Here is a 72,089-nt window from a genome sequence, read left to right on the forward strand (position 1 = left end):
GTACTTCAGTTATTTAACTTATTTTTTGTTTTCAAAGTTTACGACGTAGTGTTTTTTGTTACTTCGGTCTGTTTTCAAAATGTTCTCGTATTATTCATAATCTAGCATGTATCGTATGAGCATTATACTCGGACCTAGGTTTTTATTATCACTGAGTTTTAATTGTTTTTAGCAGTTGAAATTGTTAACGTCATCTTTTTTGTAAGGTTTTTCAAAAAGTTCGTTGGTTTGCAATTATTTCATGTATAATGTCGCACTTCGACTTTGCTTGAACTAATTTTAGAGACCCTTAACTCATGTTTAGTTTTTGTGAATATTTTTGGGGCTTGGTTCTTAGAAGTAGTTTTCTGCTATTGAATGCTACTCTGTTCTGTTTTTTTTTCAGGATTATTTAAATTTAGCAATAGTTTGAATTCATTTTGTGTGGTATCTCCATAAAGGAAAATATATCTTATTTTTGCTCTGATTCGAAAATGCGGTGGCGCCAGACGAAAATGTTTTGGTTTCCGTGTGTTCTCTTATTTGTAGTTTTCTTATTGTTAAGGAATGAATTTTGTTTTCTAGGAATGATACCTGCTTTATGCTTTCCGACTGTCTTTTGGTTCGCAGTGTTAGTTTCGGTGCTCATATTTGGTTTTTTTTAAAAATTATCATTAGTTTTTTTGTGCCAAGTTTTAGATCGGTCAGTTTTTTGAGCTGATGAAAAATTTAGCAACTAAGACTTTTGGGTCAATTTTCAACGTTACGAAACGTTTTTGGTAATTTGAAAGTTTGTCGTATCAAAATATCACACTGAGTGTTTTCTGTTAAATTATGTCGTTCGATTTAATATTTTTGAGTCTTTTCTTGCAATCTTTAAATGATGTCGTACTAAATTTTATGTCAGCTTGTTTAAATGATTTCAAATGTTTCTCGTTATGAGGTGTAAATTTTTTACCAAATATTCTCATCAAATCTGATGGAGTAAAGTATATTTATTTTGAGACAAAAGAACATATCACGTCAATCACCTCAAATCTGCTTTTTGTTGATTTGCTTCATGCAAATTTAGGTGAATTGCGTGTGACGTTGTTCTTTGGTCTTAGCAGAGAGTGTTTTTTGTTCATTCACGCGATCAAGTTTTTGGTCACACGTGACTTACCTCTCTTGAAAATTACTTCCTCACTCTGAAACTGACTTTCGGTAATTTAAATAAAAGAGATGAGGTCAAGTGAGCATGTGTCACTCTAATTCATGGATATTTGAGGGCAGCTAATAGAAGCAGCAATAAGATAAACATATTTCTCAAAATATAACATCTCAGCTTTAAAAGTCTTTTTGGTCTGTTTCTTGTACCATCTTTTTATAAGATCTGCATTGATAATAGTTTAATATTTTTTGTTAAAATGATATTGGTAACGTTATTCAACTGAATTGCGTTTGTAACGTCATTTTTCACGTCTTGCTTGACCTAATTCAAATTTCTACTGTACCGATGAACGTGAGAAAGCTTTTCAGGATTTCATATCTTTGGTACCCTATAATCAGTCGATTGTATACTATAGTCAATACAAACTGCATCGAACTTTGAAGTTTTCAAAACCGAATGTTTTTGGTAACTTGAAATTTTGTGGTAGCAAAATATCAGAGTGTTTTCTGTAAAATTATGTTAGATTTAAATTTTTGAGTCTTTTCTTGATCCCTAAATGATGTCGTACTAGATTTTATGTCAGCTTGATTTCAAATGTTTCTCGTTATGAGGTATAAATGTTTTACCAAATATTTTCATCAAATGTGATGAGATGTAAAGTATAACTGTTTTGAGACAAAAGATAATGGTTTTTTCGTTCATTTTTGTTACGACCTAATGACGTCACAATCACTCCAAAATCTGCTGTTTTTATTCGTTCATTTAAGTTTAGGTGAATTGCGCGTGTGACACTGTCTTTCGCTCTTAGTGGAGAGTGTTTTTTATTCATTCGCGTGATTAAATTTTCGGTCACACGTGACTTACCTCACTTGTGGACTGTTTTCTCTTTTTCAAGCAGCCCATATATAGTGATACCTTAAGTTCGGCGTCACAATCTTAGTTAACTAGAATTTTTTTTCAAAGCTAGATACGGAATCTTGAGATAATATGTGTGTTTCTCAGGAATGTTGGTTGGAAAGTTGTATATTGGCCTCATAAACTTATTTGAAGTTTTTTTTGCAATCAGGTTTCAAATTTTTTGCAATGCAAAAGGAACCAAATTACGTGCATGTTTGCGAAATCTAAAATGGCGTTTGCCTTTAGCCCCTTCACATTCATTTTTCCTTTTATGTTTTGAAGTTTTTTGTGTTTCTTTAAGTTATGCGCAAAAATTAGAATTTTGTAATAAAAAATCAAATCAGATTGTATTAGCTACAAGTTGAGACGTTTTTCTCTATGTTATGCAAACAGAAAAGTTTAAGTTTGACTAAAGGAAAGCTGGGATCACATCTATACTCCTCATTTTGCAAAATTTTGGGACAATTAATCTACCATGGTATGCCGAGGAGCTGCAATTGCGGATAATTTCCGTTTCCCACGCATAGGATCGAAAAAGTAAGTTCGAAACTCCTCGACCCGATGAACAGTTTGCCAGTTTCTAATTAAGAATTTAGAGCAGCTAATAAGGTAAGAATTTAAGAAAATATTACTTGTTCTGTGACACTGCTAACTACGTAATGTGCAGCAGAATATTTGGAGAAAATTATTCTCAGATCAAAATTTAGCCGAGAATGGCGCCAATCGAAATTTAGCCGAGAATGGCGCCATTCGAGATGACGGTGTTTCTTATAATACTAGGGCTTGCATCTTTGTATTGCAATTGTGTCTATCCGCCGAATTAATCAAAGAAAGAAACTGACTACCCTTAACATCCCCAACAAAAGTGGATCAAAATAGCATGTTAGTATTTTTGCCTTTGAACTATTGGGCTTTTAGTTGTCACTCTACTCTTTTTTTTCTGAAAATGTGACGCCTTTCTGCATGATCACAATCTCATAGCTCATGCTTAAAATTGTTGGATAACCCTTTTAATTGTTACAGAGTGACATTTAAATTAACAGATAATAGAAAGAAAGAAAGAAAAAGAAAGTATATTTCTCCAGGAAAGATAATTACACATCAACAAAAAACTGAAGTCAGAGTAAATAACTCAGTAAGAAATAATGCTAGCGACTGCTAACCTAGAGAGGACAGGCAACGAGGCCCTGGGGCCTACCAAACGCCCACCCTGAGAAATAAGCACCAATCGGGAGGAAACAAAAAAACAAATGGTTTTTTTTATTTTAAATTTTAAAATTTTTTTGATTTTTTAAATAGCTTGTGCATTTATAAGTATTTCGTGTAGTAAATTAATGGATTTTTCCTGAGTGCATAATGTATCGCAGTTCCTCTATCTTACTTCTGATATCTCCATTTAAGTTTTGAATTTCTCGCATTGAGTCACGAGATCTTATTAATCTCAGCTTGTGTCTGAATTCCTCATCATTTGCGTGATGGTTCCCGGCGGCGTTTTTGGGCTGTGAAGTGGAGTCACGTGAAGATTGGTGTCGATGAGGTTCTTCAACAGATCGTATACGGGGACTAAAATTTTGGGTTTCTTCATGCTGATGGTTGTGTGGACGGTCTTTGTTAAATCTTGCTTTAGTGACCTGGTTAGAATTTTCCATGAACTGGCTTCCATATCTGTTCGGAGAATGAAGCACGGATCTCAAATGAGGTCGATGGTTTGAAGAATCATATATTAAAATGTTGCTATGTTGTTGTTGGTTTCTAGCACGTAGTCGATCTGTAGGACGATTGCTACGATGGCTTCGTGGGGTTGAGACCTCATTTGACAGGATCAAAGTTTGATCTGGATCTAGGTGTGTTAGTTGTTGAGTCTTCTTGGCATTCTCGTCATTATTGCGAAATATAGGCGTTGATGTAGTCATTTCTGACTCGGACATGGGCTCATTACGTGCTATATCGTTGGGTTTTGCGTGGACCCAGTACTGGTTGCGTCTTTGCTGCAGGTATTTGAAACCATCGAGCTGTCTTTCTAAAATTCAATCTCGCCTTACTAAAGAAAAATAAAGCATTGATGAAAATTGGATGTAATTAATCTAACCATCACATTCAGTCCTTACTGAGTTCCATTTGAATATTGTCGTTAAAATCTCATGTAATGAGATTTAAGTTTAGTGCATTTGACTCTGATTCTGTAGCAATCTAGTTCTTAAAACCTATACCTATGAGCAGATTTCTCATTTGTGCTATAAGAAACTTTACTGATAAAATAAAATACATAATTGCGCAGCAGCTGAAAATCACGCGGAATCAGCTGCTAAAATTACCAGGGTACTATCAGTATTAACTCACCTAATCTGTCTAGCTTATCAGATATCTCGGAGACTATTGGAGTTTTGAACAGCATCTGTTTTCTAGCTTCTGCTTGTGTGTGGCAACTTCGACTGCGCGATTTGCTCTTTGGAGAATAGAACTCCTGTCGTGGACTTGAACCACCCGAGCCTTGGTCACCACTCGAAGTACTCTCGGTAGTATAATAATAATGTCGTTTCGGAACCGTACTGAAAGTTACTTGCTTCTGATTGGCTGTTTGATGCTTGGTTTGGGTTACTGTTCCACTGCCATTTGCTGGCCTCTGATTGCTCGGATTAGTGTTTTGGTCTTGTCTACCGCTGTTCTGGTCGATTTTCTCCCTCTTGGTGGGCTGAATCTTCCGGATGGAGAGGTCAGGATGGCGCCAAAGGTGGTCAATTTGTTTAAGTTCACGATCTAGAAGATCCATTCTTGATAGTGTGTCGTAGAGGTGACCTTTAGAGATTGCTGCTCCAATTTTGGGGTCATTTAAGTGCATGTTAGCGATACTTTCTGCAGATTGTGAATAATATTCCATAGATGTATTAAAAAGGTTGAGGTCACAAATTAGTAACTTGTAATGAACTAGTCTTGTAGAAGAGCAATTCACGTATTCTAAACAGATCTATGTCTGGAACTTAACCGTTACTCTTTATGTTTCTCAGGTTTAGTTTTGTTGATTGAAAGATTTTAAATGGAAAGTCTCGATAATTTTTTTTTGGACGGAACCTAAAATGGCTTTAAATGAAATCTGTTCTTATGAAAACTATAACCTTTAAATTTGTGCATATATAACTGTTTCAAGTTTGAAAGCTGCAAAATGACTTTTAGAAAAATATCTTGCAGAATATAATCAAAAACTATAAAGGTACGTATGCATCTATAGGCTGAACAGTTGATGTGTTCATAACGAGGTGAGCGGTCACCAATCTTTCTGGTAATCTGTAACGAATTTGATTGAGGTGAATGCTTGTTTCTGGTGTGTTACTTTTGCAAACATAACAGTATAGAACTCAACACGAATTATACATTTTTACTGCTTCTGTTTGCAATGTTGTGCGATAGCACTTATGAATAATAAATCAAATAACAAATTTTTGTGCCACATTTTTGGCGCTGGTAGTTTTTTTGTTTCTCTTCTTTTATGCTTTGTTGATGAATAATGTTTCTGCTGAATTTTGTTGAACAGCTTCAGATTGTCGTTTTGTAAATACTCCCAGCTGTTAAAGCATCATTTTTGTCTTCAAACGCTTAAAAATAAAAAAATACTCGAATAGATTTCTTAACTAATAAATTGTAAAGTTCAAATTATTCATATCGTTTTATAACGATGGAAATTGGACAAAAAGTCTAAAAGTGTCTGGTGAAAGTTTTAATGTAAATGTGAACAACTTCTTATGATTGATTGTTAAATTGACAGATAAATTATTAAGTACCTTAGCGTGAAGTGAGCGTAATATTCGGCAAATCGCATTTAATTGAAGTAATTAAATGAAGTTTTTGAACAATTAAGGCCCCGTGAAACAGCTTTTTTTTCAACCGGCCGGTGTATAAACTCAGAATTATGTGAACTCAGAATGCCTTGTTTCAGAATGATTGCAAAGAATTGTATTTTACGATGCAAAGTATAATGTCTTCAAAAACAATTGAGCAATTGATGCGATTTTTATAGGAGACGGATTTCATTGTGGTTATAGGAGACAGTAATCCACAGTCAAGGTGTTTCTTAACATTCTTATGGTTTTTATAGCCTTTGATTGTTTGTGAACTCTTTCATATTTTGCCAGCCTATTTTTATGTATGCTTCATTATTTATCAGCTCAATTGTAAGATGCTTTTTCTATGGCCCGCAAGAGCATTTAAATCCACAATAGCAGAAATTCGTGCGTAAAAATAATTTCACTGTCTCGCAGGGAATTAATGAGAATTGTGCAATTTATGTATGTTGGGAGCAGTAATGGTATATAAAAGCATTGAGCGCAAATCCATTTTCAAAATTTTTGAATATTTTAGTAGTGAATGAATCGATTAAAATGAAGTTGTTTTGGTTTGATTTTTGTTAGGTTATGAGTTATGTAATTAGAAAATCCATCGAGCGTAGAACGTCAATTGGAGGTTTTTAAAATTGTCTTTTTGCGGAGTTTCCGAGGTTTATAATTTTGTCAATATTCGGCTGACTTTATGGATTTTTTTTACTCTTTCAGCGTTTTAATCAAATTTTGTGCTATATTGCTAATTGATATGGAAACTTAAACGGTTAACCCAATAATTTCTGCCCAAAATTTATATTTATCATTCAGCTTTTTTGACAAGAACTGACCTCAAATCAGCCATTTTGCTGATTGTGTCAATTTTGTCGACACTCTAATTTAATTGCCAAAAAAGTTTAAAAAAGACGAATTTTGAACAAATTTTAATAAGTTCTCTGGCTACGAATGTGGCTTTCGTGATGGTAATTTTTGTTACATAATTTGTGTTACAGGACTTAAAAGACTTTGTTAATAACTTTGATGAGAGAATTCACTTAAGAATTTCTGGAAGTTCAGTTCTTTTGCATAGGACAGATAGAAGAGCCTGGCAATACGTAGTACTGAAACATAGAGTTAAAATTGCTTTAGATCCAGCTTTTCTGGGAAAATTGGAAAATATATGCCGGGCTGCTGTTTTAGTAAAGCTTATAATCTTTTACGTATTTTAAAAGATAAGAGCTATCATTTTGAGGCTCTTGAAGATTATTTCGATTTCGTTTTTTTAGTGAGTGTGATAACTCCAACTCTACACCGATTTTCCTCTCTTTAGCTGACTTTCAGTTAATTTTTGACCAGTGCTGATTATTTTTGTGCAATGTTACTTACATTTAATCAATTGCAAGAAGTTCTCGTTTTTTAGAGAAAATTTCAATCAAATCCTTTCAATTTAGTTAATTACTAGATTTACGCTAAATTCTTTCTTTAGCTCATTGTTGCGCTGTTTTCTGAATTTGATATGACTTGTGAGACTATTTGTTGAGCTTTCACTATCTCTCATGATGTAAAAGTAGAGTACTGGCTCTGAGTGTACAATTTTTAATTTTGTCTAGTTAGATATGCATCATTAATAGAGGGCATTTACAACTTGTAAAAGTTGAAATTAAGATACCGAGCAACAGAAAAAACAATAACGCCCGCAATAGAAAAACAAGATGGCTCGTACGAGTCTGTGCGTAGCACAGATTGTTACAAAAGACCTCTCAAAGTTGAAAAACAACTTTTGAATTCTGACAGAGAAACAGTTTGGGAGTAGCCTAAAGCAACTTATATATTGAATTACTTGTACTCTTTGAACCAAAAAAATGTGCCGTTAAAAATAAAATGAAACGTCTTCAAAAATTTCTAGGAAGATAAGTGTTGTACAATTTGAAAGACAGACTCAAAAAGACATACAAACACACAACACAAACAAACACCAACAAACAGATACAAAGCCCAACACAAAAGAATACATTTTTAATTTTTTGTTGCAATTGGTCAATAGTCAAAGTTCGTCACCGTTCATTCATGTCTTGATTGTTTTTTCTAGAAAACTATGTGTGGACTTCTTCATGCAATTGTATCGGTAGCCGTAAAGTTGACACCAAAATCTGAAATTAATTTTTGAAGACTGAAATATTTTGTATTTTTGTATTAGCATAATACGAAAATAAGTTTTTCAAAGTGTCAGAGTCGTGTTATCAGCGAAAATTAAAACTTCTGTTTCGTTATTGGACATTTTTAAAACCGCAATACGTAGCAAATAATATGTATTCTTTCTATTTTTTCCTCACTTCTGACAATTATTGCAACCTGCCTCTGTTTGGATCTAACATTTAATTGAAGTGTCTCTCCGACACTAACTCTTTTTTTCCCTCTATCTTCTACACACACATGCAACACATATTGAAAAAAAAACGCACATTCATGCACACACCCAAAAGCGCGCGCAGACAAACACAAATACAAACATCGCCACCAAAATAAATTTGAAATTTTCTGATTGGCATGTGATCGGCACACAAATTTTCTTACCGTTTGTGTCTTGAATGTATTTTTGTGCAAATAGGTGTGGACTTTTTGAGGCAATTGTGTCGGTAATCGCCAAATTAACAATAAATTCTGAAATGAATATTCCGAAGATTTTCGAAAAAATTATTTGTTTCGTCAGCATAATCGGCCTATTCGTCTTTTTTAAATGTTGCAGATGTGTTTTAGCTAGATTTAATAAAAACACAGTTTCGGTATTGAGAATATATTTCAAACCGCACTTTTTAGTAAATTTTAAGTTCTTTTTGTAAGTTCTTTTTTTTCTGGCTCTTTTTGAACGCTGCCTGTAGTTAAGGGAGTGTTAAAAGCTCTTTTTAAGGCTAGTATTTAGTAGCATTGAAGAGCAATGGTTATCAATAAATTTTACGTTTTGGTCCTTTCATTCTGTTACCTGACAACATTTTAAAGAGGTAGGATTTTTTAATAATTTTTATGTGAACTGAAAAGGAAAAGAAAATTTTTTCTAAAAATTTTACAATAGGAGTTTCACAATCAATACACGATCTAGTTTTTCACCAAAAAATGTGCCGTTTAAAATAAAATGGAACGTCTTCAAAAATTTCTGGGAAGATAAGTGTAGTACAATTTGAAAGACCGACACAAAAAAACACAAACACTCATAACACAAACAAACACCAACAAACAGATACAAAGCCCAACACAAAAGAACTTATTTTTAATTTTTTGTTGCAATTGGTCAATAGTCAAAGTTCGTCACCGTTCATTCATGTCTTGATTGTTTTTTCTAGAAAACTTTGTGTGGACTTCTTCATGCAATTGTATCGGTAGCCGTAAAGTTGACACCAAAATCTGAAATTAATTTTTGAAGACTGAAATATTTTGTATTTTTTGTATTAGCATAATACGAAAATAAGTTTTTCAAAGTGTCAGAGTCGTGTTGTGAGCGAAAATTAAACATACTGTTTCGTTATTGGACATTTTAAAACCGCAATACGTAGCAATTATTATGTATTCTATCTATTTTTTCCTCACTTCTGACATTTTTTGCAAGCTGCCTCTGTTTGGAATTAACATTTATTTGAAGTATCCCTCCGACACTAATCTTTTTTCCCTCTATCTTCTACACACACATGCAACACATATTGAAAAAAAAACCGCACATTCATGCGCACACCCAAAAGTGCGCGCAGACAAACACAAATACAAACATCGCCACCAAAATAAATTTTAAATTTTCTGATTGGCATGTGATCGGCACACAAATTTTCTTACCGTTTATGTCTTGAATGTTTTTTTGTGCAAATAGGTGTGGACTTTTTGAGGCAATTGTGTCGGTGATCGCCAAATTAACAATAAATTCTGAAATGAATATTCCGAAGATTTTCGAAAAAATTATTTGTTTCGTCAGCATAATCGGCCTATTCGTTTTTTTTAAATGTTGCAGATGTGTTTTAGCTAGATTTAATAAAAACACAGTTTCGGTATTGAATATATATTTCAAACCGCACTTTTTAGTAAATTTTAAGTTCTTTTTCTAAGTTCTTTTTTTTCTGGCTCTTTTTGAACGCTGCCTGTAGTTAAGGGAGTGTTAAAAGCTCTTTTTAAGGCTAGTATTTAGTAGTATTGAAGAGCAATGGTTATCAATAAATTTTACCTTTTGGTCCTTTCATTCTGTTACCTGACAACATTTTAAAGAGGTAGGATTTTTTAATAATTTTTATGTGAACTGAAAAGGAAAAGAAAATTTTTTCTAAAAATTTTACAATAGGAGTTTCACAATCAATACACGATCTAGTTTTTCACCAAAAAATGTGCCGTTTAAAATAAAATGGAACGTCTTCAAAAATTTCTGGGAAGATAAGTGTAGTACAATTTGAAAGACCGACACAAAAAAACACAAACACTCATAACACAAACAAACACCAACAAACAGATACAAAGCCCAACACAAAAGAACTTATTTTTAATTTTTTGTTGCAATTGGTCAATAGTCAAAGTTCGTCACCGTTCTTTCATGTCTTGATTGTTTTTTCTAGAAAACTTTGTGTGGACTTCTTCATGCAATTGTATCGGTAGCCGTAAAGTTGACACCAAAATCTGAAATTAATTTTTGAAGACTGAAATATTTTGTATTTTTTGTATTAGCATAATACGAAAATAAGTTTTTCAAAGTGTCAGAGTCGTGTTGTGAGCGAAAATTAAACATACTGTTTCGTTATTGGACATTTTAAAACCGCAATACGTAGCAATTATTATGTATTCTATCTATTTTTTCCTCACTTCTGACATTTTTTGCAAGCTGCCTCTGTTTGGAATTAACATTTATTTGAAGTATCCCTCCGACACTAATCTTTTTTCCCTCTATCTTCTACACACACATGCAACACATATTGAAAAAAAAACCGCACATTCATGCGCACACCCAAAAGTGCGCGCAGACAAACACAAATACAAACATCGCCACCAAAATAAATTTTAAATTTTCTGATTGGCATGTGATCGGCACACAAATTTTCTTACCGTTTATGTCTTGAATGTTTTTTTGTGCAAATAGGTGTGGACTTTTTGAGGCAATTGTGTCGGTGATCGCCAAATTAACAATAAATTCTGAAATGAATATTCCGAAGATTTTCGAAAAAATTATTTGTTTCGTCAGCATAATCGGCCTATTCGTTTTTTTTAAATGTTGCAGATGTGTTTTAGCTAGATTTAATAAAAACACAGTTTCGGTATTGAATATATATTTCAAACCGCACTTTTTAGTAAATTTTAAGTTCTTTTTCTAAGTTCTTTTTTTTCTGGCTCTTTTTGAACGCTGCCTGTAGTTAAGGGAGTGTTAAAAGCTCTTTTTAAGGCTAGTATTTAGTAGTATTGAAGAGCAATGGTTATCAATAAATTTTACCTTTTGGTCCTTTCATTCTGTTACCTGACAACATTTTAAAGAGGTAGGATTTTTTAATAATTTTTATGTGAACTGAAAAGGAAAAGAAAATTTTTTCTAAAAATTTTACAATAGGAGTTTCACAATCAATACACGATCTAGTTTTTCACCAAAAAAATGTGCCGTTTAAAATAAAATGGAACGTTCTCAAAAATTTCTGGGAAGATAAGTGTGGTACAATTTGAAAGACAGACACAAAAAAACACACAAACACTCATAACACAATCAAACACCAACAAACAGATACAAAGCCCAACACAAAAGAACTTATTTTTAATTTTTTGTTGCAATTGGTCAATAGTCAAAGTTCGTCACCGTTCATTCATGTCTTGATTGTTTTTTCTAGAAAACTTTGTGTGGACTTCTTCATGCAATTGTATCGGTAGCCGTAAAGTTGACACCAAAATCTGAAATTAATTTTTGAAGACTGAAATGTTTTGTATTTTTTGTATTAGCATAATACGAAAATAAGTTTTTCAAAGTGTCAGAGTCGTGTTATCAGCGAAAATTAAAAATACTGTTTCGTTATTGGACATTTTAAAACCGCAATACGTAGCAATTATTATGTATTCTATCTATTTTTTCCTCACTTCTGACATTTTTTGCAAGCTGCCTCTGTTTGGATCTAACATTTATTTGAAGTATCCCTCCGACACTAATCTTTTTTCCTTCTATCTTCTACACACACATGCAACACATATTGAAAAAAAACCGCACATTCATGCACACACCCAAAAGCGCGCGCAGACAAACACAAATACAAACATCGCCACCAAAATAAATTTTAAATTTTCTGATTGGCATGTGATTGGCACACAAATTTTCTTACCGTTTATGTCTTGAATGTTTTTTTGTGCAAATAGGTGTGGACTTTTTGAGGCAATTGTGTCGGTGATCGCCAAATTAACAATAAATTCTGAAATGAATATTCCGAAGATTTTCGAAAAAATTATTTGTTTCTTCAGCATAATCGGCCTATTCGTTTCCTAAAAATGTTGCAGATGTGTTTTAGCTAGATTAAATAAAGACACAGTTTCGGTATTGAATATATATTTCAAACCGCACTTTTTGGTGAATTTTAAGTTCTTTTTCTAAGTTCTGAATTTTTTGTGGCTCTTGTAGTTAAGGTACGCTGCCTGTAGTTAAGGGTGTGTTAAAAGCTCTTTTTAAGGCTAGTATTTAGTAGCATTGAAGAGCAATGGTTATCAGTAAATTTTACGTTATCAGTAAATTTTATATATTTCAAACCGCACTTTTTGGTGAATTTTAAGTTCTTTTTCTAAGTTCTGATTTTTTTGTGGCTCTTGTAGTTAAGGTACGCTGCCTGTAGATAAGGGTGTGTTAAAAGCTCTTTTTAAGGCTAGTATTTAGTAGCATTGAAGAGCAATGGTTATCAGTAAATTTTACGTTTTGGTCCTTTCATTCTTTTACCTGACAACATATTAAAGAAGTAGGATTTTTTAAATAATTTTTATGTGAACTGAAAAGGAAAAGAAAATTTCTTCTAAAAATTTTACAATAGGAGTTTCACAATCAATACACGATCTAGTTTTTCACTTACAAAAATTCCCAAAGAATGGAAAAGAGCAGCTCGAAAATTTTCAAAATTCAGAAGTGCAATTTTTTCAAAAACTTATGAACATTTGTATTATGTTTTCCAACCTGACAATCTATAGGCTCTCAGATTCAACTGTCTTTCATTATAATAGGGGAGAATAGTCTACTATCTGCTCTGACAAGATAAAGAAAGCGAATAAAAGTTTCAGTTTTACATTTTCAATGTCAATTATTTTTCCTATTTGGAGAGCTCTAAATTTCCTGAAGTCTTCATTTTGCCTGGTAAACTTTCGGTACAGAGAAAAAAAATGTTTCGTACACTAGTTTTCAACCAGCAGAAAACAGAGAGATATATGAAAAAGTTTCTTTATTAAAATTTTGAGAGAAAAATTGCAGAAGTAATTGTTTTTGCCTGAAGTTTTTAATTTTCCAGAAAAATTTTCGATAGAGAAAAAAATTATTTCGTACAATAGTTTTTAACCAGCAGAATTCAGAGAGAGGGATAAAAAAATTCAAAAGAATTTTTGAAAAAACAATAACTGTTTGGAAATTGTTGGTCAAATAGTTTAAATTGTTAATGCGTAAACAAAAAGGGATAAATTTACTAAGAAAAAACGCCAGCCTTACAAACCAAACTATGTTATTAAATACGATTGTCTTCATTTTTATTATCTGTTCCAATGAATTAAAGATTCTTTGGATTGGAACTTGCAATCGACAATTGGATTAGGGGCAATTATTTTTGGCTTCCATCTAATTCACTCCCTTATTTGTTTTTGAGTTCTGTTATATCTCAGCTATAATTAGTCTTCGCCAAAAGTTTGTCGCCCCGCCCCTGCCCTTAATAAAAATCTGCTTGTTCGCAACTGTAACTTTTTTGCATTAATTGTTCTCGAAAAATTTGTGTTTTCTAGACATTGAGAAGTGTCACTTGGACCAACTTTTTGCGCAAAAGGCTACTTAATATTTTACAATGTTTATCCAGTAATTTTGGGATCAGCTTCTTTCGTTTACTGCTTATATCTTTTTTACAGGAAAATTCTCATTCCTTAAAAAGTAAACGTTAAAACAAAGAAAAATAGTTTTTAATTGGAAATCTACAAAAATAATGAATCTTTGATTTATAATGTTGCTGGTTCAATTTTCTGGGCTGTTTTAATTGTTCACTAGCGTGCTTCAAAGATTTAGCAGCATAAGATTACTGAGCGTTAATGCTGTTTTTTGAATAAACGTCTCTTTTGTCCTTAGATTTTATTGAAAGCTCAACGGTAATATTATTGGCTGTGACTTTTTTCACTCCAAAGTTTTTGCTTTCGTTCTCGCTTTCTTTGAAGCAGCTTACCGTTAATTTATCGTCTTTCAGCTGAATTTATTGATGTTGTTTTCCTTAGCTTTAACATTAACTCACTTTTCAACTTTTTTTGAATTTTTGTTTGAGCCCTAATCGATGCTGACGCAGTCAATAGCTGCTTTTTCCCGCAGACTGTGGGTTATGTTAAAAAAATAATTTAGTGTACATGTGTTTCTGCGATGACCTAATTTTCTTATGCATCTTAATTTATCGAACACAGATGCGGGAAAACTGAGTGGATTAAAAGTAAAAGAAGTCGATAAGTATTATGAATAGTAGAGAATTTAACTAACATCGGTTGGTTGAGTTACATACGTTATTTCAGAATATGATCCTGATGTTTGGTTGAGGCGGTCTAATTAGCCTCAACATTTGGGCGAGCTTTATTAATGCGTATCTGATTTCAATTTCACCACTTATTTGCTTTGCTTTTCTCTTCATAACCATCACAGAAGGTCAAGTTACACGCAACCTTGATTTCGCTGCTCTTACCAAGCTTTGCAAAATATCAATTCTGTAAATACGTCTTATCTATACAAGTTGCAGAGTTGCAGTAACTAATTTAACAAATGTTACCCGAGGTTTCTCCAAAACTTAATTGGATTACATACGGTTTAATTGACATTAGTGCTCTTCGTGGCTTAGTATCAGTTTGGAATGTGCAGGTATTGCTACGCCTATGATTGATTATGGAGGGTTTAGTGACGCCTGCGAATGTGTTTCATGGCTCCACCATTGAACTAACAAATTATTCATTTAATCAGAATTTCTTCATTAAAGTACCCACCGCTTTCTAATTTGGGCTTATACACGCTTCGTTGGTTATCGCCATTTCTTCACTGAATTGCCATTTAGTATTTGCTTAATTTTCCTCTTTGCTTGAAATTGAGAGTTATTATAAGGAAAATTTTCCCAAAATAGACTTTGTGTAGTTACGTTATTGTACAAGATTACTTACTTCAATTTAAATTTAAAAAAATGTCAACCTGAATTAAACTTTCATCTGGTCGAAAATTGCAACAGACTATGCTGTAAAAGCTTGAAAGTTGAGTTGTAATTGAAATAGCAATCTAAGTGTGTCTGACTGATACTGAAACATTGATTAAATGACGTCACCGTCATCATCACAAGCAGTGTTGACGTCACCCGGTGACAAAGCTGCGAGGGAAGAAGGACAATTAGTGACGTCAGAGGGGAAGCAGAAGACGATGAGGAGAGTAGGCAAGTGGTATTTTGGAGGTGTGGCATCCTCAATGGCTGCTTGTTGCACACACCCGCTTGACTTGGTGAAAGTGAGGAACTAATTGCTTCACAGTCATGTTAAAGGGGGCGTAGTATTTTTTGGCGAAAACTCGCATAGGCGAAACAAAATTTTGTAGGCATTAGCTGAAAAATCTGAATTAAGTTTTGTGGAAATTGGGCGAACACCAATTGAAACACTTGAGGTACAGCAATATCTGATTGGTAATATAATTTAGTCCAGCGACTAACAATTGTCTTCATAGAACAATAGATTACAAAAGCGATCGATTTTTTGCATTTTTACTATGTAATTTAACTCCAACCGTCCTATTTTTGCGGGCCAATTTTCAAACGGTTTCAAGCTATTGATAAACAATTTTATCGAAGAAAAGGTTTTACGATGTAAAAGTTTTATGAAGTAAAATTTATTTTTTGACGCAACTTTACTTCAGTTTGTGATCAAATTTCGAAAACAATTTTTACACCATTGATCCCCTATGGGAGTGGCATTACCTAACTCAGAGAATATGCAATGCGATTGAGATAATACGCAAAGGTAACTTACAGATAAACAAATGTGAAGTTGACGACATCCATCCAAGTTTCTTAAGAAAAAAGGTACCACGAAATTGCAGCATATTCATATCTTTCCTATATAAGAGAGAACATGATTGAATTTGGAGTAAATTGCGTCAAAAATTTAACTTTCGCTTCGTTAAACAAGGGGGTGCTCAGCGGACGTTCGATATAGAATATTTTTTTCGCTTGGTTTAGTGATTTGACTTTTCGAATAACTTCTTTTGTTTTTATTGATCTGAGTTGCTCTTTCACAATATTAGGCAGCTGAACTGAATCAGTGACATTTCTGCTATATGTCAACTCAAGTGGGCTGCAGTTGGTTTCGTGCTGCCAGCTTAGTAGCTGTTTCAAATAGACAATAACATCATTTGAAGCCCCTTAGTGATTTCTCCCAGTCCTTGCTACTGTTCAGCTTCGAATTTCGAAGCCTTAAAACAGTTTTTTTAATTTAGTAAGGTTTGTGACGTCATAGAATTACTGAGCAATACTGAGTAGATCTGTAGCAGTCTTTGGCAACTCAGTGGGAGATTTAACGACATTTCGTGCTTGATCATGAGGGCAATTTGTTTTTTTTTTGCTAATCAACATCAGCTTGATTCCTGCTCTGAATTAGCTCTCATTCACTATTGACGTTTATTCCATGAAGTGTCAAATTGAAGCCTGACGTTGGCTTTAATGTGTTGCTGTTAAAATCTATATATGTATATACAAATGTTTAGTCGATGCAAGCTAGCTGGAGGCACTAATAATAATAATTGAACGTTAGTTGAGCAAGCTATCTTTTTATCATGTTTATTCCCCCTGGTTGAAATTAAAATATTCTTCCACTGAGAATTTAAGCGAGCACTTTGCTTTTGTTAATAGCCGCGTCCTCAATTCTAGGCAGCTATTATAGCGCTCCTAAATTTTTATAATTCAAAGAATTTGAATTGTATTGGGGCGCTCTGTTTTTAAGATTTGTTCACACATTTTTCAATGACTTTGATCTTTCAAAACGGGATAAACAGGTAAAGCCCAGCGGGCATTAAGTTTCATTAGAGGCCCAAAGTGGACGTTAGTATTCTTTCAAGTGCTTAGAGTGGTGCAGCTGCTGGGATGGCATCAATTTAAGGTTAAAAGGTCATTTTTAGGAGTTTTTGGTCTCAAAATGGTGCAATTTTCCTTGTTTTTTGTGATTTTTTTTTAGTTTTTTTGTTTGATTAGTCTTAGCTTGAAGTTTTTAAAAGTTAATGAAGGCGTTTTGCGAGACAAAAAGAAAAAGCATTTTATGAGCTATATGTTTTGGTACTACAAACACAAACACGCAAAATGATATTAATTTTTGCAATTTTTTTCAAGTTTTTTTTAAAAATGTTTGATTTTTTGAGTTTTTCCAGCTTTAGGGACCCGGGAATTTGCTTTACGGTTTGATAATAGGCCACTGTATGGTTTCTTGTGACAGTGGATTGCTTTTCAACATTTTAATGTCTCGAATTTTAGCATTTTTTTAAAATGAAATCTGCAGTTTTTTTTCAAGATTTCCTAAAGTTTTTGTCAATTTTTGATATTTTTCCATTTTCAAGTGTCAGGAAATCTATTCCACGGTCTGAAAAAAAGTTACTGCATGCTTGTTAGCTTCAATGGATTTGTTTTCAACAATTTAACTTTTCGAATTTCGAAAAATTCCGATAAAATTTGCAATTTTTTAAAGTTTTTCAAAACATTTGTCTTTTATTCTTGCCTAAGTAGCCAGATAACCTCATACAAAGTTTGATAGTATTTTATTAAATAGGTGCTAGGAGGCAACAGAATGGTTTTCGGCATTTTAATAGAACGAATTTCTTTTTGAAAATTGAAATTTTTTATGAAAATTATTGCCTATCGATCTTCGGACCAATCAATTTTTTAAGGCTTGTAACTGGGTTACTGGATAGCCTCTAGAGACACTGAAATGGTTCTGAAGATAATAATATCACGGTTTTCAGCAGCATTTCATTAAAATTTGCAATTGATTTCATTTTTTAAATAATTTTGGTCTTTTTCGAGTTAATCGATCTTCAATGGCCAATAAATTTTTTCAGGTCTTGCAGATAGAATAATGCAGCAATTTCAGAAAAAAATGATTTTGAACTTATTTTTGAAATAGGTATCTTTGAAGGTATGAAGTTTTGCCTTGGGGTTAAAAGCTTCAAAGTTTTAGCATTGATTATTTTTTTGTTTAATTTGTTTGATTGTTTGTATCTCAATTTTTTTAGATGATTTTGTTCGTGTTTTGGCTGGCATTGTTCAATTGACCTTCTGGTCAGGTAGAGTACTTCTAAGTTTTTCATTGAATTCTTTGAATTGTATTTCAGGACATGTCCTGCTATGTTTTTACAATTCCAAGAATTTGAATTGTATTGGGGCGCTGTCTTTTTTTTAAGATCTGTTCACACATTTTCATGATTTTTGAAGTCAAATTGGAGTAGTGATTTTGGTCACGACGAAACAGGAAATGGAGCGAAAAAGCGAGTGGTTTTGCGGTGTGAATTTTTTTCGCTCTAATTTTAAAGTAGATTGAGAAATCGGTGTTTGAACAAAAATTCGGTTTCTCCGTAGTTGTTTTTTGTTCACATGCGGCAATTTCACTCTGATTTTTACTGTTTTTTCGATTTTTTGGATAGTCTTTTTTTCTAAATGGTTTTCACAATCCATTCACAGCTCATTTTAGGCCTAGTTTTTTGTTCGAATTAAATTTTTTTTTCTCGCTAGTTGGTTTTTTTTGTTCACATGCGGCATTTTAACATTGATTTTTTGTTTTTTTCTTATTTTTTGATCTGATTTTTTAAAAATGATTTTCTCAATTCACTCATAGTCCATTCTAGGTCTAGTTTTTCTGTTAGTCAATGAAAATTCTTTGAATTGTAGGTCAGGACTTGTCCTGCTATGTTTTTTACTTCGTCTAACAGATTTTTGTTTTGTCTTACCGTGACTTCTTGGAATTGACTTTTTCAATGACACACCTCACTAAAAAAATGACTTCTGAGCTCACTTATGAAACTTTAATTTTTATGAACATTTACTTATTCAAGGTCAATAATGTGCATCTAAGTAGTGCCAAACATATGTCCTAATTCTTGATTATTAGAGTCTTGAGTTTTTGATTTCGATTATTAATTTTGGGATCTTTTCCGTTTGTACCCCCGCCCCCCAAATATTGCACGTGCATCTGGGGGTGCAAATAATATGCGCCCACTAAGCTGAGGGGGGCAGAAACGGAAAAGTTCCTAATTGTGAAAAGCCCTAATAGGGCTTTCTCCTTATAAAGCTTATGTGTCTCAAAAATGACAGTCCGAAGCTAACCCAAAAAGTCTAGTGGTCTATTAAAGGACTGGTGGTCGATCTGTCTATTTTATTTCTATAGTTGTTTCAATTCATGTAACGCCACAGGCGTCTATCGCGGCTATTTTCCGGCAATCTGCCGGCTATGTTTTTGATGTTGAATGATTTCAATACTAATATTTGCTTTTTGTAGAAGTTGAATTTGCTTTTCTGAAGTTGCTTGAGGCCCTTTTTTGTAGCCCCGAAGTTAACAATTTTAATGGTAAACTTTATAGGCTGATGGCCAACCAGTTGACGCCATTAGTTGGTGCTTGCTCTCTATGATGGGTTAGAATTGTTGTACAAGTGTCAATAGATTTGTGCGCCGACAGATCTTGCTTCTAATTAGTAGAGCTTTCATTATTGCCGGAACAACGGTTGAATTACGGCTCAGTTCACAAATTTGAAATAATGACTTGAACTAACATATGTTCGTTTCAAGGGAAAGAAGTTTTTTTCCAAGTTAAAGCACATTTACATCAATGCAAATTTAGGTTAAGCATTTGCAACCTGTTTGGAAATAATCTGTTTGAGGCAGTTAAACATTTAAAGGGAAACAAACATATAATGCGAAGTAAATAAAGTTCAAATTGTGTTCATTCGGCGAGGCTTTCGTGTTGAGTTGCGAGAACGTGGTGTGATGTTGCAGAATACACTCGTATCTTCGTCATGACTGTATTTGAATTCTGGATTTGGCTCGGTATGGTATCGATAGTCGAACCGTTTTCTAAAAGGACATGTAATTCTGTCTTGTAGATGGTCAGAAATAATATCCGATTCGTACAAAATAATGCTTGAAAAGAAAGACCCAACAAGAGTCTCTTCAATAGTGTTGACATCTAGATTCTACATTTTGAATAAACGGGACATTTTTAGACTTTTCAGGCGCAGCTGAATATTGCAGCTTAATTTATATATAAACTATGGTTAGGAAGTAGAGTTTATTTTGCGTTCTTAGTCTGATCAAATGGAAAGTAAACTTTTGGTGCTTTTTGCTTAGAACGAAATTTTTCTCCATTCTTTGTCCAGTAAACCCTTATTTTTTTCTTAGGCGTTCAATATGATGATAGTCGTAATTCAGTGCAAAAATTATGTGCAGATTGATAACATTGCTGAAAGTTGAAAATTTTGACAACTTTAACGACAGAGGTTTAGGTTTTTTTCGTTGTCTGCAGACTCAAAGTGCGTTCAGGATGTGTCATTGCATAGATTTTTGAACACTAACGTCCTGATAGCCAAGTTCATTCCTGGATTACTTAAACTTTTTGATGGCGGACAATTGGCACTTTATGAAAGCTTTTGCGTGAAAATAAGTGTCAAAGGGTTTGCTATTTTGCACAATGCACAATTAAATGACGCTGTCAGCCTTCAATGACAATTATTTAGGTGCTCTCCTTTTTTGCGATTCAAAGATTTTGAATTTTATTGGGTGCTGTCTTTTCTGTTCACACTTTTTTCGGCTTGTTGATGTCAATGAGAAGTTAAATTAGAGTTGTGATTTTAGCCACGCTATAGTAAAGGGAGCGAAAAGCGAGTAGTTTTGAGGCGTGAAAACGTTTTTAACTGCTTTTCAAATGGAATGAGAGAAGTTTGTGAACAATTTTTCGGTTTTTAAATTGTTTTTTGGTCGAACGCATTCCAGCCCCTCATCTTAATGGTCATATAACCCCTTCCCCCAATTATGTTATTTATACCATAATGTGGAACTTTAAATTTCTTGGGCTCTGTAAAGGGAAAGACCTTTTTTCAAGTGCGGCCATTTGACTGTGTTCTGTTTTCAGTTTGATATTTTAACAGGATTGTTTTTAATTGTCAGCACATGTGGTCAAATGGTGCATATTTTTAATTCTTGAATTCGTCAAAAGGCAGGTAGAGGTTTCTATGCTAGAATGTATTAATCAAGTTTTGAGTTTTGCCCGTTTTCATAGTTCTTGCTGCATTATCATGTAATGTCATTAGCGACAGATCTTGTTGGCACTCTAATAAGACATTTTTGAAGACATTAAATATTTCATATGTTCTATTTCATATGGACTTTTTAACGACCTTGTTGATCTTCTTTTTCATTTAATATCAGATTTTTTTGTTTTGGCCGTTTTTATAATTTTGTTGCCCTATCACTTACTGTCATTAATGGCAGGGTTTACTGGCTCTGATGAAACAAAGTTGAAGCCTTTTAACGAGTCTCACTCATATTTAATTTTCTCAAGGGCTTTAACTCTTGTTTTCCGGTTTTGATAGTTTTTATTATTGTCCTATCCTGCAATATCATTAATCCCAGGTTCCTTGCATCTCTGATGAGGCTTAATTTAATTAAGTTGTTAATGATGGTTTTTAATTAATTGAGTTTTAACAACTTTGTCACTTCTTTCAGAGGTTATTAGTAATTTTTGTTTAGTTTTGCCACTTTTACATTCTGTAACCCCTGTCAAGTAATCTTTACAATGAAAATTTTCCTTGTCTCTCTTAATTCATTTAAATAGATCTTTTATATGTTTTTATTTCAAGTATAAATGTGTAAGATTTTTAACGGATGATTTGCTCAAAAGGTTCCCAGGTATTTTTTCCATTATTGCTTGCTTTTTGTTTTTTTCTTGTTACTTAGTATCACCATTGATAGGTGTTATAGACTTTCTGATTTTTCAAAAATTTTAACGTTTTACAATTTCATTTATCTGATCATATCTTTCTTTTGATTTGTCTTTTGTTTCAGCTGTGCTTGTTAATCTGTTTGCTTTTAGTTTCCTAATGTTTTTTTGGCAGTTCTCATTGGATTTCTATTGTATCTATTCGTCGGATCTACCTTGCAAGTACTGTTTTTTTTTTACTTTGAGACCATTAGTTTTAAAAAATTGAGCTTTGATTTTGAGTGATAGTTTAGTTAGTTTTTGTTTGTCAGTAGTTAGTTTGTTTGAAGTCCTATATTGTAAACGTTTACTTTTAATTAACTGTTATTGGTTCTGATTACTTTGATAACTTTTACTTTGATAATTTTTTCTGATTACTTTTAAAAAATGAGTTTTTTATATCGTTTTATTTCCTTTCTGTTTATGCTCTGTTGATTATCAAAGGCTGTTCTTTCTTTGTTTTGTTTGGTTTTGGCTTTGCTCTTTTGACCATTGAACAAGTCTGTTCCTCTAATGAAGCTGATAGTCCGGTGTTGAGTTGAGTTCTTGGGGTTGAAATTCAGGACTTGTTCTATGTTTCTTTTGAGATCTGTTTGCGTTTTTACATGATATCTGAAGTTAAATTTCAGCGCTGATGTTGGTTGCGCTGAAACAGTGATGGGATATAAAATTTGAGATGTTTTACGTTGTTCAACTTTTTCACTTGTATTTCAAGTTAAACCTGGTATCTTTTTGAACGGTATTCCAACTAAAAATTTTCTTTCGATAGTGGTTTTTGTTAAGACTCGGCAATTTGACATTTTTGCTGATTTTTGGGCTTTTGTTGTTTTTTAAAATGATTTATGTTATCTAATCGTAGACATTTCTAGGTGTTGTCCTTTTTAGTTAATAATTCTTTTTTGAATTTTAATTGGGAATTTTTGCCTTTTGCATGTCACAAATTTCAGTTTAACTTGTGACCCACTTCTCAATATTCCAACTGACTTGAATTCAGAATTCATTCGAATTAACGCTGATACATTCAAGGTCAAAATGTGAAATCAGTTAAAGTGGGATACGCCAATAAAGCCTGGGGACAACAATCTATTGCTTAAATGCGTAGCGAAAATGGAGTCGCTGTTGTGTGATGTTTTTTGTATAAAGAGGTGGTAATGTATGAAGAAATTTTTAAGTTGTCAGTCAATGTGATAGCTGATGACTTGAAATAGCCAACTCACTAGCCTGTATGAGCAGACGTATCTGTCAGATATTATAGGTGAGCCAGAAATAACCGTAAGAGTTCCGTAAATAATTTTTATTCCGATGTAGGACCTTTTATTAATTGGCAAGTTGTTGGCGTCACATTTGGTTTTGATTTTGTAGTTTTTTGGGTATATGGAGGATTTTTTTCGTTAGTTAATGAAAATTTGTTGTTTTATTTTGGAACATCTTCCATTTCGGAACCAATTTTTTTTCAAACTCTGACTTGCTCAGTCAATATTTCAACCGACTGGAATTTATAATTCATTCGGCAAGTTTAATCTGATACCTTCAAGCTCTTATTTGGTGGCGTGGAAACTGTTTCGAGAGAGGGACTCAGATTTTTGAAAATTTTTAAAAAAATTCTCCATGCTGAAAATATCTAATTGGAGGCTTTTTGGGGGCAGTTATTAGAGGCAATGCGTAGTTTGAAGAAATTTTACGAATCATGTTCACAAAGACATCAACTTACACAAAAAAACTATCTTGGCTTCATTTCACAATCTGCCAGCTGTTTTTTTGTATCTGATGGATTTAAGTGCTCTCGCAGTAAGTTCGTTTAGATTACAGATTAAATATTTTTGTTTGTAATGCTTAGAAGTCATTAGTTTCGAAGTCTTAAGCTTACTGAAAGCCTTCAAAAACTAAATGTTCTTCTTTGTTTTTTCGGTGTATCAATATTAGTTATTTTTTGTTTCACTGCTTTTTTGCCGATTTAATTCAAAAATTTTGGCCATGATGAATTTTTAAAAGTTATATAGTTTTGTGTAAGCGTGTTTTGTGTTAACAATATTTCGAGCAGTTTTTGAGTCCAATTTTACAAGCTTTTTTCGTTGATCTCAGGATGGATTTGAGCGATTTTTAATTGATCTCATACGAAGTTTGTGGGAATTATATTAGTCCTGTCGGCCTTTTTTAATGCGATTTTCCGCTTGACCAATTTTTCGTCTGACGCTTATGACTTTTCGTCCTCAAAATCGGGATAAACAGGTAGCGCCCAGTGGGTATTAAGTGCCCGTAAGCTTTTCAGCTTTGTTTCAGCTCAAACTGTTTTGGAGACTTATATTGTGAAGGGCGGTTCTTAGAGGTTGACGACACCCCCAGTTAACCCCCCCCCCCTGATTGCCCACCACCCCCCACACCACGCTGCCCCCCCCCACCCCACTGTTGACCCCCCTCCCCATCAACCCCCTGGTGCACCCTTCCCCCTCCCGTGGCTACGTTCGAACAATCGATCGCTAAAAACACGCAATTTTATACTAATTTTCGCAATTTTTTTTAAGCTTTTTGAAAATTATTGTCATTTTTTGAGTTCTCTCAGCCCTAGGTGTCAATGAGCCTCCTCTAGTGTTTCATAATTGTTTAATGCATAGTTTTTAGTGGTGATGGAATGATTTCAAGATTTTAACATCACAAATTTTAGCGTTTTTTTTTTGACGAAACGTGCAATTTTTTTACATTTGTTTTTCATTATTCACGTCTTCCCAGACGCCGGGGTCAGAACATGTCTTTAAGAGTTTGATAATAAGTTACTGAAAAAATTTTATTTGCTATGGAGTAGCTTTAATTTTTTTATATGACAAATTTTAGCGACAAAATTTACAGTTTTTGAAAAAATTTTGTCGGTTTTCAGATTTTCCCAGCCTCAAGAGCCACATAACCTCCCCTAGGGTTTAATTATAGGTTGCTGCACAGTAATAATTTAATATTTTATTAATAGGTTATCAATATTTTAATGACTCCAGCTTAAGCATCTTTTGATAAATTTTATAAATTTTATTTTTTTTTCAAATTTTCGGAAAATTATTGTGTTCCAAATTTATGAATCTCTATGAGCCAGTGAAACTATTTAGAGCTTGAAATAAGGATACTGGATAGTCTCTTCAGACAATGACATGGTTTTGAAGATTTTAATATTATTGAAGTTTAGCAAGATTTTGTCCTTTTCTTGTTCAACAATCTCTACTGGCCAACGAACCTTTTCAAGTCTTGCATATGGGTTAATTGACATAACTCCATAGACAAAAAATAGTTTTTAACATTTTCACTGCAAAATTTGGAAGCTTTCATTTTAAATTTTCCAATAACTTGCAAATTTTAGAAATTGCAAATTTTTAAAATATCAGTTTTTTATTTGATTTATTAACAAGGCTAAAAGCTGCAGAGTCGAATCAAGCTAAAGCTAGGCTCACTAAACTGGGGCTAGCTACTGACGAAGCCAACCGCTCGCCGGTCGTTTGAGAGCAATTTGCCCGACGTTAGTCGGTTATGTTTAAGTTTGCGTTTTTTTCTGCTTTGGATAATGAAAAGAATAATCACCAAAAATGCGATTAAAATGGGAGTGTCTTTTGCGTTTTGCCCTATTTGTTCGTGACTTTTCTCTTTATGTAATCCCTAATTCATTAATCCGTTTAAGACAATTGAAAATTGTTCGCGTGCATTTTGATTGCCTCAAAGGGTTACTAAGAATTGTGGACCTCATGCTCCTAAAAAAAGATTAACCAGAGTATTGAGAAAAAATATTGCTTAATAACAACAATATTGTTGAAATTGGGCAAAGTCCTCTAGATGCAAAATTGTAAATGTAGAAACAGTAATTGTTTGCTGGTATTATTCGGTCTTACATTTAATAAATGGTAGGTATGTATTTGTTGATGTTCTCACTAACCTTATGTCCAATTTTCGATTCACGTCATGGGGATATCGTTGGCCATAGCCGGAGTTGCAACTCATCATTTTGTGAAGTAGGAAAAGCAAGATGGCCATGACGCCTATGGCCACGATTACAATCGTTGCAGTTAATTCGGCTGTAGCTGTGTCTGAGTCTGTCATTATAGCCAAAAGGGTGATGGCTGCTGGGCTAGCCTATCCTTTTATAGAACTACCAGAACCCTTAGTTTTATTCGCAAAGTTGTTTCGGGTCGTATGCAATATGCTGTTCGAATAGTATACCTTGGAGCAGTCTTTTGAGTTTTCGATTTCAACAGCTGGTGTTAAATTTTATCTGAGGAGCTTCTTTTCTAAATCAATTTATAGCAAAATATCAAGCAATTAGATGGTGTGGAGAACTACGGTTAAGAATTCAATCCTGGCTCCAAAAGTTTTTATCTGTCTATGAGCGCAGTCGCGTCACAAAGTAGAAAGTGCCTATTGAGAAGCAGTAGTTGGCGTTAATCCTGTTTCTCAAGAGAAATGAAGCATTGCGGGTCATAACTGCTGAATTGATTAGAATCCAAATGACGCACAGTTTTTTTAATTTCTCAAATTATTCGACAATAAGGCTGCCGTGGAATTTCGAATTGAGCTGTTTTGGAGACTTATGCCCTGTCTTAAGTTTTTTATTCAATTTCTAAAGTCTTTAAACTGAGTTGGTCTCGGAAATTAATTTGAATGGAGCTTAAGATATTAAAGCAATGAAAGTGCATAGCGTCTGACTTCTGAGATAAAAAGTTTCTTTATGTACTCTGCCTTTAATTCATAAAATTTTTTATCATATATTTCAACTCAATTAAGTGGAAGAATTTAATTTGTTTTTTAATCAAACTGTATTCGCCTGAAATCAGTTTCAACTGACATTTTAGTGCCATTGCTCCGCACATGGATATTTCCACCCTCAATAATTATCCCTAAATAGGTATCTGTCAACTTTTGCATTCGATTTGTTTGGGCAACATGCAGAAGAACTTTGAGTTGATCTTCGAACGTACGTCAGTGGAGCTTGACTTCATACTAATGGTTGGCACTTAAAAGTTTGCTAAATTAATTCTATCTTATCGGTGTTTCTGTCATATAATTATGAATCCGTTATCAATAAGTTCGCTACGTTAAATATTGGTATCGAAAGAAATTGTTCTTTACAAAGCTTGACCAGCTTGACCAATGGAAAAATAGATTTTATTTGGTGTAACCCAAAAAAAATATTTTCCCCAGCTGAACTATTAGAAAGACAACACATTCGACAGCTATGTTCAACATTTTCACCAAGAGCAGTTGTTCAGTTACTGTTTATGGTGTTGTTGTTGTTGTTTTAGGTTCATCTCCAGACCATTTCCAGCCAGAAAGAGTCTTTGTCAATGAGTCGCACCTTTGTACATGTTCTCAAAAATGACGGACTGGTTGGACTCTATAATGGTATCAGTGCTTCTCTTCTGCGACAGATGACTTATTCCACTGCCAGATTCGGAATGTACGAGAGTGCCAAAAACTACATCCTCTCAACTGGCCAGGAGATGAACTTAGGTTTGTTGATTTTTTTCCAAAAAATGCTGTATTAATCTGCGATTATTAAAAAAGAAAATTTATTTTGCTATTTCTTGAGCAACACCACACGTTATTGTACAAGAAAAAGAACTGACATATATCCATAGATTCTACTTTACCAACTGCACCAAGTTTAGCATCAATCAAACTTCGTAAGCTTGTCGGTTCCTACCAAAAAAAAGATTTGATTCCATGACAAAACGTTGTTGTACCTTATCAATAAAGTCCTGGATGTATAATCCCATTCAATTTCGTGTATACTATTTACAAATAACACTGCTTGTGCGGAAATTGAATAGCAAAGTAACTTGGGCATCTTGTCTGGTTGCATTAGAGTATATTCTACCTCGTTTTCGAGTTTTTAGTTAATTGAATGGAGGCCAATAGGCCAGGGACTATCTATAATAGCGCTATCTCGAAATTTTTGGCGTACTTGAACTTTTTCAAAATCCGGCCTACTTGCCTGTCGGCTTGCTTGACCGCCACGCTTACCTTTAAGCAGTCACTTGGCGTATTACATTGAACGGTATTACTGGACAGTTAACGAAATATTTATTATTAATGGACACTTTTGCTTGTACTGCTATATTAGCGGATACAAAAGTCATTTTTTTAATAGCCGGAAAGCGATAGCGGCTATTATTGGGGCCATCGTGTTTTTTACAATCCAAGCATTGGATTGTATTGGTGCTCTGTCTTTTTTAATAGCCGCACAGCGATAGCTGGGGCTATTATTGGCCTTCTCTTGGTTTTTTTTACAATTCAAAGAATTTGAATTGTATTGGGGCGCTGTCTTTTTTTTCAAGATCTGTTCACACATTTTCATGTTTTTTGAAGTCAAATTGGAGTAGTGATTTTGGTCACGCCGAAACAGAAAATGGAGCGAAAAAGCGAGTGGTTTTGCGGCGTGAAATTTTTTGGTCTTATTTTAAAGTAGAGTGAGAAAACGGTGTTTGAACAAAAATTCGGTTTCTCGGTAGTTTTTTTTTGTCCACATGTGGCAATTTCACATTTTTACTGTTTTCTGATTTTTACTGTTTTTTCGATTTTTTTGGATCGGTTTTTTTCTAAATGGTTTTTCCAATCCATTCGCAGCTCATTCTAGGCCTAATTTTTTTGTTTGAATTAAATTAAGTTCTCGCTAGTGGTTTGTTTGTTCACATGCGGCATTTTGACATTGATTTTCTGTTTTTTTCTTATTTTTTTATCTGATTTTCTTAAAATGGTTTTCTCAATTGACTCGTAGTCCATTCTAAGTCTCGTTTTTTTATTTAGTCAATGAAAATTCTTTGAATTGTACGTCAGGACTTGTCCTGCTATGTTTTTTTATTTGGTCGTCATGATTTTTTTACGACCATATGACGTCACAGCCACTTTTTGTTCGTTCGTTCATGCAATTTCAACTGAATTGCATGTGTGACGTCATTTTTCGCTCTTAGTGGAGCCAGTTTTCTGTTCATGCGCGTGATTAAATTTTTGGTCACACTTGACTTACCTCAATCTCAAAAATGACTTCCTCACTTTGAAATTGACTTTTATTTACTTTAATTCAAAGAGATATGGTCAAATGGATGTGTGTCACTCTAAATGAAGGTTATTTGAGATCAGCTAATAGAGGCAGCAATAACTTATACAGATTTTTAAACAAAATATAACAGATCAGCCTTCAATGAAAAGACGAATTTTTTGGTCTGTCTTTTTTACTGTTTTTTTAGACTGCCGATCTACGAATCTATTGCGGCTATTTTCTGGCAATCTGCCAGCTATGTTTATAAGATGTTTTCACACGTTTTTTCATGATTTTTGAGCTTTCAAAACGGGATAAACAGGTAAAGCTCAGCGGACGTCAAGTTTCATTAGAGGCCCTAAGGTTTTTTAATAGACTAAATATGGTGAATTCAGCCTTAATAAATAGTATTTATGGAATCCACGTAAATAGAAATAAATACAAATCTTTGTTATCAAACTTTTATTCAGAATCAAAAGTTTTTGCTCATTAAAGGTTTAAATAAGTGTTTTTTTTTGTTGAAGAATTCTTCATTCTTCTCAATCGCTCTCTATAACATCAGTCCTCTTCTCCTTAAGTTTCAAAAATTCTTCCCGTTCCAATCTTCATTGAACTAAATTTTTTATGTTCTCCCCGCTCGTTGGGTGAGACAATATTTACAAAAACGAAGGTCCCCTCTCATTGGGTGACACCTCTTAAAAGACTCGACTCTTCTTGGAGTTCACAATGTTTGCCCAAAATAGAATTTGTCCAGAAATATTGCAAAAGTTGGGGTTACGGGACTCGTGCAAGCAACATTGTAGCCGATCCTCGTACTATCACAACGGAAACCGACTGAGCCAATCTATCAAAAGCGATAGCATGTCCTTGCGACTGATAATTCCTGCTGTCAGCTAACAGAGCTATGCGCTTTAACGCTTTCTTGAGAGTAACTGACAGACCACCCAATGACTCAACAGCAAGAGGAACAAACAAAATTCCTTGTTGAGAGCAATTATTTTTGTGTTTTGCATACTTTTGCTCTTCGGCTGCTCAATCGCGTAACCAGACTTCTGTGCCGCATGATTTATAATGTTTGGTTGCAGTGGAGAAGTTACGGTGACGTCTAGAGCAGCTGGACGACCTGATTTCCATGAAGGCAGAAATATGTCGCCAGGGCGAGAACTGTTTCCTGCATTAAGGTTCCGTTTTTCGATTACTGGGGGAAAAGTTAGCTGCTGTATATGGACTTCTTATTTATGGTGGAACAACGTTAAATAAGCTTCAAAAAATTGAACGGTTACAAAAGAAATTTTTGAGAATTGTCTTTAGAAGGAAACCCAGTGACTCCATCTTTGATACTTTATTCGAGTTCAAAATTTTGACAATTTGTGAATTATACATAAAACATCTGCTTTCATTCAGCTTTAAATCATACTTTGGGTTACATTCAAACAAAATGATGAGATTTTTACCGAAAATCAAAATTTTTTGTACAATACTCGCTCGAAAACCACTCGCATTATACAAACAAAAACGTCAAAAAGAATTTCATTCGGACATCTCTGGGTTATCGCGGTAGAATTTTGATAAATTTTCTGAAACAAAAAATTCTACCTCAGCTTGAACAAGAGACCATGTCCTGTATAAAAGTTAAAAATCTGGTCAATGCACTTCAATATAGCTTGATCATTCAAAACGATACGTTAAAAAAACTTGTCTCTAAATAAAATCTGGGCGCTTAATTAAGATACTTTAGTATTTGCAAGCGTCCACTCCTGATGAAACTTTGGATTTATGGATTTTTAATAGTGGATTCTGCTGTGTCCACAACTTATGCGTGCTTTATAAATTAACAGGAGAAATTCAAATTCAATTCAACTTTGAGTTGATCTTCAAACGTACGTCAGGGGAGGTTGACTTTATAGTAATGGATGGTACTTAAAGTTTACTTAATCAATTCTATATTATTGGTGTTTGTCGTATAATTGTGAATCCGTAATCAATAAGTTCACTACGTGTAAATATTTGTATCCAAAAAAATTGTCCCTCGCAACGCTTGACCCAGGTACCAATGGAAAAATAGATTTTATTTGGTATAACCCAAAAAAAGTATTTTGCCAGCTGAACTATTAGAAAGACAGCACATTCAACAGCTATGTTCAACATTTTCACACAGAGCAGATGCTCAATTCCTGTTTATGTTGTTTTTGTTTTAGGTTCATCTCCAGACCATTTCCAGCCAGAAAGAGTCCTTGTCAATGAATCGCACCTTTGTACATGTTCTCAAGAATGACGGACTGGTTGGACTCTATAATGGTATCAGTGCTTCTCTTCTGCGACAGATGACTTATTCTACTGTCAGATTCGGAATGTACGAGAGTGCCAAAAACTACATCCTCTCAACTGGCCAGGAGATGAACTTAGGTTTGTCCCTGGCCTATTGGCCTATTGGCTATCTCGAAATTTTTGGCGTACTTGAACTTTTCAAAATCCGACCTACTTGCCTGTCGGCTTGCTTGACCGCCACGCTTACCTTTAAGCAGTGACTTGGCGTATTGCATTGAACGGTATTACTGGACAGTTAACGAAATATTTATTATTAATGGACACTTTTGCTTGTACTGCTATATTAGCGGATACAAAAGTCCCTTTTTTATAGCCGGAAAGCGATAGCGGCTATTATTGGGGCCATCGTATTTTTTAGAATCCAAGCATTGGATTGTATTGGTGCTCTGTCTTTTTAAATAGCCGCACAGCGATAGCTGGGGCTATTATTGGCCTTCTCTTGGTTTATTTTTACAATTCAAAGAATGTGAATTGTATTGGGGCGCTGTCTTTTTTTTCAAGATCTGTTCAAACATTTTCACGTTTTTTGAAGTCAAATTGGAGTAGTGATTTTGGTCACGCCGAAACAGGAAATGGAGCGAAAAAGCAAGTGGTTTTGCGGCGTGAATTTTTTTGCTCTAATTTTAAAGTAGAGTGAGAAAACGGTGTTTGAACAAAAATTTGGTTTCTCAGTAGTGTTTTTGTCCACATGTTGCAATTTCACTCTGATTTTTACTGTTTTATCGATTTTTTGGATCGGTTTATCTCTAAATGGTTTTCCCAATCCATTCGTAGCGCATTCTTGGCCTAATTTTTTTGTTTGAATTAAATTTTAAGTTCTCGCTAGTGGTTTGTTTGTTCACATGCGGCATTTTGACATTGATTTTCTGTTTTTTTCTTATTTTTTATCTGATTTTTTTAAATTGTTTTCTCAATTGACTCATAGTCCATTCTAAGTCTCGTTTTTTTTTAATTTAGTCAATGAAAATTTTTTGAATTGTACGTCAGGACTTGTCCTGCTATGTTTTTTTATTTGGTCGTCATGATTTTTGTTACGACCATATGATGTCACAGCCACTTTTTGTTCATTCGTTCATGCAATTTCAACTGAATTGCATGTGTGACGTCATTTTTCGCTCTTAGTGGAGCCAGTTTTTTGTTCATGCGCGTGATTAAATTTTTGGTCACACTTGACTTACCTCACTCTCAAAAATGACTTCCTCACTTTGAAATTGACTTTTATTTAACTTTAATTCAAAGAGATAAGGTCAAATGGATGTGTGTCACTCTAAATGAAGGTTATTTGAGATCAGCTAATAGAGGCAGCAATAACTTATACAGATTTTTAAACAAAGTATAACAGATCAGCCTTCAATGAAAAGACGAATTTTTTGGTCTGTCTTTTTTACTGTTTTTTTAGACTGCCGATCTACGAATCTATTGCGGCTATTTTCTGGCAATCTGCCAGCTATGTTTATAAGATGTTTTCACACATTTTTTCATGATTTTTGAGCTTTCAAAACGGGATAAACAGGTATAGCTCAGCGGACGTCAAGTTTCATTAGAGGCCCTAAGGTTTTTTAATAGACTAAATATGGTGAATTCAGCCTTAATAAATAGTATTTATGGAATCCACGTAAATAGAAATAAATACAAATCTTTGTTATCAAACTTTTATTCAGAATCAAAAGTTTTTGCTCATTAAAGGTTTAAATAAGTGATTTTTTTTGTTGAAGAATTCTTCATTCTTCTCAATCGCTCTCTATAACATCAGTCCTCTTCTCCTTAAGTTTCAAAAATTCTTCCCGTTCCAATCTTCATTGAACTCTTGAAAATTTTTCATGTTCTTACCGCTCGTTGGGTGAGAAAATATTTACAAAAACGAAGGTCCCCTCTCATTGGGTGACACCTCTCAAAAGACTCGACTCTTCTTGGAGTTCACAATGTTTGCCCAAAATAGAATTTGTCCCAAAATATTGCAAAAGTTGGGGTTACGGGACTCGTGCAAGCAACATTGTAGCCGATCCTCGTACAATCACAACGGAAACCGACTGAGCCAATCTATCAAAGGCGATAGCATGTCCTTGCGACTGATAATTCCTGCTGTCAGCTAACAGAGCTATGCGCTTTAACGCTTTCTTGAGAGTAACTGACAGACCACCCATTGACTCAAGAGCAAGAGGAACAAACAAAATTCCTTTGGCTCTTCGGCTGCTTCAATCGCGTAACCAGACTTCTGTGCCGCATGATTTATAATGTTTGGTTGCAGTGGAGAAGTTACAGTGACGTCCAGAGCAGCTGGACGACCTGATTTCCATGAAGGCAGAAATATGTCGCCAGGGCGAGAACTGTTTCCTGCATTAAGGTTCCGTTTTTCGATTACTGGGTGACAAGTTAGCTGCTGAGCAAGCTGATGCAAAACGGTCACGAATCCTGTCATGCCAAGAATTTGCATCCCCTCTTCCAGGACAGATGACGGCGTGGTCACCAAAAATGTCAAGGGTCCCAGACCTGCAGTAAGGGCATTTTCTTTCATCTTCAAAAACTTGTCTCTAAATAAAATCTGGGCGCTTAATTAAGATACTTTAGTATTTGCAAGCGTCCACTCCTGATGAAACTTTGGATTTATGGATTTTTAATAGTGGATTCTGCTGTGTCCACAACTTATGCGTGCTTTATAAATTAACAGGAGAAATTCAAATTCAATTCAACTTTGAGTTGATCTTCAAACGTACGTCAGGGGAGGTTGACTTTATAGTAATGGATGGTACTTAAAGTTTACTTAATCAATTCTATATTATTGGTGTTTGTCGTATAATTGTGAATCCGTAATCAATAAGTTCACTACGTGTAAATATTTGTATCCAAAAAAATTGTCCCTCGCAACGCTTGACCCAGGTACCATTGGAAAAATAGATTTTATTTGGTATAACCCAAAAAAAGTATTTTGCCAGCTGAACTATTAGAAAGACAGCACATTCAACAGCTATGTTCAACATTTTCACACAGAGCAGATGCTCAATTCCTGTTTATGTTGTTTTTGTTTTAGGTTCATCTCCAGACCATTTCCAGCCAGAAAGAGTCCTTGTCAATGAATCGCACCTTTGTACATGTTCTCAAGAATGACGGACTGGTTGGACTCTATAATGGTATCAGTGCTTCTCTTCTGCGACAGATGACTTATTCTACTGTCAGATTCGGAATGTACGAGAGTGCCAAAAACTACATCCTCTCAACTGGCCAGGAGATGAACTTAGGTTTGTCCCTGGCCTATTGGCCTATTGGCTATCTCGAAATTTTTGGCGTACTTGAACTTTTTCAAAATCCGACCCACTTGCCTGTCGGCTTGCTTGACCGCCACGCTTACCTTTAAGCAGTGACTTGGCGTATTACATTGAACGGTATTACTGGACAGTTAACGAAATATTTATTATTAATGGACACTTTTGCTTGTACTGCTATATTAGCGGATACAAAAGTCCCTTTTTTATAGCCGGAAAGCGATAGCGGCTATTATTGGGGCCATCGTATTTTTTACAATCCAAGCATTGGATTGTATTGGTGCTCTGTCTTTTTAAATAGCCGCACAGCGATAGCTGGGGCTATTATTGGCCTTCTCTTGGTTTTTTTTACAATTCAAAGAATGTGAATTGTATTGGGGCGCTGTCTTTTTTTTCAAGATCTGTTCAAACATTTTCACGTTTTTTGAAGTCAAATTGGAGTAGTGATTTTGGTCACGCCGAAACAGGAAATGGAGCGAAAAAGCAAGTGGTTTTGCGGCGTGAATTTTTTTGCTCTAATTTTAAAGTAGAGTGAGAAAACGGTGTTTGAACAAAAATTTGGTTTCTCAGTAGTGTTTTTTGTCCACATGTTGCAATTTCACTCTGATTTTTACTGTTTTTTCGATTTTTTGGATCGGTTTATCTCTAAATGGTTTTCCCAATCCATTCGTAGCGCATTCTAGGCCTAATTTTTTTGTTTGAATTAAATTTTAAGTTCTCGCTAGTGGTTTGTTTGTTCACATGCGGCATTTTGACATTGATTTTCTGTTTTTTTCTTATTTTTTATCTGATTTTTTTAAATTGTTTTCTCAATTGACTCATAGTCCATTCTAAGTCTCGTTTTTTTAATTTAGTCAATGAAAATTTTTTGAATTGTACGTCAGGACTTGTCCTGCTATGTTTTTTTATTTGGTCGTCATGATTTTTGTTACGACCATATGATGTCACAGCCACTTTTTGTTCATTCGTTCATGCAATTTCAACTGAATTGCATGTGTGACGTCATTTTTCGCTATTAGTGGAGCCAGTTTTTTGTTCATGCGCGTGATTAGATTTTTGGTCACACTTGACTTACCTCACTCTCAAAAATGACTTCCTCACTTTGAAATTGACTTTTATTTAACTTTAATTCAAAGAGATAAGGTCAAATGGATGTGTGTCACTCTAAATGAAGGTTATTTGAGATCAGCTAATAGAGGCAGCAATAACTTATACAGATTTTTAAACAAAGTATAACAGATCAGCCTTCAATGAAAAGACGAATTTTTTGGTCTGTCTTTTTTACTGTTTTTTTAGACTGCCGATCTACGAATCTATTGCGGCTATTTTCTGGCAATCTGCCAGCTATGTTTATAAGATGTTTTCACACATTTTTTCATGATTTTTGAGCTTTCAAAACGGGATAAACAGGTATAGCTCAGCGGACGTCAAGTTTCATTAGAGGCCCTAAGGTTTTTTAATAGACTAAATATGGTGAATTCAGCCTTAATAAATAGTATTTATGGAATCCACGTAAATAGAAATAAATACAAATCTTTGTTATCAAACTTTTATTCAGAATCAAAAGTTTTTGCTCATTAAAGGTTTAAATAAGTGATTTTTTTTGTTGAAGAATTCTTCATTCTTCTCAATCGCTCTCTATAACATCAGTCCTCTTCTCCTTAAGTTTCAAAAATTCTTCCCGTTCCAATCTTCATTGAACTCTTGAAAATTTTTCATGTTCTTACCGCTCGTTGGGTGAGACAATATTTACAAAAACGAAGGTCCCCTCTCATTGGGTGACACCTCTCAAAAGACTCGACTCTTCTTGGAGTTCACAATGTTTGCCCAAAATAGAATTTGTCCCAAAATATTGCAAAAGTTGGGGTTACGGGACTCGTGCAAGCAACATTGTAGCCGATCCTCGTACAATCACAACGGAAACCGACTGAGCCAATCTATCAAAAGCGATAGCATGTCCTTGCGACTGATAATTCCTGCTGTCAGCTAACAGAGCTATGCGCTTTAACGCTTTCTTGAGAGTAACTGACAGACCACCCATTGACTCAAGAGCAAGAGGAACAAACAAAATTCCTTTGGCTCATCGGCTGCTTCAATCGCGTAACCAGACTTCTGTGCCGCATGATTTATAATGTTTGGTTGCAGTGGAGAAGTTACAGTGACGTCCAGAGCAGCTGGACGACCTGATTTCCATGAAGGCAGAAATATGTCGCCAGGGCGAGAACTGTTTCTTGCATTAAGGTTCCGTTTTTCGATTACTGGGTGACAAGTTAGCTGCTGAGCAAGCTGATGCAAAACGGTCACGAATCCTGTCATGCCAAGAATTTGCATCCCCTCTTCCAGGACAGATGACGGCGTGGTCACCAAAAATGTCAAGGGTCCCAGACCTGCAGTAAGGGCATTTTCTTTCATCTTCATAAACTGCAATCCCTAGTCTGTACTTGACACTAATTTGAAATTCACTGGGACTTAGATGGAGACCTAAGGCAGGAACTGGAGGTGCCACAAGCCATGCGCCGGAATGAGGCAAACAGAGTGATTTCAGTCTTGCTTTCTCCCTGTTTGGCGACTGATTTCCTAGCAGCTCAGAAAACTTTTCAGTATCTACAGCTTCTTGAATTTTCTTCTGTGTGTAGGAATTCAAGTTGAAAGGTTCAAGGCTTTCACAGAGTTCCTTAAAAACTCTACTGTCTGACGCGCGCTGGTTTGTAGTTTTCTGAACCAAGTCATCGGAAGCTAACACTGAGCCCACATATGCGGCTCTGTATTGCTCTTGCGATTGTCGCACTCCGAGGCCAGAAATGTTTATTGGCAAGGTGGACTGCTTCCACGCATTGTCACAGGTGACAGTACCTATTATTTGATCTAACGCATCCCGGCTGGAATCGAAGACTTTTAAAACATCGATCAGATGTCTTGTCGGCGTGTTAGTGCGTAGAGAGTAGACTAACTTTGGTGTCCCTAGGCAATAACGAAGTATGCCGAGAGAACATTGAGGATCATCCAGATAACTCAAATTTTCCAAGAGCGACACAACCTTCTGAACACGTTTCTGCAGGCAAGAAGAAACAAATTCTGGTGATCCGACTGCGGCACCCAGTACTTCAAAACCATTACCCGTATTTCTTTCAACTTCTCGATCAACTGAGGGTAGATCTACGATTGACCAGAGTTCGCACTTGTCTTTCCTCAAATACAGACCCCTTTTTGGACCTTCGTTGGCTAAGATAACGAGCGTTCGGATTTGATATTCGGAACCTGCAACGAAACCATCGTCCAAATACCAAGTGTGGTGGGTAAGATTTGGAACCGCGTCTCTTATTTTTTCGATAACAAGGTAGCTAAGGTAGCTTTAGTATTCCTTCAAGTGCCTAGAGTTGTGAAGCTACTGGGAAGGCCGTAATTCAAGGTTGAAAGGTCATTTTTAGCAGTTTTTGAGCCTAAATTGGTCCAATGTTCACGTTTTTTTTATTTTCGAGTTTTTTTGTTTGATTAGTCTTGAAGACGTTATTGAAATTTAAATTTTTTAAGAATTTTGTCTTTTTTTTTGTTTTTCCAGCTTCAAAGGGTAGAAAACCTCCTCTATGATCTGATAATAGTTTCTGTATAGTTTTTACTGGCAATAAAATGTACTCAACATTTTAATGAATTTTGGTAACTTTGGATAAATTTTGCAAATTTTCAGGTCTTTTAAAAGTTTGTCTTTTGTCCACTTTTTCTTGTGTTAGTGGTCAGGCAGCCTCCTCTAGTATGTTACTGCATAGTTGCTGTGGACAATGGAATGGTATTCAACTTTTTATTATCACCAAACTTTTCAGTTTTTTTAAAAATAAAAATTTGAAATTTTTTCGATATTTTGAAAAATTTTTCCTTATGAACATTTTTTTTGCCATGCTCCTATTTTTTCGAGCTTTATGAGCCAGTTCAATTTTTTTAGGGCTTTAAATTTGGTTAATGGATAGCCTCTGGGGGAAATGAAATGGTTCTGAAGAAACTAATATCAGAAATTTTGGCGACATTTCATTAAAATATGCAATGGTTTTCAAATTTTCTGCAGTTTGATTCATTTTTTTAGTTAATGAATCGTTACGGGCCAATGAAACTTTTTTGGATCTTAAAGATAGGTTACTGAACAGATCACAGTGAAAAAAGTGGTTTTGAATTTTTTGCTATAGCGAAATTGAGAATCTTTCTCCAATTTTTCCAATTTTCTATTTTTTTAAAAAGTAAATACCATATTTCTCGTATTTTACTGTTTTTTTTGGCGAGCAAAGCTTGTGCTTGGGTTAATGGGTATTTTTAATTCGATCAAATTTGGCCTTCAGGGTAGAATCCTCGAGATTATATTTTAAGCAATGATCATACTTTTGTTCAGTTTGTTTCATTTTCTCAACTTTTTAGATTGTTTTTTTTGTTTTGGCTGGCTCTGTTCGATAGGTCTGATGGTCAGGTAAATTAGTTCTAAGTTATTCATTCAATTTCTTGGATTGTATTTCAGAACTTGTCTCCATTGATGATTCTTACGACTTTTGATGTTTTCGATTTTAGTGACTTCCACTGCTTTGCACTTAAAATGTATGCGTGTGACGTCATTTGTTCTGCTTTTAGGTCAATTGTGTGAATTTCTTCACTCAAAATTTGACTTCTGAACTCACTTAGTTAACTTTAGGAAAATTTACTAGTTAAAGATAAATAGTGTGCATCTAAGTGGTGCCAAACGTATATGCCCTAATTCTTGAGTACTAGAGTCTTGAGTTTTTGATTTCGATTATTAATTTTGAAAAAACTCTTAGGGTTTTTTTCTTGTGCTTGTGTTTCATAAAAATGACAGTCCGAATATAAGTCAAAAAGTCTAGTGGTCTAGTAAAGGACTGGTGGTCAATCTGTCTATCTTATTTTTTAGTTGTTTCATTTCCATGGAATACTACAAGCGGCTATTTTCTGGCTATCTGCCGTCTGTGTTAATTTTGATAGTTTCTTCATTGATTATCTGAAGAGGCATATTTGAAGTTTTCTAATTTTTTGAAATTTTGTCTAATGATTTTAAGAACTATGGCACATCACTTGTTTGCAAAAGGTGGGTTAATTAGATCTGTTTTATGTTTTAATTTAATGAATTATGGTTTTTAACCATTTCGACGTGCTATATTTAGAATCATTAGTGATTTGCGGGTTTTTGCCTTCCTGTTGTTCTGGGTTGTCGGTGAGTTGGTTGTTCTTTTTACTTTGTCTCGAGAAAGTAAGGTGTCATAAACTTTCCGATTAAGCAATGTAGAGGATGTTGCATGTTCTCAGTTGGTAGCTAATGTCTTCTTCTTTTGTTTTCAATTTTTTTTTTCAAATAATAGCATCTTTTTTAGTTTTGTGAGTTTTTGATTCGTGCGTTTGCTCTTTTCTCGACTCGATCACCTGTTTGTATGTTGAACGGTATTCCTAATAATCGGTAATAATTGATTCTTTTGTGGTCTATGGTTTTGATGTGTTAGTTAAGTGTTTAAATTTCTATGTTGTGGAACTTTTTGAAGTTTTTAGAGAAAATCCAATTTCGACAAATTTCATATGTTGTTCTTCTGCGATGTCTCTAATTTCGTTGTACAATTTCGTGTATACTGTTCACGGTCCATAATGTAAACGTTTGCCTAATATGATTTTATTTGTTTTAATGATTTTGATAACACTGGTTTGATAGCATGGGAAGTAATTTTTCATTATTTTTTATTTAAGTATATGCTCTGTTGACTATGGAAGGCTTTTCTTTTTGTATTTCATATATTATATGTTCTTTTGACTGTCGAAATTTGTTCTGGTGAGGTTCAGAGCGAGATCCTAAGTTTGTTTATTTATTTGGATTGTTGTTTATTTCTTTGGATTGTAATTCATGACTTGTCCTGCTATGTTTTTTGTTTGACATGACATTCTCAATTATTTGCTGATTTTACAGGCTCTATGCTGATTTTAAATCTTTCATATGCTCACTGTGCTAAAGAAATTTGAATGACGTAAATTTAAAATTTGAGATTTTTTTTTAAAGTATGAGATTTTTTGCGTCTAAAGTTGACGTTAATAGTGACTCGTAAAGGCCTCTTCCAATTAAACTTATCAATTGATAAGGAGAGATCGAATAAAAAATATTACTGTTTTTGTTGGTGTCAAATTATTTAAAACTTTTTCGGAAAGTTAGTAAAACTAAAATAGTCAAAGTACAGACAACAATATTAAAGTTGTATCGACAAAGTAATAATTTGAACATAATGAGGGAAAAGAATACCATTTTTTTTTGCTCTGGCATGAAGTTTTGTGGAACGCTACTTAATTTTGTATAGAAAGTGTTAATTGTGATTATAAAGCTTAATTGAGGCAAATTAACAAATATGGCAATAGTTTGGAGGGTAACTTAATCATTCGAAACGTTTTTGATTAAATAATTATTGAAATCATTACGACTGTTGGTGATTTAATCGACTAGGGAGCCCTGGAGATCTTTCCAATTGTTTCCTGCAAGGCAAAATACAAAAAAAAATTAACAACCTGAAACTTTGAAGGTTCGGTTTACGGACAAAATATTCGATTTCCTTCACAATGGTTTTTTTGAATTAAGAATGGTTTCCAATAGTGCGGCGAAGGAGCCACAAATGTAGAAAAACAGATCCGGACAAAAATCAGAATGCAATAATTTTATGAAAATTCTATTCAAACAAAAAATCGTTTTTTAATTGAAAAACGTAAATAGCTTTACATAAGAATTAAGGAAAGGAGACTTCTGTTTATTGGTCTTACAAATAGAATTTGATAGGATCTGTTTACTTTTTAACAACATTCGTGAAGAAAGCAGAAAGCAAAAGCTGAAACGGTGAAAACAATAGTCAAAACTACAACAAAAATGGGCGCAGAAATCTTTCTTCCCTGAAATCGAAAATGCATTTCATGCACAGTTTGTTTTATACCCCTTTTCACTATAATATGCGCTGTCATTATCGCACTGTCATTTTTATTTCTATACTGCTCTTGCTGCTTATAGCAATTCATACCGTTTTGTTCAATTACTTAAAAAGATACAAATGTGAAGAATAAAGAACAAACTCAAAGTTAAATAGAATTTGATGAAATCAAACGGAAAAAATCTCAATGTTTATTTTGTATTGGTTTTTTCAAATCTCAAGGCTGCGCACACAAGTGCCAACTTCATAATTTGTTTTTTTTTTTTTTTGGTAGGCTTGTGCTCAATTTTGCTTCTGGGACAAATTATTTCAAAAGATTTAAGTTTTCTTTAAAATTATGATAGGACCTATCTGCAAAATTTTGATGCAATTCTGCAAATTTATTGAAAATTATTCAACTATGACAATTTTCCTTTTTTAAAAAATTTTTCTTTTTGTTTCAAAGTATTTTGCAAAATGAACTACAAAGTTTGTAATAAAACTTTGAAAAATGATTAAGTTGATTAAATATTGGCTCGTTTTTTCTCGAAATTTTTCTCTATGCCTTTAGTGTTTTTGCCTTCTGATGGTGTCAGTAGCCGGGAACTGACATACTTATTGATCTGAGATACTCTGGAAAATGTTCTTAGTTATGTTAAATAATTAGAATAAAAATCAAATTCAAAAAATTTGATAAAAATTTAGACTAAATTCACAGAAAGTGCTGCAAAATTGTTTTGTTTTTTTTTAAGGAATTTGAAACGCACAGATTGTTTTGGAAGGGTAACCTAACTTTTACCTAAGGTCTTGCCAATAAATCTGTCGTTAATTGTCTTAAAAGATTGAAAAACGATGCTTTGGGACAAATATGGCCGTAATTTAGGCCAAATTAACATGAAATGATGCGAAAGATTGTTCAGACCTTTTTTTCAGAAGGACCTTTTTTAGGCTTGTTCTTGAAATTTCTTTTTATTGAAAATTTGGACAAATTAGACAAAGTTTTCTTTTCAAGCCTCCAGTTTGATTTGTGGGTTACGAAATTCTCGCGAGCTTGTCTTTTTCTGGTCAAGTAAGTTAACTTTGACTGATCTATATGGTTCTCGTAGAGATTCGAAAATTGTGCCATTGGAAAGCTCTTGAAAAACTAAATCAAGCCTTGAACACACCTTTTAATTTTATTGAATTTTTCTATTTGTTATCGCCGGTACTTAAAGCCTACCTGGCAGTTTTTTCATGAAATTCCAGACTATCTTTTTGTTATTTTAACCTGGTTCTAAGAAAACAAAAACAAAAATGTTAGAATCCTTATTTCCTATCAAAATTTTAAAAGCAATGCTAAAACCATTTTTTCAAATAATAAAAACAATACAATAGTATCAATGCAATTCTATTCGCGAATAAAAGTAAATAGAACTTCTTGACAGAAGTGTAGTTATTCGCTATACGTTTTGGGTTTGTCATTGGGCTTAGTCCTCAACTTTTTTTAGTTTCGAAATTGTAGCTGTAGAGTAACTATTTTATTATGATTAAAAGTTTATTGATGACAAATTTTAAATATTTTAAATGTTCATGTAAATAAGTGTATCAGTGTGAATGTGCGTTTACTATTTGAAAAGACAGTAGTCATACTTGATTATGAAATTTAACATAAGGTCGTTTGTAACTTTTATTTTCGGATACACTACAGATTATCCTTGTTATCCTACCTTTTTCAAGCGATCAAACGTTGCCTAGTTTAAAAGGGTTTCAATACTAATCACCGAGCGCTTGTAGCCTTTTCTATATAAATTTCAGTGCGCATGGAACTGCTATTTGAGTGGCAAGGCTTGATGCAAGTTTTTGCATTAACAGAAAAATTTTGTGCATTTGCTTGTAAAGTTTCGGGCTTCTTGCAGTCTATAATGCTGTGCTTACTGCTATTTATTGTTTTTTTTGTGCTATGATGTCACGAGAAGTCGCGCACTTAACATTAACTGCGTATGCGTAGGCTTGTTGTAAGTGCTAAGTTTGTTGATTTGTCAGGTTTTTAGTTCAGATTAACATAATTTTGCCCGGACAAAAAAACCAATTGTTCCGACAAAAGAAGACAATAATTCAACATACTCCGCTGATACAAGTTTGATTTTTGACTTTGTTTTAGTATACGTCGAATAGCGCTGAAAAAGGTGTCTGGCTTACAACGTAAGTCCAACAGGCTTGACTTTGAGTTATTGTCAAATGGGATCTATTCTGTTTTGCCCCCCCCCCCCCCAGCTTAGTGAGCATAAATCTTTTATGACCCCCAGGCGCACGTGCCAATTTCTTACATAGTAACGTACTATATAACAACATACAATTTGTAACTGGGGGTCATAAAAAACACTGAGGGGGCAGAATAGATCCCTCAAATGCTTTGAGTTGCTTTCAAGGTAGACTAGATTTTACTTTACTTGGTACTTGGTCTGCTCCGTTTATACCTACTGCTGTTGTAAGTTTTGATCGAAGAAATACAAAAGAAGGCGGAGTATTTGTCTGAATGCATGACATTATTTACCGGTAAATTTTTTGCACCCTATTTTAGTTTAAACTAAACATAACAAGTGGTTTCTGAGTTTAGACATATTATAACAAACCAAATTTTTGGTTATTGACTTTTCTTCAAAAAAGTAACTACAATGTACATTTGAGTTGCGATCTGGCCCTAACGGCATACCAAATGGTACCAGCAATACAGTTCAAGTACGTGTTTGGGATCACAAAGAATAGAAATCAATTAAAGAATTGTCGCAAGATTAGTGGTTGCGGATATCAAAGAAATGTAGTAATTCGCGTAAATTACAATTTTCATGTAATTTTGCTACCAGAAAGTTTATCAAGTTATTGTACATTCATTAAATTTTTTTGAATAAATGATTGGTTAGATGATAGCAGACAATGTTAAATGTTAAAAAGAAAGTAAGGGCTCGGGAAAAAACTTGGTAGTGCGTAGGATAATAGTCAGAAGCTTTGTTGTGTTGTTTAATAGCCGCCGTCACCCTTTCAAACGGCTATTAATTAGGCGCTCTCCTTTTTACAATTCAAATAATTTGAATTGTATTGAGGCGCTGTCTTTTTTTAAAGATCTGTTCCCACATTTTCATGATTTTTGAAGTCAAATTGGAGTAGTGATTTTGGTCACGCCGAAACAGGAAATGGAGCGAAAAAGCGAGTGGTTTTGCGGCGTGAAATTTTTTCGCTCTAATTTTAAAGTAGAGTGAGAAAACAGTGTTTGAACAAAAACTCGCTTTCTCGCTTGTGGTTTTTTGTTCACATGCGACAATTTCACTTTGGTTTTTTATTGTTTTTTTTTTCAATTTTTGGATCTGATTTTATTCTAAATGGTTTTTCCAATCCATTCATAGTTCATTCTAGGCCTAATTTTGCGTTAGAATCAAATTTACATTTCTCGCTAGTAGTTTTTTGTTCTCGCTAGCGGCATTTTAACATTGATTTTCTGTTTTTCTGGTTTTTTTTGTTTGTTTATCTGATTTTTTTTAAAAAAATGGTTTTCCGAATTCACTCATAGTCCGTTCCAGGTCTAGTTCTTTTGTTTAGTCAATGAAAATTCTTTGAATTGTACGTCAGGACTTGTCCTGCTATGTTTTTTTAATTCGCCTTACCTTTTGATCACGTTTTTCGTTTTACACAAGGCATGATTTTCACTTTGACTTCTGACTTACCTCACTCACTGTTTCACCTGAATTGATTCTAAATTCTTCACTCATTGAATTACGCAATGTGATAAATACGGTCAATGCCAAAAGAGTGATTGCAAACTTAATACCCTTCAGTTTAGCAGCTGAAGTAAGTATAAGTTTAGAATCTAACTGAAACTGCACATTGAATTAGAACAATTTTTGATACTCAGGGCAAAATTTTGTCCATTTGTCTCCTTTTTGCTTTTTCTGTTTCAATCCCGATGTGGGTCTAGTGGGTCAACGGCGGCTATTTTCTGGCAAACTGCCGGCTATGTTTAACAATTTTTGTAGACAAAAGTGTATAACACTGGAAGATCAATAAACATGAAAGCTTTACTTTAAAATCAAAGCTATAATGTAGTCAAGTGCCTCTGGCGTTGGATTTTACAGGAAAAACGTTTGAGAAAGTAATCAAAAGGTGTTTATCGTCTAAGTTGTTGATAGTGGATGTACGTTTTTCTTCGCCCAAGAGCTCTAGTTTAATTTAAGACAAACAGAACTTTTTATTTTGTGTATTTCTCTGAGATCTTTTACAAAAATTTTCTCCAAACACACACAGAAGCACTTAAATGCCCCAAGTTGTTTTCGCAGTTAAAAAAGCTGGTTTTGCTCGTTTTTTAAGTTCAACGGTGCGGTGCCTTTTTTAGAGTCTTTGGTCTTTTGTTTGATTTGCTTGAATATAGTTATAGTTCATAAGAGGTTTACGCAAATGAACACTTATATTAATTCCAAAAATTAAGTTCATTGTATGATTTGTGATCACTTGAAGAGGCATACACACAATTGTAACCATTGCGGAAAATTATTGGACAATTTTGTCTCGGTTTCGTTTAGAAGGGTTGGAGTTTTTTTTTGGTTTCCATTTCTATTTTGTAGTTTTTAATAGTAGCTTTTTGCTTTGAGGACGTTAGCGTCGAAAATATACATCAAATTACGTGACTGATAAGCCTGAAAGTCATTAAGTGTTCCTAAATCTATTGAAATATTCGGCTTTTTCGTCTTTGATTGGCTTTGGATAAATGTTTTTAATCGCTCTCGAACGAAGTTTGAAGCAGTTAATGTAAACGTATCTGTCTTGTTTTTAATGCAAAGTCTTTGCTTATGCATTCTTGCACTTTTGTTCGAGGACATTTTTTGACTCTTCGAGCAACGTTTTCTCACTTCTCTTCATCATTTTTGAGTTATCTCAATTGTGCTTACTCCTAAGTAAAGTTTGTTGGTGAATAAAAAGCGATTTTAGCGTGATACAGAGCCTTATAGTCCAGTGGTGAAGGCTTTAAGACTAGGACCTCCCAAGGTTCCGGGTTCAAATCACACTCTTGTGGGATAATTTTTCACAAAGATTTATCTAGGCTACAGACCTTGAATTGAATTGTCCCGCCTTTCGTCCCGGAGCAATTTTTCCGACGTTGGGTCGACGTATGTTTGTTCAAGCTGGCACGTATGTTGTTCAATTATTGGCTAAGCGTTGATTTGTGGGTTTTTAAGGCATTAACACTCAGAATTTTTCATATTTTTGTATTTTTTAATTGGCTTCCACTGATCAATGGAAGTTTTTGGCGTTTATTTTATCAGTGAGTCCCAGCACCCAAAAATGTGGAAAACATTGATTTTTTGAAGTTTTATTGGTCGAATTGTTGATAGACTGATTTAATATCAGTCTTTCCTAAACTCTTAGGAGCATAAAGGTTTTTCTGGACTGTGTTTGTTTGTCTTTGTTTGTAGCATTTTAAAGCAGTAGATGCATTTAAAAATTTGACTTAGGTTCTTTCTATTTTCAAATTTGTCTTTTTTATGTTAACATCACTTTTTGATGAGAGGCGGGGCTTTGTTCAATAAAATGGCCAGCGTTGGAAAATATTCACATTTTAGATTTTTAGAGCGTGTTAGTATCTCAGGACATGTCTTACTATTCTTATCTAAAATGTTCAAATCGAAGATGTTATCTTCATGAACTCTCAATTTTTTGCTCATTTTATTGTTTTAACTTTTTAGGATCAGCTATTTCCTTCTTCGCTCACTCTGCTCAAATCGTTTTTATTCGGCTGAAATCAAGAGCAGTTGCTCATCAAGGCAATAACAAGTAAGCGATGTTAAAAACCGATTTTTTGTCTGACCCATTTGACTTTTCGTCCTCAAAAACCGGGATAACAGGTAGCGCCCAGTATGCGATTCACAGAAAGTGTTTTGGAGACTTAAACTTATGGTGTGAAGGGGGGTTCTTAGGTTCTTAAAGGTTGAAGACCCCCCCCCCCCCCTCCCACTGTGCACCCTCCTCCCCGCTGTTGCACCGGTGAACCCCCCTGGCTAGCTAAAGACGAAGCCAACCGCTCGCTGGTTGTTTGAGAGCAATTCGCCCGACGTCAGGCGGTTATCTTATCTCTACTAATTTGTTTAATACCAAGAATAATCAGGATTACGCCTAACTATCAATTCTTTGGTTTTGATCGTCATTTACATTTTTTTAATCTCTGTCTTTGTTTCAATTAAATTGATGTAATGTTAATCAGTCCTTGATATTTTCCGGCAGTCCGCTAGTAATGCTTCGTTCGGAATGCATAGCTGTGTTAATTAGGGTAGTCAGGTGGTTCTTGTGCATCTAACTTTCCTGCATTATGTGCATGTGCTGTTTTAGCGAGCAAGGTTGCAATATCAGGAAGTGCTGGCTTCTTCGGAGGCATAATAGGGACTCCCGGTGACTTGCTCAACGTCAGAATGCAGAACGATATCAAAATAGCACCCGAACTGAGACGCAATTACAAACACGCGGGCGATGGACTCATACGCGTTGTTCGCGAGGAAGGAGTTGGTCGACTGTTCAACGGGTGCTCTATGGCTAGTTCTAGAGGTGCTCTAATGTCGATTGGACAAATGGCTAGCTACGACACGATAAAAGAACAAATTCTCTATTTTGGGTTATTGAAAGACGGTTTAATCTGCCATTTTACATGTTCGACCTTAGCGGGGACCATTGCAACTGCGCTTACTATGCCAATAGATGTGATGAAAACGAAGATGATGAATGCAAAACCAGGAGAATTCTCAGGAATATTCCACTGCTTCACGCATACACTGAGAGTGGGTCCGTCTGCATTCTACAAGGGGTTCTTTCCAGCATTTATCAGACTGGCCCCTCAAACTATTCTCACATTTGTATTCCTTGAGCAGCTTAAGCAATATTTTGGCACTGCAGTATATGTGTGACTGAATCCATCATTAACAGTTAAAGGGTTATGCAAATGCAATGTTTGTAGCTTTAGATGCCATAGTTTACTCAGATGCTGTAGAGATGTATAATTTGTATTTTTCATTTTGGATGACTGGCTGCAATTTGTTATTTCATTAAGACCAATGGTTGCTCGTTTAAGAGTGGTTACTTCAGTGTTTCCTTAAATGGTGAACGTTTTTTGATGCTTCTTGCCAGTACAATAGGCTGAGATCCAATAACTCAAATCGAGACCAAATAAGAACAACCCTTCTACTAAAATTTAAAACAGCGGAACTTTTCTCTCCGCGTAAACAAAATTTCTGTTTTTATAACCCTGTATGTCGAGTTTTTAATTGCTCTGAAAATAAGTTTTTAGCAGTTAAATTAGTCTTTCACTCTTTATTAATGTGGTTTTCCTCATAAACGATCCATTTGGTGGCGGTCAAGCAAGCCGATAGGCAAGCCAGCCGAATTTTTAAAATGAGGTCAAGTAAGCCAAAAAATTTTTGGATACCCGTATTTTAAGTTGCCCCTGGCTACTTAAAATAACCGGCCCGCTATTTCCGGATTACATCCCACAGCGGATGAGCGGCATGGCCATGGACAGCGGTCTGCTGAGGCCCGTACCCACTAGATGTCTAAAAATTGACGCATTTTTGTTTCTTTGGTGCATTGGAATACATTATGCACTATAATACTACGCGCAGTATTGATTGTAACGGCTGACAATGTATTATTTCTGATAGATTACATAACTATTACATAACTTTCGGCTTGCTTTTCTGTCGGCTTGCTTGGCTATCGGCTTACTTTGCATTCGCCGATCCATTTGACCCTTTTTTGTCTGACCAAAAATTTTTGTCTTGAGAAGCGGCCTAAACTGAAACAGTCCGAGGTTATGCTGCTAATTCGCTTTGCAGTTCACGCGGAGCCGTAACTCGTCTCTAAGCATGTGTTCCTCAATTAACTCTGAATACTCTTCGACGTGTTATATGGATTTCTGGAGGCCATTCTTTTGTCAAAAGGTTGCAATCACAGATGGCACATTTGCCACGACCAAAATTGCTCATATCATCTACCTTTACGCCCTGTAAACTAAACTATTTTGGATAGTTTTTCATCAAAGAGGCAAAGCGACAATTGAAAAAGCATTTGTAGCGATTTTCCTTTGCTTCAACACAAAGGTAGTTTATATTAGACCGTTATATTTTTAAAATACAGTCTAACTGAAATGAAAATATTCATAGCTCCTCGAGATTTTTAAGATATGATGCGATAATTCAACAACTTTGAATTAATTGAAGGGGAACACGGGCCATAGCATGGAAGGATTTCTGGAATCTCATTTCTTGTGTTTAGTAGCGAAAACAACCTCTGATGGTTAAAAATTCCACCTATGAATTCCTCCAGCAATTTTTGAAGATAATTGGAGGCTGCAGTTAAATCCAATAGTTTTGAAAGGTGTTAATTTTGAAGGTCCGCAGAATAAATTTGATAAAAAAGGAAATTTTACGCCATTTTTGGTTAAAATTGAGGCTTTTGAGCAAGGCACCTTGATACATCTATTTTAAATTATGTCATAGAGCTCACTGGCACCCTCGATTTTTCTGATAAATGGACCCATTACAATAATGCCAGAACCGACGACAAACGCAGGAAAAGAAACGGCGTCGTTGACACTGAAGATGAATAACCTCATGAGATACTTTTGGAAGAAATGGTTGAGATAGTACATATCAACATCGCATGATTTCCTCAAAGCAAATGCAAAGAGAACAATCGAAGATAGCGATTAGTGATACTGCATTTTTGATGAAAAACAATACCGCAATTTCAGTGTCAAGGCCACTTTCATAAATAACAAATCTTTGACGGAATTTACAAATTTGTCCGATTTTTTCAACTTGCGGGTCTTTCGTGCGCCCGGTTAACGATTTTGTATTGTCGATGAAGGAAGATAACGACATGCCATTAACGAAAATCAATGCACATGACACAAAATAAGATTTGTAGAATTCGAATGAAGAGAATGTAAAAGAAGAACTGGTTGAACTCGTTCAAGGAGGCTGGACTGTTGAAATTTTTCTTTTTAAGCAAGATTTGCAGCTGAATAGGACGATGGTTTGCAACGACAAATAACCACTCGCTTGACACCAAGCATAATATTTTCTAATTTCAAAGAGCGTTATGGTAACTCTCTGCAGAGCGATTCTAATAGGAGTTTCCTACTAATATTTAGGTTCCGTGTGCAGTTTTTATGTTTCCTTTTCAAATATTTTTCAAGTGTTTAGGCCCACAAGCGTCCGATATTCTGCTAAGATGTGAAAATTTCACAAGTTCTGAGGATGGCAAATAGCACTAAGTTTCACAAGAATCAATTGAAGATTGAATGAATAATTCGTGTTATGCCTTTCTTATTTATACTTTTCATTTACATTTTTGTCCAATCAGAATTGAGTTCATTCTATTAATAGATAGTGAATATTTTATAAGTTTTATTTGACTCTGAGTCTTCATGCTCGATACTGCGGCTATCTAGAAAAGCGTTTAACATGGGTTGGAAAACCCATTAACATGTGAGTTTGATTTCTGACTTTAAGTTGTGTCAAGTTTTTCTAGATCAAAAATGTTCAGTTGTGTGGCTTTGTTATGTGCACTTTTGTGTGTCAGTTTTGCTTGTGAAAGGGTTCCTCGGAATGATTCTGTGGCAATTTGTTGCCAGTACAATACAACTTTTGTCGTTGGAGATAGAAATGTGAGCTTTGTCCCCTTTCGTCATTCTGTACGCTGTGAATGGGTGGAGGCATCTGGAGCCCAGGGGATTAGTTTTGCTTTTATTTCCTGCGTAGCTGCATTGGCAATCTCTTCCTTAGTGTGATTAGGAGGCCCAGAGAAGTCCATTAGCATTAGTTGTAACGTCAGTGAAGATTAGATTTGAGATGAACTAATGCAAATTTTTTGGGAAAGAGAACCAGTGAAGTGGTTCCCAAATGTCTTTTTTGATTAGATTTTGTGGGATCAGGAGGAAACGAACTGACCGAAATCGGGGAAATTTTAATGGGAACGGTGATGTGGATCAATGATTTGAATTTCAGTTGAATATTTAATACTTCAATTGACTGCTAGCGGTCACGGGTTTTTGGTACAAATTTGTTGGTGGAAAGGGAGGGGGGTAGATTCTTTTAAACTGTGTTTGCTGAGTTTTATTTGGAAGTGTTTTTTTGTTTTATTATTTGTCGAGTTTAGAATTATTATTCCAGTGAAGTGTTATGGCTCGACAGTTAATGTGGTTAAAGGTGTCAAATATTCTATCGACACATCCAGAAAAGTTCTTTTTTTTATAGTTTTAAAGTTTTGTTTTCATTTGATACGATCTTTAATATAGCCTTGTTTAGGCGTACGCGTCAAAGAAGTAATCTATTGGGGGATATAAGTAAGTTTAAGGAAGAGTATCTAAAGAGGGGTAAGTTAATAGAACTTGGGTGGAAGGAAGTTCCATGGGTTGACGGCTCTGGGTTGAAGAATTGGCATCAATTAAGGGCTAAGTTAGTTGAAGAGGAGAGGGAGTCAATAGTAGGTGAAAACGGTTGGCCGAAGTTGCCGTTAGAGATTCGAAATGAAGAAATAGTCGGGATAAAGGAGGATTTTTGTAGAGAAGTGGAATCGCTTGCTGATTTAAATCAAGTTGAAGGTTTTTTTGATAATCAGCTTATCATGGTGAATCACGCATATATGCTAAGGTATCAGCTTATGAATGTTTGTATGGCTCAATCGGCTGGACATTTAATATTGAAGGAATTCTAAATGGAGAGGTTCCCTCTGACCTAGATTGTAATAGGGGAGATGCAATGATACAGTTTAGTCCCTGGTGGACACGATCACATATAGAAATTGGTGGAAGTGATAGTATATCAAAGACAATTGTAGGAGAAAAATGTTTCTTATTTGTGGGAGCTACACGACGTCCATTGCATTTGATAATGTTGTAGGAACACCCCAGTGTTTCATGGAATTAATTAGACGTGGTCCTAAAGCTGGTGAGCTGCCGAGTGATATTTGGTTCTATATCAAATAAGTCTAGTGTTTTATGTCAACCATCACTCTATGCTCATGCTGTTTTAACAATGTCATTGGGAGTCTCCCTAGTTACTGGCTGGGAAGCACTTGACTTCCGAAATTCAAGAGTTGCCCAAAGGACATTTACTTGATTTGGGTTAGGGGCTCGGAAAGGAGTTGTTGAGAAAATTTCGAAAGACGAAGGCAAAGAAGCCGCTTTAGAATGGGCATTGAAGAGAGATAAGGACTTCGGTGGCTCCTCAGATGTTACGGAACATATACAATCTTTAGTAAAGAACGAATTCACTATGACTAAGAGATCATATAAGAAAAAGGTTAAGTGGGGGTGTGCGTAAGACTAAGAAATTGAGTAAAACGAGAGACGTGGGCGAGATGGAAGATGACCCAATTGTGTACACTTTCCTGCCTCCAAAGTATCCTGCCAAGCTTTAACGTAAGTTTTAGTTTTAATAATTTGGGTTACGGCAGGTGTGAATATTAATGAAAATGTAATTGCCCGACCTTTTAAAGATTGTTATTCCGAGTTAAGATTCGGATGTATGTCTACAAATATGGTTGAACAATAATAGTTTGATACAATTTCAGGTGCATAATTGTTTTTTAGAAGAAATCAATTTTTTTTGTCAATTCGACGTACCCGGTTTGATGTAGCATTTTCGTTGAAAAAATAATAATTGCTACGTGTTGGGAAAAGTAGCACTCCGAATACTGCTTCGGAGTTAAAAGTATTTTTTGGAAAAGATAAGTGTAATTAATTAGAGTTTGATGTCAATTTAACCGCGTAACACTTTTTTTCGGGGAAACATACACTTTTTTAAGAGCTTTTCTCTCACCTAATATGTTGTGCTGAGTGTTTTGTAGTGGTTGCCCGCGATCTCTCATGCGGTGTTCGTTGATGAAGAAGGTCTAAATAATTAGATAAGAATGAGTAGAAAGGGTTTTGAATTGTGAAAAAGGTTGAATGTGAGTAACCATTTTTTTTTAATTTTCTAATTTTTTGTGAAGAATTTGTAAAAGGAATATAATGGAATCTTGTTCAATTTATACACTCAAGGTTTACATCAAAATGCATTTTAGTGGGGAATGAGATTATAGTGAAGAGGTCTGAGGAGTGGCGGGTCGAAGTATCAGGAATTCATTCATTGTGGAGTTCGAATGTGGCTTCGATGGTGTCGTTGCTAGTGTTTTTAAGACTGTTAAGAACTTGTTGGTAGTCATAACAGCTGGGGCGAAAGGTGACTGTCTTTAGGGTGTAGCCCTCAACAAATTCTGCGAAAAGGGAAATGGTACCGTCATTGCGGACTATGTAGTCGTCAAATGTCACTAGCATTGCTCGGCGACCATGACGTAAGTTAAGGTACATAGGGAAGGGGAGAATTGTTGGGAGGTAACCTGCTTCATGGTCTTGGCGATAAAAGTCCCAACTTATAAAGGGCGAATTTACATTATGGTTTAAATTATTCATTTTAATTGATATTTAGTAATTCAAATTCCCAGTGTAAAATTTCCTCTGTGCTAAGTTCTATGAAATAACGTCAATGCAGATGGGAGATTTTTTTCAAAAATTACCTTGTGGAAGGTATTTTCGAAAGTGGTTACCCAGAATACAATGGACTTGTCAGGAAATTTAAGGTATTGATCAAAATAACATAAGGAAATTTCAAAAAATCTATTTAAAAACACAAATAGAGTAAATCGTGTGGATATAAAATCAAAATATGGAAGGGTGTCTTCATAATGTTCGAGTGAAAGAAATTCGGGGGTTGAGGACCTGGACATTAATGTGTTTGGGGGTATTTAGTTTGGGATTGTCTATGGTGAGGGAGGGGGTTGGCTGAAGGGGGAACTTGCGATTGGGGAAGGGGTTAAAGGCGCATCTGAAATAATGTCGTAGTCGGGGGATTCTGGGGTGTCAGGGATAGGGTCGGGATGCTGTGGGTGTTGAGGAAGACTGCTAATAACTAATGGATGGTGAAAAATAAAATCATTGTTGGCGTTTTGGTTATTGTTATTTATACAGTTTTGGATTTCCGACCAAACGGGGGATGTGAAGTCAATTGTGACAGGGTATGTGTGCACGGTTACTGTTTCATTTATAATAAATTCCTGGCGTATATTAAGTTGGATTAGTGGTTCCTGGTGTAAGAAAAAGGAAACTCTATAACTGTCGATTGCGGCGTTGTAATGATTAAGGGATATAAAGATTGGGTTTTGTATTTCTATGAAGAATTTGTTATTTCGTATACATTTTTCATTTTTGGGGTCTGAATTGTGTTGTATTTGACACATTCGCTTCCCCGTGTGAGGTTAAAACTGTGTTTTGATTTCGTTTTGTTTAAAGTTACATTTATTTGATTCTGGTATGTGACAGGTAAGTTGATTTATCATTTTTGTCGGTTGTTTAGAAGTGATTCCTTGGTTGTTTTTTAGAGTGTGATGGTCCCTGATGTCCTCTTTTTGGATTTGAAAATCAGAAACTGATAGATCTCCTGCTCGAATATTAAGAATACCGTTGTTGCTAATTTCTGTTTCGCGTTTTTTTCCGTTGGTTTTTATATAAAAGCTGGACTGCGATTATTTATGCGCAAACTTCTTTAGCGCTTGAGCTGATAACTAAGCCGCGCTTTGGGGGCTGATGAGATTAGCATTGTAATGTAAGACTTTTTTTGTTTTCTCTTAAGTTTTCTGTTATTTTAGATTTTTTTTCCGAATTTTTGAAATAATATCTTTGAACAAAAGACTTAGGAAAAATTTTCAGCCGGGTTCCACTAGGAGCGCGGGAAACCGTCATTTTTTTTGAGTCCGAATTTTTGGTTGAAAGTTTGAGTGTCGTAGCTCTTCTAGGTTTCCAGATATCGCACTTTAAAGTTGAAAATTTTTTTCCAAAATGAGTCTTCACAAGGGAAAATTTCTGGACTTAGGCGTTTTTTCTTCGAATCTTTTTTTGTTGCGAATTTTATTTTTCGTTTTTATAAAGAATTTTTTATTCCTTTTTAAACACTTCCGGTGTTCATGGTTCTGAGTGGGTACGCCACGTAATGGGTTGGTAGTTTTGGTTGTGCATGTTATGGTATATGAGTTTCAATAATTTGGGTTACGGCCGGTGTGAATATTGATGAAAAAGTAATTGCCCGACCTTTTAAAGATTGTTATTCCGAGTTAAGATTCGGATGTATGTCTACAAATATGGTTGAACAATAATAGTTTGATACAATTTCAGGTGCATAATTGTTTTTTAGAAGAAATCTATTTTTTTGTCAATTCGACGTACCCGGTTCGATGTAGCATATTCGGTAGCATATTCGTTGAAAAAATAATTGCTACGTGTTGGGAAGTACTGCTTCGGAGTTAAAAGTATTTTTTGGAAAAGATAAGTGTAATTAATTAGAGTTTGATGTCAATTTACCCGCGTAACACTTTTTTTCGGAAAAACATACACTTTTTTAAGAGCTTTTCTCTCACCTAATATGTTGTGCTGAGTGTTGTGTAGTGGTTGCCCGTGCTCTATCATGCGGTGTTCGATGATGAAAAAGGTCTAAATAATTAGATAAGAATGAGTAGAAATGGTTTTGAATTGTGAAAAGGGTTGAATGTGAGAAATCATTTTTTTAAATTTTTTAATTTTCTGTGAAGAATTTGTAAAAGGAATATAATGGAATCTTGTTCAATATATACACACAAGGTTTACATCAAAATGCATTTTAGTGGGGAATGAGATTATAGTGAAGGGGTCTGAGGAGCGGCGGGTCGAAGTATCAGGAATTCATTCATTGTGGAGTTCGAATGTGGCTTCGATGGTGTCGTTGCTAGTGTTTTTGAGACTGTTAAGAACTTGTTGGTAGTCATAACAGCTGGGGCGAAAGGTGACTGTCTTTGGGGTGTAGCCCTCCAACATATTCTGCGAAAAGGGAAATGGTACCGTCATTGCGGACAATGTTGTCGTCAAATGTCACTAGCATTGCTCGGCGACCATGACGTAAGTAAAGGTACATAGGGAAAGGAAGAATTGTTGGGAGGTAACCTGCGTCATGGTCTTGGCGATAAATGTTCCAACTTATAAAGGGCGAATTTACCTTATGGTTTAAATTATTCATTTTAATTGATATTTAGTAATTCAAATTCCCAGTGTAAAATTTCCTCTGTGCTAAGTTCTATGAAATAACGTCAATGCAGATGGGAGATTTTTTTCAAAAATTACCTTGTGGAAGGTATTTTCGAAAGTGGTTACCCAGAATACAATGGACTTGTCAGGAAATTTAAGGTATTGATCAAAATAACATAAGGAAATTTCAAAAAATCTATTTAAAAACACAAATAGAGTAAATCGTGTGGATATAAAATCAAAATATGGAAGGGTGTCTTCATAATGTTCGAGTGAAAGAAATTCGGGGGTTGAGGACCTGGACATTAATGTGTTTGGGGGTATTTAGTTTGGGATTGTCTATGGTGAGGGAGGGGGTTGGCTGAAGGGGGAACTTGCGATTGGGGAAGGGGTTAAAGGCGCATCTGAAATAATGTCGTAGTCGGGGGATTCTGGGGTGTCAGGGATAGGGTCGGGATGCTGTGGGTGTTGAGGAAGACTGCTAATAACTAATGGATGGTGAAAAATAAAATCATTGTTGGCGTTTTGGTTATTGTTATTTATACAGTTTTGGATTTCCGACCAAACGGGGGATGTGAAGTCAATTGTGACAGGGTATGTGTGCACGGTTACTGTTTCATTTATAATAAATTCCTGGCGTATATTAAGTTGGATGATTGATTCCTGGTGTAAGAAAATGGAAATTCTATAACTGTCGATTGTGGCGTTGTAATGATTAAGGGATGTAAAGATTGGGTTTTGTATTTCTATGAAGAATTCGTAAATTGGTTCAGACATTCAAAGTTTTGTTTTTCCGTGCTTTTTGGTAAATGATGCTACTGGAGTCTCTTTCCTGCATTCAAGTAATAAATAGTGAAATACTGCATTTCCCCAAATATTTCCGCTTTTCTGAAATTAATTCCCTGTCTTGTGGTTGGTTGGTAATTCAAATAGCCATTTTCGCTTTAGCTTTTTGTTAATTCGTATACATTTTTCATTTTTGGGGTCTGAATTGTGTTGTATTTCACACATTCGCTTCCCTGTGTGAGGTTAAAACTGTGTTTTGATTTCGTTTTGTTTAAAGTTACATTTATTTGATTCTGTTATGTGGAAGGTAAGTTGATTTATCTTTTTTCTCGGTTGTTTAGAAGTGATTCCTTGGTTGTCTAGAGTGTGATGGTCCCTGATGTCCTGTTTTCGGATTTGAAAATCAAAGAAACTGATAGATCTCCTTTTGCACGAGTATTAAGAATACCGTTGTTGCTAATTTCTGTTTCGCGTGTTTTTCCTTTGGTTTTTATATAAAAGCTGGACTGCGATTTTTTTAGCGCAAACTGCCTTAGCGCTTGAGCTGATAACTAAGCCGCGCTTTGGGGGCTGATGAGATTAGCATTGTAATGTAAGAGTTTTCTTTTTTGTTTTCTTTTGTTAAGTTTTCTGTTATTTTAGATTTTTTCAAATTTTTGAAACAGTATCTTTGAACAAAAGACTTAGGAAAGTTTTTAAGCCGGGTTCCACGAGGAGCCCGGGGAACCGTTATTCTTTTTTTGAGTCCGAATTTTGGGCTGAAAGTTTGAGTGTCGTAGCTCTTCTAGTTTTCGAGATATCGCACTTTAAAGTTAAATTTTTTTTCGACACTTGTAATTTTTTCCAAAATCAGTCTTCCCAAGGGAAAATTTCTGGACTGAGGCGTTTTTTCTTCGAATCTTTTTTTTTGTTGCAAATTTTTTTCGTTTTTATAAAGAATATTTATTCCTTTTTAAACACTTCCGGTGTTAATGGTTCTGAGTGCGTACGCCCCATAATGGGTTGGTAGTTTTGGTTGTGCATGTTCTGGTATATGAGTGTAAATTGGTTGAGAAGTAACTGGCGGAGATCTGTTAATATGTTCAATTGTTAGTGTGGGCTCTTCTGATCTTTTCAGTCGTTAGATGTTTTCCCTTAAAAAGGTTTACAGTGTACGTACTCATGTGCTATCGTTGTCCTGCTGGGTGTCGAGTTTGTTTTTTATTTCTAATGGTCAAACAAGTGAACATTTGTGTAGTGGATGTTCAGGATGCTCTTGTAGATATTCGTAGTCATTGCAACTACTTGTACTGACTTTGTTTTTATCTTCCGCCCTTCGTGTGTTATTCGGAAGGGGAACCTGCTGTGTAGTTTTGCCCATTTGTGTAAAAAATGTGAAAATGAAAGGTGCAGGAAAACGCTTATCAAGAATGAAAGGAATCCAAATAATAATGACATCTGCCATGGGATGTATTCTTTCATTCTGTTTTCAAGCTTAGGCTTCAGTGCTTGAATTTTCTCCAGAATTGGTTGCGCTATCTTTTCTATCGTTTGTTTGCTTGTTCTTCTCGAATCAATTTGTTGGAAATGTGGCTGTATCTGATGTAGAATTTGAATTTGTGCTTCTGATCTTGATTAGAGCTTGGTAATTCTTCAAGTGGTGGTAGGAGGTTAAAGATGGTACTTATTGGGTCAGGTAATTGGAATTCAAGTCGTATTGCCGGTACCGAATGACAAGCAGTAAGATCTGATCGTAAGTGAATGTTTGGTCCACGTAATTGTTTTCCACATCTCAGTGTAATGATGCAAACTCTGCATTCAGGATGCTCAATCCTTGCTAAGGGATTGCTGCCATTCCCTACGCTCTCGATGAGTGAGTAGTCTTCGCTTGCCGACGTAATTAACCAACGACCGAAGCCGAGATTGCGAGCCTTTTCAGTCAATGGCAATTCGATTACATCCAATTGACAGCGTTGCAATGCAAGTAGCTCGTCGTCGTGGTATAAAAGTGTAGCCATGCAAGACTGATAAGTCTGCTCTTTAGGTATGGCTTTTTCGCATATTGCATATTTTTTGGGACCCAATACAATTTTCGAGCTCCTTATCGATAAACGCGAGTTCTCCGTCGTTCGAGACGGCCATGTATTTGGCTTCTAGACGCCAAAATAATGCTTTGCCTGTATCCCCGTCTGGCATGGGGATAGGAATGGCATGGAGCACATTCATAGCTGTGCTCTTTAATGCCATCGGTATGGCCATTGTCGGGATCAGACCTGATTCAATTGCCTCAACTTGTGTGGCCAATTTTGTCTCATAGTACGAGAGAATGTCTTGAATTGTTATGGCAAGTGACAATCGGTCCTGTAGCCCATTTTGTTGTAAGTGTACCATTGTAAGAATTTCATGGAGCTGCTGACGAGGTACCAGCGACATAGGTAATAGCTGGTTCATGAGTGGTGTTAGTGAATTCAGAACATTAATTCTAAAGGTGTACAGAGCTGCTCTGTAGGTTTTAATGTTCGTCAGAACTGTCTGAAAGATATTGCTTAAGACAAGACTGTGTTGGTTTATTTGTTCGCGTACATAAAGGTATTGTAGGCAGTTTCTCATATGGTGGACAATCTGATGGAGCGCAGTGAACTGCCCCTCTGCTAGCTCCCACTTCCTGTTTTGGGTTTTAATTATCTCGTCCTGTGCCTCTGCTTTAAGTTCTCCCGAGACCTCAAAGAATTTTTCGTTCTGTGAAGTTGTTATTTGTTCGACATGTTCTGTCAGGTATTGGAGGTAAGCCATGGCTTGTGTGATGTTTTCTTGATTTCATTTTAACCGTTTGTCGCATCCGCCAAATGCCGATTTGATAAAGCACAGGAGTTTGTCGCCTGCGCCAATGCCAATTCCCAGAACTGCGGGGGCTGCGGCTGCTGCACTTGGTTTGCAAGAAAAGTTTGTGTCCGTTGCGTCGTGAGAACGGAGGAGTTGTGACATTTCTATTTTAAAGGATTCGATATCCTGCTGTGCGAGTTCGTTTTCCATGATAGCTTGTTTTGCTATCCATTGTAAGCCAGATGTTGATTCAGTCATGTTAGTCTAGTTCTCGAGTGAGATTTGTAAGTTTCGACTCTACTGTTTTATTGTAGGCTGGGTAAGGGACTAGGATTTCTGTTTTTACAATTTTTTCTGTTAAGAGAATTTTCTGATGTAAGTTAAAAAGTACACCATCTTTAGTTGCCACTGCGGCTGGTTACTTGAGGTGGTTTGAATATTTGTCAGTAAGTAAAGTACGAAGCCGGCTATAGCTTGTTCTGAAGGTAATTGAACATGGTTAATGAATGGCTTTGTTTTTTTCGAGTTGAGAATGCTGCTGATTTCGAAGTGCAGAAAGTTGAAGAATGATTTTACTAGTTACTTTTGTGGTATATATAGTGAATACAAACGATTGTCATTGGGCGAGATAATAGCCAATAAGAAAGGAGCAGTAAAATAATGACGTCAGAGTAAAGAATCTTCTGTATCCTATGCGTAGTCCAGAGTTTGATGAAGATTGCCGTCGATTTGCTGGCTATGAAGAGTTAGTGGAATGACCCGCCTTCTGTTTGGTAAAATTGGATCTAGGTCTATTAATTCTCTGGGAGGTACCCTATGCCTTAATGGCGATGAATGCCTAGGACCTTGGAAGTTAAGGTCTGAGTCAATTTCTGTTCCGAATACTGGATCGTCGTACAATGCTGCCTCGTTATATTCTTGGGAGTTGGTTTCTGCTGATTCGTTTGTTGGATTTCGTAGAGAATCTGTCTCAAGCAAGTTGTTTCCATCTGCGGTTCCTGATGTTTGTTCAGTTGCATCATTGTTTTGGGGCATTGAAGTGTTGGTTTTCGCAGAATTGAAGGTATCATCGATGTTTCCCGAGGCTATTGAGAAATAGAACTCAAGCGAGGACTCGGGATCACTGGTGCTAGTTTCTGTATCACTATTGTCCGCATCGCTGAAAGCAATGGAGAGGTCAGGGTAATGACTGAGAGGGAAGTAAGTTATCACTTTCACTTGCGGATCGTCTTCGGAGACTTGTAAGCTGTTATATACTGTGTGCTCTCTTGCCAGTGCAAGGTGGTCGCCGCTTCTCAGGTTGTAGGGCCGTTGTGAGCCAAATCGGGCATCTGTTTGAGGGAATTTACTGTTTGCAGAAAAGACGTAGTCTCCCTCATCTATTGTTTCTGGTGTTTCTCTTGCATCGGACGGGACTGAGCCTTCCACAAAGAATGTATTTTCATCGTATATAGGTTCCTGTTGTATTTGTTGATGGTTTGTTGGCGGTTCTTGTGCTGAGAAACTCGCTGTTTGTACATTTTGATTGAAACTGATTGATCTGGTTTCTGGGACTGTTCTGGGTAGAGTCATTGCTTCCTGGTTGATGTGATTCTTGTTCTGGTTATAAAAAAAATGAGGTTCTCGTTCCTCTTCTGGGATTGTGGGATCGGCTTCAAAATTTCAAGAGTCGATTGATTCTAAGTCTTCGATTTCATATTGTGGTTTTATTGGTCGCAATCGCATTCTGTGTACACATTGTGTATAGTTTGTGTTAACTTTCCGCACAATATAGTTGGCATTTGTGAGTCTCTTTTTCCACTAGGTACAAAGGAATCCATCTGCTCCGTTGTTTGTTCATAGTTGCGATTTGTATTGTGCATTTTGGGTCCAAAATGAGGCCATAAGTTTGCTCTTTCAGAGGAGATGCATTAGCTTTCCTGTCGTAGTAATTCTTGTATTTGAGGTATGAATGGATAAGGTTTTCTTTCACGGAAGCGAATAGCTCAATTGTTTTATCCTGGATTTCCGTTTTGCATTCCGCTTTTGGCTTGTTGCCAAAGTTGTGTGTTTTGAAAGCGTAGGTCGAGTGGGTTGACTGGTGTGCGTCCGTGAAATACTTCTGATGGCGTACACCCTAGTGCTGGAGCTTATGTAGTGTTGTGTATGAATACTGCGATATCAACATATCTATGCCAGTCTGAAGATGTTTGGTTTTCGTTGATTCGCAAAATTTGTTTGAGTGGGGCGTGGTTTCTTTCGAGTAATCCAATTGTTTTTGCGTGTTTCAATGTGCAGTGTTTGAGTCTGATCTCAAGAATTGTGGCGAGTTCGCTCATTAAATGTGACGTAAAAGTTGTCCCTAGATCGCAGATTATCTGTGATGGAATGGTTGAATGTTTCAGGAAGATAGAAATAAGCGCTCGGGCTACAATGTCGGCGTCACCTTTCATCAGAGGTATTGCGAATAAGTATTTCGAGAAGACAGCTATCCCAGATAATATGATGGTGTACGGTGAAGGGTGCATTTTTCCGACAAGGTTGACGAGGAAAAAATCTGCTGGAAAATTTGTAAGGAAGATGTTGGTTGTAGAGGTGGTCTCAGAGCTGCTGTGGGACTAGGTTTCGTTTGTAAAAAAGTCACGCAGTTTCTGATGTAGTCAGTTAGTGTTTCGGTCAAATTGGGGAAATAAAACCGCTTTCGAAATTCCGCTATGGTACGCGACACACCTTTATGTCAGCTCCAGACACTTGTAGATGCGGAAAAGCACTTCTTTTCGCAATTGAATTGGAACACAGTATTGTTTTATAAAGCTGTTTCCTGTATGATTGTAGAACTTTCTGTGTAGCACTCCGTCAAACATAGCGAGTCTTGGGTATTGTTTCAGGTACTTTTTCAAGTCTGTTGAGAGATATTGGCCAGTTTTCGGTGGACTTCTTTCGAACCAAAGGGTAACTCTTTTGATGTCTGAGTCTTTTTGTTGTTAGGCTCTTAGATTTAATGGCGATTGTATTAATTGAGTTGTCCGGGGCTTTGGCGGTAGTGTCAATTTGGACTTCACTGATTGGTATCCTCGAGTTGATGCGAAGTGTAAGTTTTTCCTTCGGGTTTATGTGTATCCTTGAAAGATAATCTGCCGCGAGGTTGGCTTTTCCAGGGATATGTCCTAGTATTATGTCAAAACTCAAGACGTGATCTAATGCGTTCCACAGCGTTGGTGGAATGATCTTTGTTTGAAAGAATCTGGTGACAGCTGTTGTCTGTTAGGACTAGTGCTGGTTTCTCGCATCCCCAAAGGATGTTTGCAAACATATGAAGGGCAAAATGAACGGCAAGAAATTTTTTCGCGTAGATTGACATTTTGGGTTGATTCGGTTTGAAAATACGTGAACCGAAACTTACAGGTGCATAAATTTTGTGTTCAGACGTTCCGTTTGCCGTTTGGGTGTAATCCTCGATCATTAATACAAATCCGGCAGCATAGAATGATGCATCGGCCATAATGACATATTGTCTATTGGTCATCGGTAGCCTCACTGATAGTTCACAGGCTGATTGTAGATCTTGTGTCAGTTTCTTTAACATTATGTTGTGCTCCTCGTTTATTTCAAAGTGGGTTTCTTTCTTGAGTAATCTCTTAAAAGGAAGCAGCTTTTCTCCTAGCTTTGGTATGAAGGCTTTGTAAAAATTGAAAAAACCGATCATTCTTTTTGTTTGCTGAACATTTTTCGGCATCTTGAATGTTCTGAGAAACGTCGCGATTTTCTGTTTGATGGGGGTCAAACCCTGTGAAGTTATCGTGTTCCCCAAGAACTGAATTTCCTTCAAACCAAAGGCGCATTTTTCTGTAGCTAGCTTCATTCCTGATTCTCTGATGCACGTTAAGACTGCTGATAGTTTTTCCAGCATATCTGGGAGATCATGAGCACCTACTCCAATTTTGTCTACGTATTGAAAACGTTTGTCAGCGGTAATTACGGGGTCAAGATTCTGTCGCATGAATGAGCTGAATGCGCTGACACTTCTGCTCAGTCCTTGTGCTAATCTTTTAAACGCGTAAGTTCGCGATGCAAAATTGAAAGCGAGCAGTTGAATAGATTGCTTGTCGGCCATTAGCACGGAGTAGTATCCGTGGCTTCCGTTCATTTTGCAAAAGAGCTTTTTGCCTGCAAGATAGCTTCCTGCGTCAGCCAGTGTTGCTATTGGGAAATTGTTGTCGTTATAGTCATTTCGAATCATGTGGTTGATTTTACGCAGATCTATTAATATTCGTAGTTTTCCATTCGGTTTTCTTTTTGCGAAGATTGGTGATGAATATCTACGTAATGGCAATGTTGTAATCGCGCCGTAGTATTGCAATAAGGCGAGTTCGACTAAGAGACCGTCTTTGAGATGGATGGAGACTCTTTGGTTTTTTGAGTATACTGGTCTATCAGTATCAGGCGTTAGTTTTACTGAGAATTTTGAGGTGTAGCCAATGTCAAGGCGATGTCTTGTAAAGATGTCGTTGATTTCCAAAAGGAGATTTTCTGTCTTTTTCTTTTCGTCGTCTGTTAGTACACTTCCATGCCAATTAAAGGAGTCCAAAAATGTTTTTCGATCCTCTACGTTATCCAGTGGTCGAATGGACTCTCTCTTCTTGAAGCGAATGAGTTCTTCATAAATTCGTTTTTCTAGTCTTGTCAGTTTAGATGGATCTTGTGTTGTCCCTGGGGTTGGAAACCAGTATTTTGCGTTTTGGTTAATTGTGATGTGATTTAGCTGCCCCTTCGCTACTTTCTTTCTCTGTGTTTCGATATGGTTTTTGTTGTCTTTGGGAGATTATTGGTTTCCAGCAGCTTGGGCTCAAAAACCCTAAAGTCCTCTGTGACCTCTAAATGGCCAATTTTGAATGTTAGATTTGTCGTGAATAAGATTTGAGACTGATGCATAAACGCTATGGAGACGGTAATTTCCGGTGGTACCTTTTTATGGGTTTTTGCGTTAGATGATTGTAGATTTTATCGAAATGTTTTTGTGACATAGCGCTACTAAATGCTCCAGTGTCAGCTATGGCTTTCATTGTAATTGAGCCTAATTGAATGGGTATCAGGAAAACGTTTTCGTTATAACTAGTTGTACAAATAGAAATATTCTGTAGAAAAGCATGCAGATTGTTGTTTTTTGGTTGTTGGTTGATTGGCATTGTGGCGTCGCGATAAGGTGGTTGCCTCCGAGTTCAATCACGTCCGGTATGCTCGTTGCTTGCGCATATCCTGCAAAAGGTTCGCATTGATGTGGGAGATTGTTGTCGCTGGTTGTATTGTTGACTTTGGTTGTTGTATCGGCTTATCGCGTTTGTACCTCTTCCTCTACCTCGATAGAAAGGGCGGTTTTGATAGCCTGGGAAGCCTTATTTTGGTTTGGCGTTCTGTATGCTGTGTTATTTCTGTTGTAGTTTGTGAAAGGCTTGTTAAATTTATTTTGGGTGGTGTTCGGCCATCTTGGTGGCGTTGTTTGTGAGACTGATGCCTGAATTGAAGCTATTCCTGCTGACTTTATATTTTTGACCGCTTGGTTAAAAGCAGAATTTAAGGTGCTTGTTAGTGATTTGAAGGTTGTGGTGTGTGCTGGCTCTGGGTTTAATTGGTCTATTCGAAGTCGTCTTTTGACTATGGAGCATTAAGTCGTTTACTCCAACATTGTCCAATTCTCTGAGAAGAACTTTTTTGTATTTGAAGGGCATCCCCTGTATAAATTGTTCGTGAATTCTTCTTGTCCGCTCGTCATTGCCGTCAATCCCGGCACCAGCGTCATCGACGATTGCTAAGTTGGCAAGCCGCTGTAAGTCAGTTAGAAAATCGTCTGGCTGCTCCTTCACAGGATCAAATTTTCTGCTGTAAATCTACCTCAAAATTACGCCGTTGGTCTGGTCCTGAGTAGTGGTTGCGTAACTGTTCTAATGCTTCATCAAGGGCGTTTCGTGTGTTTCTGGTAAGCGTAGATAATAGTTTAATGCGTTTCCGTCGAGGTGTAAATGTAGGTATCGGTCTTGTTGGTTGATCCGCCGGAATCCTGGCAACTGCTATGCTTGCTCTCAGAAGACCTTCAAACTGGTCCCAGTTTTTGTTGGGTAGCCCGGCAAAAACGTTTGAGCGATACGTGTGGTGGGTGCGGCGGCGCGGCCATATCTGTTGTAGTATTTTATGAGTGAAAGGAACAGTTCTCCTGTGGATCTTGTCCGTTTGCTTTCAATCGACAAAGTTTACAGGTCTGGAGTATTGGTTTGTGTGAGGTGATTAAGCTGGTTTTTCCTGTATTAGCTTCTATAGAGCTTCTAAGTTCGTGCTTGTCACTTTGTGGGAGTTTAAGTTTTGGTGAGTAATTTTTTATGAAGATTCCGTACCTCTTGGAGATCGATCGGTGGAACAATTTTGACGTCGGGGAGTTGTAACACGGCATCCAGAATATGCTTGTTTTTGAGTGATAAATTTCCCAAAAGAATAAACATTAGTTTGAGATAAACATGAATTTTGAGATAATTGTTTTTTTTTTGAAGCTTCAGCTGTGATAATTTTTCTGTGATTCCCTTTCTTTAGTGTTGCAGAATGACGCTCTTGATCTCTGTCGCCATATGGTAACTCTTTGGAGAGCGATTCTAATAGGAGTTTCCTACTAATATTTAGGTTCCGTCTGCAGTTTTTTTGTTTCCTTTTCGAATATTTTTTCAAGTGTTTAGGTTCGCAAACGTCCGATATTCTGCTAAGATGTGAAAATCTCACAAGTTCTGAGGATGGCAAATAGCACTAAGTTTCACAAGAATCAATTGAAGAATGAATGAATAATTCGTGTTATGCCTCTCTTATTTATATTTTTTATTCACATTTTTGTCCAATCAGAATTGAGTTCATTCTATTAACAGATAGTGAATATTTTATAAGTTTTATTTGAGTCTGAGTCTTCATGCTCGATAAGCGTCTTCAAATTCACCTGGTCTTCTATATCTGCAGTTTCTGAGCATGAAGCATTTCAAGTTATTTGTCATTGATCGTTTGAATAAGAGGTGAAATGCCTATTAACTATCATATAGTAAGTTCAAAAAGCGGTGATATGGGGACAGATCTGAAAGAGTAATTTCGATAGCAAAACTAGAATGTTCTTAGTTGCCTGCAGTATCCCATTTGTTCAAAAACTGTCCACTATTCTTGCTTGGGTCTTCCTTAATGAGAAATGAAACACTGTTTTTATTGTCTTCTGATGTGTTAACCCCGCTTGGGAAACACTGGGGTTTGTGGGTTGACCTTAGTTCATCAGAGTTTCTTACTTAATGACTTGAGCTCTTGATAGTGAGATTTGTCCTCGCGTGATTTGATGGCTTTTTGTTGATCTTAATTTATTTTTTATTGGGTCTTGTACATTTGATAATTGATTTGCTTTTGAAATAGGCCGGACTGCTTTTCATCTCTGTTCTTGTCCTCGTGGTGTCAAACTTGATACGCTCTATGCGAGCACTCGGAGAATCATTCATGAACCTCAAAAAAAACTTTAAGCTCCATTAGTAGCGCCGATGGGTGTCCAACGAAGCTGTTGTCCCCCTGCAAATGTTTTACAATGGTTTTGAGACAATCTGTAGACAAGTGATAAGTTAATTCGTGATAATAGTTCCTTCATAACAAGGCTCTCCTTTAGACCAAGACGATATTTAGTTCAATGATTAGCTGACTGTCTTTTTGTCCGCTGAGTGGTTATTCAAAATGAGAAAAGCCCTCTGGTTCTAAGAATAGATATGTCGGAGTGGGTTAGCGTTCGTTTTTCTGGCTTGTGTAAATTTTATTTGTGCACCGATCGATGGATTTTAGGGCTTTGGCTTCATCTCCGTCATACTTTATCAGTGATTCTTACCTAACGAGAACTGATCACCTTTTGAGATGATTCGACGTCCTTCTTCGGCTTGTCGTCGCTTACTTTTTTGTTAATCTTCATTTGTTTTGTTTGCTCCTGCAGTGATAATTGAGCTGCTGTCTGCCATTTTTGATGAGGTCTGATTGCTTGATCATATAAACCTTCATTAGAAGCTTGTTTTATTTTGAAATGTTGGGTCCCCAAGGTGAACTTATACATTCAGAAACTTCTCACAAGAGTGAATGCAGTGAAGAGTTTGCAGCCAGACGGCTAATCTTTCATTAACAGAAATAGTGGTAAACGAAATTGAGTATATATTAATTTTGCCTTGTTGCATTTTTCCGTTTTTAATTACTTTTTGCTCTAAACAAGCAAGCTATGCTGTTTTCAGTTGTGTACTTGCTTCTTCCGTTAGTTTTGGTTTCAATTTGATGTTCCAGTTTGACTCAAAAATGATAAATAGTATTCAGTCTAGTACAGATTTTAGTGTTTGAAGCAACTGAACTGCAGCAACTGAACAATCATATATCAAAGACATACTATGAATATTTTTACAAGACAATTTATGAGCAATCATGTGTTAGCATTGTCATACAAAATCAGTATTTTTTGTCTAGATTGTCTTTATTCAATGTCTCTATTGCTATATAATTGAGGTTTTGAAATTTGCTAGGTGACGTGTTTTAAAAGTTGTACGAACAATCAACTGAACTGTCCTCCTACACTACCCTCGGACGTCTTTTCCAGAGATACCTCAACACTTTGCCGAGTTTCGAGTTTCACACAGTTAACATTGAACTACTGAGCATTCACTTTAATACTGTCTAGTTTACTGATTTAGTTTTTCTAAAATTGTTTTCCTTCTTAAATAATTTGGCACTACATTTTTAGGTTTTTCTTTAAAATCATTTCCTGGCATCCAGCGTTGAATTAATGAATGACAGAAAATCTAATGGGCTTGTTTCTTTTTTATCTGGTTACGTTTTTTTTTTAACTTGAACAAATGCGGCTCTTCATTTTGTTAATGTTAGTTATCTTTCTCCCTATTTTACTGATTTTGGCCTCAGTTCTTTATAACAAATCTACAGACCGTCTTAAAGCTGTTTTTTAATAGCCGCACAGCGATAGCTGGGGCTATTATTGGCCTTCTCCTGGTTTTTTTATTTCGTCGTCGCGATTTTTGTTACGACCATATGACGTCACAACCACTTCAAATCTGCTTTTTGTTCATTCGATCATGCAATTTTATCTGAAGTGCGTGCGTGACGTCATTTTTTACTCTTAGTGGAGCGAGTTTTTTTGTTCATTCGCGTGATTAAATTTTTGGTCACACTTGACTTACCTCACGCTCAAAAATGACTTCCTCACTTTGAAATTGACTTTTATTTAACCTAATTCAAAGAGATAAGGTCAAATGGTTATGGGTCACTGTAACTGAAGGTTGTTAGAGAGCAGCTAATAGAGGCAACAAAAACTTATACAGATTTTTATTCAAAATAGACCATATCAGCCTTCAATGAAAAGACGAATTTTTTTGGTCTGTCTTTTTTACTGTTTTTTTTTGAGACTGCAGATCTACGAAGCTATTGCGGCTATTTTCTGACAAAATGCCAGCTATGTTTCTCTTTATTAAATTCTTCGGGTTGCAGCAGCTTGAGTGTCCTTCTTAGTATCCTTCTAATAACACTTGCTGAGATTTTTTCAATTTGTTCTTTTTCAGCGTTAGAGGTAGCCTCGAAAACAGTGGTTTTGATATTCGTGGTTTGAGTTACGTATAATAGATTCATTCAAGACTTAATTACGTGGTTGCTAGGATATCGTAATGTTAGTATGTATGGATAGGGGAAAGCAGGCTGGTGTGAGCAAATAGGTACGTGTGGGTGTAGATGGGGATGGATTAGGTTGGGGTATTCAGGAATGGGGTTGATAAGGGGTTTAGATGGGTAGGGAGGGGCACTTGTTTCCCTAGGTGTTAGAACTCAAGTTACTGCTACCTAGGTACTCTAGATAATAATTACCCCTCGTTCAAAAATAGGTGTGTTCAAATCAGAAGACCTATAGAATACCAATACTTCTCTTCGAATTTTGAAAGAGTAGCACCCATATAATTGCTATTAGCTTCGTCTGTGAGCAATTAAAAAGAAAGATGACTTTACATTGGGAAGCAGCCATTGCCAAAAGGTCCATTTTAGACTTTGAAAATTTTTTTGATGACTGGAAATATGAGACTTGGCAGGAATGTGCGAGAAACTAAGCGAAGAACGCTTTAAAATGAGATCATAAAAAATGACCAGAACGGAGATACCCCATTCTGATTTTAGTAGAACTACAAGAACTAATATCTATCCTACTCAGCAACCGACGAGCTAAACTTTCTTTCAGACTGGAAATCTGGAGTATGGAAATCTGTGAAGTCTATATTTAATGTTTCACCTGTAAACAATTAGAATACGTGTCAATTCTCGCTATCATCAATACTATGGTGCTGTATTTTTTGGCTGAAGGCAGTTTTATCTAAAAATGTGTTGTGGTTTATAAGTGCAGACCTCTTTTGACAGATGCAGCCATTGGTCTTGCTATCATGTAGTGACTGCGGGACAGTTTATTAATTGATTTGTTTGGCGAAAACTTTGTGCACAATATCGCGTCTTAATCCTGTAATTTAATTTGATTGTATAATTCAGCTTTTTGCCAACGTTTTTCATGTGAGAACTCTATTAGGACCTGTAGCAGTTGAAAATAAATTATTGAAGAGACCTTGTCCAAAACGGAGAATTATATTGAGGTGGGTAACAAATTTGCAACAATAGTGAACCGGGTATCTAGCTGTCAGATTCTTGGATGCTGGACGCTTATCCTGTAAAAAGGTTCGTATTCCTTCAAGATCACAACAAAAATGTTGTTGAAGGATTTAAGTTGATTTCCTCTCTGGAGATATGAAAAGCAAATTGATTTGATTTCTTACCGACGGCTGTTAAATTCAAGTCTCAAATTTTTGACTTCAGATATCCTTAACAGTTAAATAACTTAATTGATAGACTAACGAACAATGGTCGCCGGATGCTCTGAGAGGCATAAACTTCCAGCATTCCACTTTAATAAACAACTCGAAAGGTAACAAAATCATATAGAAAAGAAGGCAGCGTCCAAATTTATTTTTTAATCAAATCTAAATGACTGTTTGTTATTGAAAAGAATAGAAAAACTAACAAGGGACAATATGACCGCGATAATATTCTTGACGAAAAAAATGCGAGAACAAACGCCTTGTTGTTTAAACAAGCTCCTTAATTGCTCTCGAACGAAGTTTAGAGCAATTATTGGAAACGTGCAACTTTTTTATGCGAAACTTTTTGACCGTTTTCTAGAACCTTCTTTGGATTTCATTTCTCGGGGGACTTTCTGCGCTTGACTTTTGAATTTTGTAAGTGATTGAAACTGCTGTCATTCAGAAATTAAGTCCCGCTAGAATTAAAGAGGTCATGAGCAATTACTGAATATGATGTAGCTTAGTGGTTAATGTCAAGGATTCTAATCCGCGAGCCGCAGCCTTATCGGACGGAAGGATGTGCACCCTGATAGGCTTCTGTAGCCTATACCCTCTCTGAATTACATCGCACCGACATTCGTTCGAGAGTTGATTGCTATTGCTCAGCATGTTGAAATTTGTTACCGAAAAAACTGCACGTTTTTCATTTTGAGTTTTAAATTGCTCTAAAAAAAATTGTAGCAATTATAGTCTTGTGATCTTTTTTATGCAAATCTCCGCTTGACCGATTTTTTCTGACCCATCTGACTTTTTTCCTCAAAAACAGGATAAACAGGTAGCGCTAGGAGGGCCTTTATAATCTAAGGATGCGATTCACCAGAAACTTTTGAGGAGACAATTTCAGCGTGTGAAGCTTGGTTCTTAATCTTAAAAGTTTGACCCCCTCACACGCACACCGGTCACCCCCTCCCCTAATGCTAGCATCCCCAAGCCCCAGCTGGCTACTACCGAAGCAA

The 72,089-nt window shown here is 35.8% G+C and overlaps 3 protein-coding genes across 3 annotated transcripts; 1 reads left to right on the forward strand and 2 right to left on the reverse strand.

Moving 5' to 3' along the window:
- Positions 1-3,277: 3,277 nt before the first annotated feature.
- LOC142340091 (uncharacterized) lies at positions 3,278-6,207 on the reverse strand. Its single transcript, XM_075390504.1, has 2 exons — positions 4,367-6,207; positions 3,278-4,046 (listed from the first exon to the last, which is right to left on the reverse strand). Exons 1-2 carry the CDS (start codon positions 4,902-4,904, stop codon positions 3,358-3,360), a joined length of 1,227 nt encoding a protein of 408 aa, XP_075246619.1. The 5' UTR covers positions 4,905-6,207; the 3' UTR covers positions 3,278-3,357.
- An 8,339-nt stretch (positions 6,208-14,546) lies between these two features.
- LOC142339471 (mitochondrial dicarboxylate carrier-like) lies at positions 14,547-48,642 on the forward strand. Its single transcript, XM_075389514.1, has 3 exons — positions 14,547-15,526; positions 27,292-27,499; positions 47,884-48,642. The coding sequence occupies exons 1-3, from the start codon at positions 15,341-15,343 to the stop codon at positions 48,450-48,452; spliced, it is 963 nt and encodes a 320-aa protein (XP_075245629.1). The 5' UTR covers positions 14,547-15,340; the 3' UTR covers positions 48,453-48,642.
- On the reverse strand, positions 19,906-26,367 carry LOC142339470 (uncharacterized). Its single transcript, XM_075389512.1, has 2 exons — positions 25,929-26,367; positions 19,906-20,121 (listed from the first exon to the last, which is right to left on the reverse strand). The coding sequence occupies exons 1-2, from the start codon at positions 26,090-26,092 to the stop codon at positions 19,980-19,982; spliced, it is 306 nt and encodes a 101-aa protein (XP_075245627.1). The 5' UTR covers positions 26,093-26,367; the 3' UTR covers positions 19,906-19,979.
- Positions 48,643-72,089: the final 23,447 nt, after the last annotated feature.

Source organism: Convolutriloba macropyga, chromosome 5 (assembly GCF_964194025.1).
Source record: "Convolutriloba macropyga chromosome 5, txConMacr16.3, whole genome shotgun sequence".
NCBI classification, from domain to species: Eukaryota; Metazoa; Xenacoelomorpha; order Acoela; family Convolutidae; genus Convolutriloba; species Convolutriloba macropyga.

Coding starts and splice junctions, on each gene's coding strand:
- LOC142339470 (XM_075389512.1), bottom strand. CDS start 26,092: ATGACAGACTCAGACACAGCTACAGCCGAATTAACTGCAACGATTGTA. Junction 20,122..25,928: donor AATCGAAAATTGGACATAAG/GTTAGTGAGAAC, acceptor ATGTCCTTTTAG/AAAACGGTTCGACTATCGAT.
- LOC142340091 (XM_075390504.1), bottom strand. CDS start 4,904: ATGGAATATTATTCACAATCTGCAGAAAGTATCGCTAACATGCACTTA. Junction 4,047..4,366: donor TGATAAGCTAGACAGATTAG/GTGAGTTAATAC, acceptor ATTGAATTTTAG/AAAGACAGCTCGATGGTTTC.
- LOC142339471 (XM_075389514.1), top strand. CDS start 15,341: ATGACGTCACCGTCATCATCACAAGCAGTGTTGACGTCACCCGGTGAC. Junction 15,527..27,291: donor ACCCGCTTGACTTGGTGAAA/GTGAGGAACTAA, acceptor TTGTTGTTTTAG/GTTCATCTCCAGACCATTTC. Junction 27,500..47,883: donor TGGCCAGGAGATGAACTTAG/GTTTGTTGATTT, acceptor GTGCTGTTTTAG/CGAGCAAGGTTGCAATATCA.